The 72,089-nt window shown below is 27.3% G+C and overlaps 1 protein-coding gene across 1 annotated transcript in view; it reads left to right on the forward strand.

Annotated features, from left to right (window-relative positions):
* The window catches only part of LOC129962330 (uncharacterized), a 5,214-nt gene extending 3,368 nt beyond the window's left edge, over window positions 1–1,846 (forward strand). Inside the window, exon 2 of the mRNA XM_056076076.1 lies at window positions 1,721–1,846. Coding sequence (XP_055932051.1) covers window positions 1,721–1,846 — 126 coding nt within the window. The remainder of the gene's footprint in view (window positions 1–1,720) is intronic.
* Window positions 1,847–72,089: the final 70,243 nt, after the last annotated feature.

Genomic DNA, 72,089 nt, shown 5'->3' on the forward strand with positions numbered 1-72,089 from the left:
ATTTTATCTGTCTATGAACAAGATAATTGTGAAACAGAAATTTCTAAGCAAATTAAAGCATGGAATGATCTTGAAGCTAAAAAATGAAGATCTATATCGAATTTTAGGAGAAATTAATCAAAGGCTGTTTACATCGATCTGTTTACATTGTGACAATCATAATTCACAACCACCATAAGCTGGATTAATTAAACATTTCGTAGAGTTTTGTTACAGAAATCGTAGATTTGTATCTTATTTTAAATTTTATCTTTTAGAAAGTAATTGTACGTTATCCATGTGAATGTGAATACGATAATAAAGTAATGTTGTGGAGAGGATTGAGGAATATGCAATTTCTGTGCAACACATGTTTTCATGCACATAATACATGATTTTGGCTATTATTCATATTATCTATCATGACTTTGTAAGTATAACCTCTTCAAACCTAACTGTTTTAAAACTGGTTAAAAAATTTGATTTCAAGATCTTTTTCCTTTGTTACATCTCAATAGTTGTGAAAAAAAATATTTGCTGATCAAACAATTTTAAGTCCCATAATTTTAAGGTACACATATGTGTACCTCAGGTCTTAAGCAAGTTAAAACATCCTCGACAAAAAAAATCATTTAATTTTCCTGGTTATTTAATAGATATACTTTTCCTATTCTACGGCCTTATAAATAAAAAAATAATTATATTAATAAACTATTAAACCTTATTTTGAATGAAATTTCATTTTTTAAAAAAAAATATTAAATAAGTAGATACTGCATTTTGACACTTCTCCTAGAGTTACATCCTGGATACCTGCATTTGATACATACTTATCTTCCATGTAATGTTGTAGATGGCTTGACATATCTAGTCTTATTTCTTTTTAATTGGGAAGGGACAATTTTTCTTACTCTTTTAGATTTATTTTCACCAGATGGTGGTAATGAAATATCCAATGGTCTCTTAGTTGCATTTCCGTCATTTGATGACCCTTCTTCTATTAATTTGTTTTCATTCAAAGATGATTTCTTGCTTGTTCTTGGTTTCCTTTCTTTCTGATGAACTGAATTTCCAGATATTTCAACAGGGACCGAATTATAAACATTCGAAATTGCAATAAGATCATAACATTTTTGGTTTCATTCCTGGCAGCTCTGCTTGTCGCTTTGCCACCATTTTATCTTATATGAAGCAATTGACAACTACTAAATCTACAAAATGCGTGAATGCTTTTGTCGGTCATTTTTTGTTATTACTGCATACCGGTAATATGCAAAACAATGGTTGATGCCTCCCATATTATATGCTTTTACAATAGCAGATTATTTTATATCAGCTTTTTGTTTCAAATATTTTGATTGTCTTCTACCTATTGCAATTGTCTCATTACCTATACATGTCGATAATAGAGTCACGGATTTATTATCTTTCTACTTGACAAGGCACATTTGACTATCGTCTGTGACCCATTCATCCTATTTGCCAGGTTTCATCATTTTCGATGAATGAGAAATTCTATGGCTTCCCCTAAAATCACTTTTTTCTAAAAGTTCAATAACCTCCTTTTGAGTTAAAGCCACTGGACGTGAAAAAAATTATTATTAGCTTATGAAATTCTGTATATTCTATACATGATGTCCGATTGAAATATCAACTGCTAACTACAAGACACTATAAAATTAAATTTCTTACTAAAGTTAAAAAACAAATATTTTTAAATTTATATTTTTCTACATTACAGAACATAAGAACTGTTTATCATGAAAAAGATATTCAATATATTAAAGGACAAGAAATGACAAGCTCTCAAAAAATAAACAGCTCAATGGATAACAAGCAGTCAGGAAATGGGCGCGAAAACGCCTGAGGTACACATATGTGTACCTTAGTTAAATTTGTATTTTCACCGATTCTATTATAGATAACAAGATATAATTTGGTAATGACTTTAACCAAACACTTAGTATTTTATAAATAAAATATACAAGCGTTTATTTTAATGATAAAAATTAAAAATTGTACTTATATTTGCTGTGGTTTCTGTTCAACACCATTTTCGTTATGTCTCTAATTAATAGCGATGGATATGAAAAAATATCGAACTGTAGTGCTATTCAATGTATTGTTTAGATGCAAAATGGAAGCTACATTCATAAATGTTGAAATGCATGCATTATTTCGTCAAAATTTTACTTTACCGGATAAGAAAAATGAAAAAAAAAATAGCAGGGACACATATGTGTACCTCAGGACTGAAGAGGATAAAGATAATCTTCTAAAAAAGATTATAGATTATCTTCAATATACTAAAGAAAGTCGAAGAAAGCGCGCTCCTGACCATTTTAATAAATGCGCATTAGTGTGATTTTAAGCAGAATAATATTACAAAATACAATTTAAAATGACATTTCTTTTATGATATTTGTTCATGATATATTTGATATGTGTATTCTATTTTTATTTATTTTTTCAGCATTTAAATTATTCTTAATATTATTTATTACATTCTGAAATCGTATAAGTGAATTACATTTTCATAAATGCAATGATAATTCTCATAATTAAATTAAAAAAATATTCCATGGATCTGAGGTTAATAAATGCTGCCTTTTTCCAAGTATAGATCAATCTATTTTTAACTAACTATTATAATATTTCATGTAATTTTTATATCGGTAATATTATATCAAAATCCCGTTTCTCAGAAACCACACACAGCAATTTTTTTAATTATAAAATAATATATATAAAATATTATTTTATATATTATTTTTTAATTATAAAATATTATATATAATATAATATAATTTAATTATAAAATAATAATAATAATTAATAAAATAAAATATTTTTTAATTATAAAAAAATTATAAAGCATAATTTTTTTAATTATAAAATTCTTATATACTATAAGAAACTTATGACATTTTCTAACAATATGCAGAAGTCACATATTGCTTCCAACAGCTTGAGAGAAAGTATACCTGACCTACACAATTGTGTTGCATAAACAAAATATTTGGTAAATATATCACTGAAATATCTGGAAAAGTCATTTTTCTCAGTTTTCAGCACTTTCATTAGAACAGCACTAACACCTGAAACTAAATGCTCTTTCGAAATGTGTGCTTAGCCTCAACGAAGATAAATGCTCAAAAATTTATCAGAATCTTTTAATGTACAATTATTTTGTTAAGGAAGATGCATTGATCTTGAATTCAAGAGGTGAAGTTTTAGTTATCTTTTGCAGCGTAAACGATTATTCTTGATCAATGTCACTGTTACAGTTTAGTTATTTATAAAGGGAATAACTTTATGATTGCAAGTCGACAACTGAATAAAAGCAATAACTCCAAAGTGATTTGTAGTGTCTGTGGAATACAAACGGTTTAAAACTTTCAAGGAATGTAACTGTGAATCTGTTTGGTATGTGTACATGTGTGTAAGGTTGAATTGATTTCATTCTGTGTAAAGTGAAAATTGTAGTAATAAAATGCATTTTTCCTTTCTTATTTTAGATAAGAAATGATATGGAGTGGAATTATTTGTCTTTCCAATACCGAAAATACAATCTACTATGAAGTTAAGAATTCTATTTCAAAAGTCAATACAACTTCCTCTGAAATTAATCATATAAATTTTTATTCTTTTCATTTTCAAACGCAATAAGAACATGCTTTTGCAAACTTTATAGAGAAAGTCTAGTCATTTGCAAGATATATATTTTGTAAAACTTTTTTAATTCAAACGGATTATAAACACTATATGCAAAACGCAAATATTCAATCAAAGAAAGTATAATAAATGTATAGCCATCCAAAGAATGCATATTATGCATTGCAAATACAATTTACATTTCCTTTTAAAATTTATTTTTTAGTTGCATATGTCAAGAAGAAGTTTTAATCACAATTTTGGATAAAATGTTTGGGATACACGCCAAAATGATGGAAATTATTTTTTTATATATTTCGAAAAATTCGCAAGTGCCTCTAATGATTGTCTCTTCTATTGATAAATTTGATTAATTTTTACCACCAATGAGTGCATATACATTAGTTTGAAAATTGAATACACGATTATTAAATGATACATTCGGTTGCTATCATATAATAATTGTTAATAATATATATGAAATTGTATTACAATCATATAGTATTTACCTTTATATAAATAGATTTCCCACATGAAAATAATAAATGTTGGTGTTGGTACATATAATCACTGCAAGTATAACCAAATAGTACAATTAAAAATTAATCGCTATAAATGATCTAATTATCCATTGTGAGTGGTATTACCACTACATGGAATTATATTTTTATATTTTACTTTTTTCATATAAATTATTGATAGCAACACAATTTAAAGTCATTTTAAAAATTTGCTTGAAATGCTTTGCTTTTAACTGTATTTTGAACTGTTCATTTACGATGACATATATAAATACTGGAAAAAAAGTATTTACAATTTTTTTCAAAATATTTTGTCTTTAAATTAATATTTCAGGACATCATATAAAAATAGGTAGAAAGAAAAACATTTTGTAGTTTATGAAATCATAAATTTAAATTATATATACTTTCAAATTAAATACTAGAAACAGACACAATTACGACGAAAACTCAATAAATAACATTATAGCATAAAAAATGGATTTCAACATTAACAAGAAAATATATTTTATTAGCTGGCAATTATTCAAGCATTTATTTGCAAAATAATATAAACCTATTTTAATAGATGCTATACACCGAATCTGTATACTTGATATACTTTCATACATATATAAATTGAAAATGGTCTCAATTTTATGAAGTTCATAATATCTGGCTTATTTTAAATCCTGCATTCATATGTTTTGAATTATTCTTTTTACAGTTTCATCAAATATAATAAAACAATTAAACAATGAATAATTTAAAAATTACATTTAAAAATTACATTTTTTATTTAAGGAAAGTATAAAAATTTTAGCCTTATTTTCCTTTTTTATTTAATTTTATATTTATATACATATAAAACTAATTGGCCATCAGTCTCTAATTAATAAACAAAATTTAAAGATTGAATTTATATATTTATTTATACATATAAGTATTATTTAGAATTTTGAAAATTAATAATAAAGGATTTAATAATTATTTTGAACTTTAACTTTAATCGTTACTTTTCTTTTAATATTCTTATTTAGTCGGGCATCTTCCTATAATTGTTCTTCTTCAAAAAGTATCTTAATTTCGTACCATTTCTAAATGAAATCCAAAACAATATCTGTTCATTCTGTATGAAAGAGAAAGACAAAGTAACTTGAGATGTATCAAAACACTTTCAGTGGATTCACTTTATTGCTATCATCCTAACATTTTCAAATGCTTTTTCGCTGGACTTGCTTTGGCGATGATGTTACATTCTTTGAAATGATCGCACTCACTTTTAACATCGCAAATAATTTCCACAACTCTCTCCGTTTATCAGCATTCATTCGTGCATGCGCTAACACATTGAGAGTGAATTTGCGAGTGCAGTATCAATTATCTTGTTTACTATTCGAGTTTTCGCTATGGACTGGATTTCGGTGATAATTGCTGAGCATTTAGTCACTTTATTTAAGGCTTAATTTTTCTGCTCTTTTCTTCTATAATAAGTGTAGTCTCAGCGTCTTGCATTATTTGTTAGAATTCTAATTAAACTGTATTAAAAGTTTATTTCACAATAAAGATGGACTATCATGCTTATTTTATACATTTTCTCAGTTCGCAAATTATTCAGAAATATTGTGATATTTTAAGATTTATGGTTAATTTCTATTTAATCAGTTTGCCAATAAATAATTCTATAAATGTTATTTTTTATTTAATAATGTAGTGAAAAGGAATACAGTTAAAAATATCATTCATGATCATCCATTAATTGCATGTGGTTGAGAGTAAAGAGTAGAAAATTCTAGTTAATTTTATTTTAGATGTATGGCAATACCACTGTAACTTAAAATATTCCAATAGTATTTTCAATTCAATTGGCTTTTAAAATCGTGCTGTTATATAAAATTTAATTATCATGTCTTTGAGATTAAAGTTAATATTAAAAATTGCAAATAATTTTAATATTTATTTTAATACTTATCTTAAGATAGTTTAAAATTAAAGCATTTCTATTATTCATATTGGGTAGATGTAAATATAAATTTGTACAAAATATATGTGATTAAAATATTTATTCTGTATATATTCATTGCATTGTTGCTGTTGCCAAATATTGTTTGAATTATTAGCCATAAAGTCTTTAAAAAAACCTAGAATTCGTTCAAGCAATGGAGAGCCACTATAAAGCCAATGAAAATAAATTTTAAGAAATGTCGGAGTATAAGATGCTGAAAAGACATGGCAGGATTTTAATAAGATTATCTCAAAGTTCATTCAAATGCATCCAAGCGATAAATGATTAATTTCGAAGGTTCTTTGCTTTCTGTTTAAACACTCAATAGGAAAGTAACGAAAGTTATCAGAGCTTAAGGAATCATTGCATTATTGACAATGTAATTTCACCGAAAGAGTTTCAGTGGTATTGAAAATGATTCAAAATTAAATTCTATATTATTTTATTCATTGGTCGACGAATTGTTGTATGATATTATAGAGATCTCATAATTATATGATGTGATACTGTTTGAATATTCGCTGCTATTCCAAATTATATGCATAGTTTTTAATATAAATATCTGGAAGACATTTTTTTTTTTTGTAAAACTGTGTTATTTTGGAAAAAATATTTAGATACGAATCACATACATATTACATATGAATTATATATTTTTCAATCTTTTCTCGATATGAACTGGTTATTTAAATAAAAAATATCATGAATGCACTGTTTAACATGTTATTCGAAACAATATCCTATATTATAGAACACATTTTACAATTTTTCTAACATTACTTATATTTTAGTACTTACAATCAGTTTTGAAATGGTGAAATTGAGTCCGAGATGGCACTATATGATGTTGTCAGCATGAGAGAAGAAAGAAAAAAAAGGATCTAATAGTTAGTTACAAAAAAAAAATGGTATTTTTGTATAAAATCTTATTTTTTCAAGAAAGACACTTAACTGAAGATAAACTGAAAAAAGCAAAACCTTATCTTAAAATAAAATTAGATCTAAATCGTTGGTGCCATTTCAGAGATACATGAAATAAATAAATTTATATATATATATATATATAATAAGAACTGCTCGTTTAAAGTTATGACATTTTCGTTTTTGTTTCCTGACAACTGCTTTTATGTATTACATGAATTTTAATTGGAATCTAACGGCTATGTTTAACTTCTTTTATTAAAACTGAAGCGAAAATATCGATGGCTATTTTTAACCTACACTGAGAATATATTATTTAATCGCCCTATAAATATATTTCATTCACGGTTGGAAAGTTATTGATTCCACTGTCAAGCCTGTTACTTCAACTAGATCTATTGTTCTATTTCCTCAATAATGCACTTCTTACCCGACTTTTAGTGGATTAGCTAAGCTCGAAACTTTTTTTGAAAGGTCGCTTTTACGTGTAGTTTTTTTCCCCCTTATCTATGGACGGGAAGTCCAATACGACGTATTTAAAAATTGTTAGTCTTTCTTTTCATTGAATCGCTTTTCAACAATTCAAATTGTAATTTCTATTAGAGAAAGAAAAAAATATTTTTAATCATGTCATATACCTTCGCTATAAATTATCAAGAGTACTTACTGCTCACAGAAATCCGGAAAACATATTCATGATGTTAACCCTATTATCAGAAGTTACTGTACGTTGTTTATATTGTTTTTGTTTTATATTCTGAATGACAGAGAATATCGTGAAGATATCGTAACGATGTTGTGGGGCAATTTGGGTTAATAGGAATATATCATACCGCTTACTAATGTTTCATTTACCTCAAAGGCATATCGTATATTACTTTTACAAAATTTTAATGTATTTTTTTTTTCTCAAACTATTATTAGAAACTGAAATCGAAATTGGTTTTATGCAAAATTTAATAAAGGAAATGTATATTAGCTTGTACATATTTGAGAAGAAAAATTATTATCTTATATTTTTTAGGTCTCAATAGTTTATCATACACATTTCGACACCAACACACTAGAAAGATTGAAGAGTAAATACGTCCATGCATAATAATCGCAATCCATACGATCATTTCACATTATATCTTAACCATTATCACAGTATATTTCCTGCTTGGAATGAAGTTCGTTCCAACTTTTATTTCCTAAAGTTTATCATTCTCAATGAAGGAAATATATATATTTTTTTTCTTTTCCATGTTCGTATTCATATAAATACTAAGTTCTGTTATTTTCCAAATCATATAATTTCAACTTATTTGCCCCCTTATATCTACTAAACTAAATTCTATTTTTTTTTCTGTTTTAAAGATTAGCCACTAAATAGAGAATTAAGGAATAATGTTATTATATTGTTTAGCCATTTTTTTAAGGTTTAAACTTATACAGCTCTTGGTGCAATTTATCTTGAATGGCCCAATTGTACCAGGATAATGCTACATCTATCATTTTTTCCAGTATCGTTGTCTGAGAGGGTAAGCGCATACAGTCTTTACTGACAATTTCGGAAATATTGAAAGTTAATTATTAGTTATTATTAGAAAGTTAATTATCATCTGATACCAGCTGATTATTTCCTTGATTGCTGTGAAATATCTTTTAGAATTTACAGTAATAAGCAATTCCTTGCAATTGTTTTTAAAATATTTAATATCTAAACAAAAAACATCCTAAAGTGTCCCAAAACATCCTAACGTGTCATTGTGGTTGGAGGTGCCAATTGTTTTGAAAGATCCTTGTATTTTCCAATCTGATTATAAAACATTCTGAAATATATTGTAAATTGGACAACAATTCTTCGATATCGTTTTGGTTCATTTTTTCTACAGTAGAAGACATCCTGTATTCCTTATCATCATACATTAGTAGCATTTTTGTAAGAAGTCTTTACTAACTTGAAATTGATATTAAACTAAAGAAAATCCATCGTCCATCAAAAACGAATTTTAATCATTTGATACTTACGAAGATCAATATCTAATAATGAGCATTGTATACAACTAATTTCCATTCTTCATTTTACAGGATCCAGTAAAGCAAAATGACAAATGACCTTATAGTTAAAGAAAATAAGAAGATATTGGTGAAATGAGTGAGAATGAGTTAGTTAAATTATTAGTTAAAATGAGCAATATTTAATAAACAAATAGCAAAAACTTTTAACAAGCAAATGGTAAAATGTAAAGAAAACAAAATTTTGTTGAATTTATATACAAAGATAAATAATCCATTTTTTTTAAGATCTCCAGATTTTTAAAATCTTTTATTTTATCTCAGGGCACAATAAAATAAAAGTATTTTAGTTTCTCTGCTTTAATCTACAGTTTTTATTCTCTCCAAATATCTTTCTTCCTCTTAATAGTTGGATAGATGCCATTTTTAACAATATTTGAGAAAATGATTAGAAAACAATTTTTCGCTTAACATTTTTGAAATTTTTCCGTTTCTATGAAGGAAAATATCTTCTAAAGGCAACGGTGTTTGAAGAATAGGTTCCATTATCTGAAACAATCCGGATGCATCGAGAAATACTTCCCTATATAAAATGAAAATTCAATAATACAAACTCATAAAATTGTGCTTGTTTTTTTTGGTGAACATCCAGTTGCAAGTATTTGAATTTGTTTTCTCAAGCAATGTATACCCGTAACATAATATGTGAAGGTTTATTTATTGATTTTGCTTTGAAAACTATCAGATTTAGTGTAAGGTTATTCCATACGTTCTGCATTTAGTTTTATAAAGTTTAAAATCCCTTTAATTTTTTTTTTAATTTGATGTTGAGATTAATAAAAGAATTATTTTTTTCTGCAAGTCTCTTCTTTTTTTGTAGTTTTAATTCTTATGGTATAATTCGCTCCTTTTTCAAAAAAGGTGGTATTTGTATACTTTTTAACATATATTAAGTTTGTACCATTTTATATAAAAATATTTGTAGAGGAGATTTAGGACTTTTTAGAGTTTTTATGTTTTCGAATTACGATGATTTGCTCAGATTGTGGAATAATTGGCAGGTTGGTGATAATTTTCCGTTTTCTTTTAAATGGTGGGAAGGAGGAATTAATATTCAATGGGTGGGATTATTGTTTATAAATTGAGGGCAATAATTTGTATAATCAAATGCGTTTATTGTATTTCATTTATATTTTACGAAAAATTCATTTAAAATTTGGTGTTTTATACTAGTCTTTGAAAATCATTTACCTAAAAATTCTAAGATATGTACGTTTATTTATGAGATTACATACTTTAATTTTGTATGAAATAACTTTGCTAGAATATAATATCGTTACTTTAGTACCGTGTATCAGTATTCTTCTCAATGTTCAACACTGCCTGACGTTTGAAGTAGATACTTCAAATTTTCTTTTCAAAATGATGACCTTCAATATCTGATGGTAATAATGATGACCTATTTACTCCTCTTATGCGACCATTATAAAAGATAATTAATGCATTCATATCAGCTTCGCTTTCAGTTAAACATAGGATTTCCCTTTCTTTTCAATATTATCTATTCATGCCAACCGCCATCAACTTAAGTCTAGCTTCAGTTGAATAAGCACAATTTTTCTACGCTCCCTTTGTAATAAGAGTCACTTAATATTTTCGGAACTGACATCATGAAACTTAATAACATTATATCTTCAAAATGATTCTATGATTTTAATCTAGCAAAAAAAAAGCCAGATAGTATCTGGGCCTAATGATACTTTCTTAAATTAATTAATTAATAAAAGATTATTGAGATCTAAAATGCCAAAATAATTGAACATTTGTAAGTCATTCATCATGAAACTAAGGATTTCACCCATTAAGAAAATAAATTTGAGTTTAAATTGTCGAATGGGCCAACAAATTTCATTCATGACAAGATGTTTTTATTCCTTTTCTTTCTTGAAAATGTTCCTTTTCATCCCCATTCACTTACACATTATTTCTTTGAAAATTTTATCTAAAATTCGAGTTACTTTAGAATTCTAAAGCATTGTATTTCCTACGAATTTCGTATAAAAAAACTGTGAAACAGAATATAAAAGCAATTTGACAATGATTACTGGTGCAATATAGCGAAATCTGTTTCTAGTATCATAGAATTAAACAATGCAATTCATTTATTTAATTTCTTCTACAATACTTCTGACTCCTTTGGAGATTGAAATACAATGTAAGTAAATTTGAATTTATAACAATCTAAGTAGAAGATCATCAATTTGAGAGAAATTTGCGAAGAAAAAGATATTTCTAAAACAAATTTGAGAAAAATACTTCTGAAGTAAAAAATTTCTTTGAATCTTATATTATTTATAAATAGCTCTTGATATAATTATTTGAAGACAATAAATATAAAGCCTAAATTATATTGCTTTATAAATTAAGCAAAGAATTCAAGAGAAATGACAAAATCCCCGAGAGAAAATTATTATTATTAGTAGTGGTAATAGATTAAGTAATAAAGTTTAAAGCAATTATAGAATAGTTGGGTTTTACTTCGTATTTATATATTATAAGTATTATATTAAATTATAAAGTATTACATTTCATTCTTTATATTTGTCATAATAAAATTCCCTCTTTTTATTTCACACTTATATTTTTAATTAAGTTAGAACAATGTCTACATTACTATGGAAATACTACATTACTATAATAATGCTATTTTCTAACTAATTTCGAGATTTCAAAACCACAATAAGAGGAAGAGCATACTTCCAGTGGTTATTCTACCTAATCTTCCTTTCATATCTTTCCATTTACGCCAGAACATTTCAATCACATTGACAAACATTATGTGTAATTAATCCTTGAAATTTTAACTGAATCAGATCACAGTTTCGTGAATCTAAATTAAATATCGAGATCCTGAAATAAATTTCAATTAATAAGCCCCCGAATTTGAATATTAACTTAACTACATTTGAATTAATGATTCAAATAGCTTTCTCACCTTTGGAAATACAGATCATTTGAATCATTTACTTACAGTGTGAATTTCAAAGTATGATATGTGTTTTGGAATTTGGAATATTCATTCAACAAATAAAGTCTAATATTTCTAAAATGATTAATCGAATTTCGGTGACAGCCATTTAAATATGTATCAATCATATAATGCAAATTATTAATATAAAACATGTGTTAAAGGAACGGGAATTATGTGAATCTAAATTCGTGAATATTGCTCATGAATATATATAAATATTGTTTGTTATGTTATTCAAAGGATTAAGCGTGGTGTATAAATCAGTTCAAATATTATAAATATTGCTTTTGGGCATTAGTGAACCCTATTTTTTATAAATGTTTAAATAAAATTAATAAAAATACTCCTCGAAATTATAAAAAAAAAATATTGAAAATAATTTTTTAATTTTTTTTAAATTTAATTTTTAAATTTTAAAATTAATTTTAATTTCCTAAAAATATTATAATGAATCAGTTAAAGTGATATCTAATACAGTCAGTCACATGCAGACACAATTCTTTTAGATATCTCATATCTAAAACGTATAGGTTCAGAATTATTTCTCTAAAATAGTTATTGTCACTTGATAATTTTTATTAAAACTTTTACAATACATAATACATTTGAACTGCAGTAAAAAAAAATGTATTTGTATTTCTTTTTAACGATTGTGATATATATCAGCGTACATTGGTGGTTTAATCTGAGGTCAATTTATAATTTTATTCTGGAGCCCATGATAAAAGTATATATATTCAACATTTAGAAAATCAAAAGATAATTTTTTTAATTATATATATATAATATTATTTTTTACAACCTAGCATCACCGGAAAACAAGATTTCATGTTAAGAAGGGGAAAATTTATGTCCCAAAAATTATTAATCTAATCCAAAATAAAGCATGTTTTTGTTTGAAAATACGTTCTTGTTAATTCTACTAAGATTTATTCAATTATTTTCAAAATACTTTATATAGCTTTATACATGCAGCAATAATATCTCAAAAATATTGTGTTGCCGAAAATATCAGTATCATCTGTTTAATCCAAAACAAAACATGTGTTTTTGTTAAAAATTAATGTTTACAGTATTATTAATTTCAGAAAGTCTATCAACGGATTTCGAAATACCGTATTATAAATTGTGCTTATGATTGAATAGTTAATAAAAAAATATATAAATAATTGCATGAAAAGAAAATTAAAGTCACTGAGAAAATATTTTTTTGAATTTTAAAAAGGTGTTAGATCATTATATCTGCGTTTACATGTTCAGCATTTATGAAAAAGGAACTCATTTTTTAAACTTTCTTTTCGGCGTAGCATATTTTAATAACGTAGTTCATTATTCAGGCTGATAAAAAAATTTTGCTCCAAATTTTGCTCAAATCGTTGAAGGGGTGTGAAATAATAGATGGATTAAACAAATGGACATTTTATTTTATGTTTAAAAATAACATTTTCTTGTTTATACGCCATTCATACTTTTATTATTATTATTTGCTAAGTTATAAATAAACCACAGTAATATAAAATAACTTTATTTCTTTAATTTCATGACGTCAACACTAATTCCTAAACTCCAACCTTAATTAAAAACTATATTGATTCTAATTAATTTGGTGAATTTCCTTCAATTTCTGTTTGAATATACCATGAAAATAATCATATGTTAGCAGATTAAAAGTGAACATTAAAAAAATTGGAACTAATGGAATTGAGAAAATAAACTGTCACACTTTTAATGCCCTGTATTGCTTACAACATGCGCTGAAAGTGAATGCATAAATCATTTTCTTTGAATTATTTATTTGCATAAAGCCAACCGAAAATATATTATTATATAACTGGTATTTGCTGAAGACAATATTAACGGCAGCTTTTCCAGAATAAGGTATCATAAGTTTAAATAAAATAGAAGCAGAATGTGTTTCATGGAAAAAGAATGTACGCTTTTGAAAATAAAAATGAGACAATAAAGGTACTGAAGCTAACATAATGGGAGTGCAGATTTAAAATAACATAAGGGTAATAAATGTTCTTTTCCATTGAAATGCGTATTTACAACATTTATTATAATTACATGACAAACTTATCCTTGTTTATGTGCTTGTTTTTATTTTTGGTTTCATTTTTCAACTGCTGTGTTTGGCTTCCTTAATCTGCAAGTTGAAAACGAAATTTTAATTAATAGTCGCAGCTGTTTGCTAGAGTGTCTGCCGACAACCCATCCAAATGAGGATATGAATTTTTAAAAATAATATTCGCAGTGAAATATTTCATACTTCATTTTTTTAAAGTGTTTATTAATTTTGAAAGAATTTTTGAAGAATTTAAAGCTTTATACACAAATAATGGCTGAAAAATAAATAAATATATATATATATATATATATATATATATATATATATATATATATATATATATATATATATATATATATATATATATATATATATTTTAATGCAATTAAATAATATTATGATTTCTGCTGTTGCCTCAATAAATTAAAATGTTTTTTTTACCATTTTTATTTCATTTTTTCGGCGAAACTCATATCACTCACAGCTAATAACTCTTTTTCTACACCTGTAAATGTTGAGAAAATAAAAATCCTTATATAGAATTAATAATAAGAAATATAGAAATAATATAGAAATTTAAAAATAATTAAAAATCTTTATTATAGAAAAATGCAAATAGAGAATCGTTACCTATATTAATATTATACCATGTTCCAATTGTAGGTACTTTATTCCTTCTTTTGAAACGTTTCAGGAACAACCTAACAGTGATAATAATTCTATGCCAATTAGAAATATTGAATACGTTTCTTCTTTGGATATTAGTCTAATCAGAAATTTTCAGTCAATAATCTTTAAACCGAATAATTTATGAATCACACGAGCACAATTGTATGGCATCTTTAATAATTAATAATTTTAATTGCATGGCACATTTAAAATTGTCTCGCATTCAATGTTTTCATCAAGAATATTAGGCAAAAAAATTATTTGAAAAAACCCTCTTCAAGCATTAATGGAGATGGCTGGGTATAAATAAGAAACTCATCTTCTGTTTAGACGAAAACGTAAAATCAGATCACTCTTTTGAACACTTGTGATATTTTTCCATTTTTTTCTCCCAATAGCAATAACATAATCATTATGCATACAATAATGCAATTGGAAAATTTAGTAAGATTTCTGCTTTAAAACATTTGGTTAAAACCCTTTAATTGTGAAAATTCTTTATGGAAATAGTTTATATTTTATCTTTCATTATGAAAATAATTTATATTGCATTTGTATAAACCGTAAATAAAAGGAAAAAAATGCTTGATTTCCAGTATAAAAACAATTATATGTTGTCTCCAAATAAAAGATATTTCAATGAGGAGCTTCTATGGCATAGAATTTATACGGGTGTGCAACTTAAGCAACAGAGGCTTTTTTTGCCATAACTCCAAGAGAAAACATCTGAGACAAATGAAATTCAGAAATGAGAGACAGCATTTTATACTTAAATGATGACGAAAGCATAGTTGAGCAAAACTGAATACAATGCATATAGTAAACAAAAAAAGGCTTTATTGAACATGTAGTATCGCTACACATGATTGTCTATCTAAGAGGACCATGCATTGTTATCCATAAAAACGAAGTCTGGTCCAATAGCACCTCGGAACAGATGCACATGGGGAAGAGTCATAGCCTTAAAATAGCTATCTATATTCGGTTACAGAGCCTCTGTCGAAAACGTGGAGCTCAGTCTGCCCTTTCAGCATAATGCCTCCCCGACGACAACTCTAGGACCACCATTGGGGTCTCTTTACGTTATGTTACTGGGATATAAACCCTGTCACGACCTTGCTCTAAATCAACTGGTGTTGAGAATCACTTGTGGCACTGAAACGACTCTCTTCCCTAAAGACGACACGATTCCATTGATGAGATGTCCAGTTTTTGATCTCATTACACCACTCTAAACGGTGCCATCAAGGACAAACTTTCAAATGGATGGGACATTCAGGACGGTGGGCGATTAGGCCGCCTTTGTAAAGGCGTCTGACAACAGTAAACCGTATCACTTGTCGCCTTATTCCTGAACACAGTTACTGAGCAGTGACGCTTGCTGACTGGTATCGGGCTCTTTTCTCCTGCAGGACCATATATCGGTCATCCACTGCAGTTGTTTTCCTAGGAAGGTCCTAGGAAACCACCAACCACTTAACCTTTCTAACAACTGTACCTATGGTTTTAAAATCTTCCCAAGCGGGAAACGACACTTTTGTTGTTCCAAGCTCTTCAGCTACACTGATTAAACTACGCCCCTCATTCAGCTTTCTGATCATTCTTCCAAGTGTGAAGTCGTCCAGGGGATTTCTTCTAGCCATATTTCACGAAAGAACTCACTTGCACATGCAGATAATGTCTTTAATTGGCCCCCGTTCTTCCTTTCCTTGTAGTCTTGAGATGTGCGAACCGACTGTACGCGTTTTGCGTACACTCATGTCGCCTATGATGTTTTGTTCCTGACATTTTCCTATGCATCACCTTTCTACTGAATTGAGTGTTCATTGTACTGATCGCAATAACCTCTTTTATGCAAATTCCTAACTGCTAAAATATACATTGTTGCTTAAGTTTTGCATACCAGTGCAAGTATATCATCGATAGATAATTATTCAACTCATGGGTCGATATTATTTTGTCACTTTTCTTCTATTTTATTCAACGATACACAACTTTTAGCCTTTTTAAGCCAGATTTCTCTTGGCCTATATAGCTATTTAACAGCGGGAAAATCAGTATAATTTTCTAGTTGGAATAATGCTTCTAGTCATGAAAATCTCTTTTTTTTATTTGACCCTAATTAAAAGTTAAAACATTAGAGGTTAAGGAGAAGAACAATGTTAATCCACTTTCATAATCAACTTTGATTGCATCTCAGAAGATATCATTCTATTTAAAAGAATTATCTATCTTTTATTTTATTTCCCCTATGTGTTAGGAGAACAAAAAAAAATATTGGCAAGCAGTCAAAATCATAGATTCAACTCAACAATGCAGCGTCTTTGATCTTAAGTAAATACATGTATCTAGTTAATCAACATCATGTCATTCAGAAGTCAAATTCTTGTATCTGAGTAAAGCAGTTAACAACATTGTTAGAGTTTAGATTTTCTCCCTATTAACTGCATTACCCAGCTGACAGGTTTGTAAAGTGAATCTTTTATTTATACTTGAATCGAAGATTTAACATCAGATTTTTAATAGTAGAAACGCTCTATTCAAATGAGCAAGAATATGATCTTAAAATAAATCTTACATTGATTGCTGTTAAGGTATAGATGATATAAAACAAAAAACCACCCCACAATTTAAGAAATAAGAGCAATTTTCAAATCAGTACTTGAGAGATGAAATCAGAAATTGTGGTTTAAGATGAAAATGATAGAACGTTTCTGTTAATAATTTATTTTGCAATCCATTTTTTATCCAATATAATTTTCCCATTGTAACTGGGAGAATAAGATTCTACTATCTATTACTGAAAATATATATTGTTCATGAAAAAAAACAGTTGAAGCTTTCAAACAGTTTGAAGTTTGAAGCTTTTCAAACAGTTTGAAGCTTTGACTTTAGATTCTAAAGACTGTTCATTGGAATTTTTATGATTGTATAGGGAATGTTATGTTAAGTTTATAAACTGTATATTAGACAAATTGATATAAACACTTGCAACAGTAAATAATAATAATCTCCATGAACTTATTTTAAATAGAAATAAAAAACACCATCTTAATAACTATCTTTTGACATAAAATAATGATTTACATTTTATTCATATGTTTTCGCTTCCCTTAATTTTATAATAATATATAAAAGCTATTTTAATATATCAAAACACACAATTTTTTACTTCATTAATGCTTTAATGAAACACCTGTAGAATATTCTCTGCTTAATAAAGTAATTCCAAAAGTTATCAGAAGGAATTATTTTTATCAGAACTCTTATCATTTTTTCCCTTTAATATGAAATAAAACTTCATATTTCTAGACATGTTTACCTTTGTATCATAAAACTATTCCAAAAATGTAGAATAATTATCCTTTCCTAAAACGGATTTTAGGCTGCATTATTTGTGTTTTGCCCATTATTACTTGCTTTTTGGCTGCCTAAATATATGATAAATATGTATAAATTCAATTATAAAAACCTATTTACAAGAAACTAACACTGTTATCAATGCAAGTAGAAAAATAGTTAATTCAACTTTTAAAACTAGAACATCCGTATAAGAACGACGAAAGACTAAAATAAAAATGTGTACACTCCTATAATTTTTTTCAACTGAAAAATTCTGGCAATATATTTTAGATCATCGACTTTATCAAAATATCTCTCCATAAAATCTTTTCTATTCTTTTTCATTTTGTACCCTACTAACAAAGTTAAAGAGATTCTTTTGAAGCCTACAGTAACAGCGAGATGGACAGACAACTAAGTAACCGACCGACTTTTCCTAAGAAATGAATGAAATAGCGATACCTTAGAATTTTGTTAGAAAGCATAAAGATTATTCTTCATGAAATACTTAGTGCGGCTGAATGTGAAGGCGCGAATGAAGCTTTACGTGCGAAAAAGCTTTATGAGATACTTATTTTTCTCTGATTTTCTGAACTTGGCCAATGAAAGGAACGTTTTATTCAGAAGCCACACGAGAATATTAAAACTCAGTCAATTCAGCAAAAGAAGTGATAGAAGCTAACAATAAGATAGAAACTTTTATGTCTCTTTCCGATAACTTTTACCATTTACATGACAATTTTTCTGCACGCTTTATTGTAAAAGATAGATGCATTTTTCGTAGAAAAAGTATTCCATATATTTAACTAGGATTAGTGATTTGTGGATCTATGCAGATTTGATAAGTGATAGACCAGACGCCGCTGTCATTCATATTTACCAAAATCATTATTAAATTAAGTATTTTTTTAACAAGAATGTTATCAGTTATTCAGTTATATATTTCAGAGGAATTTGAAACTTAGCGAGTCTTATTATTAAGCCAGGCTTAACACCTCTTATTTAAACTGAAAAATAGTGTATGAAATGAAAGAGCAACTCAAAGAGATTTTACAACAAATCTCACCAGGCATATAACAGGATATTAAGCGTTATATTCGCATGAAAATAATTAGTATATCTAGAGTAATCGAGGTAGCTGTTTAAGCAACAGCAACACTTCTCTCCTAGTTCGTCAATATATTCGCATGAAAATAATTAGAATATCTAGAGTAATCGAGGTAGCTGTTTAAGCAACAGCAACACTTCTCTCGTAGTTCGTCAGTATATTCGCATGAAAATAATTAGTATATCTAGAGTAATCGAGGTAGCTGTTTAAGCAACAGCAACACTTCTCTCCTAGTTCGTCAGCCGGGTAAATCAAGTCAATCCTAGTTCGTCAGTATATTCGCATGAAAATAATTAGTATATCTAGAGTAATCGAGGTAGCTGTTTAAGCAACAGCAACACTTCTCTCCTAGTTCGTCAGCCGGGTAAATCAAGTGGTAGTGGAGATGGATATACATAGTTTTCCGACAGCTGCCTAGTATTCCGAAGATTCCTTTGACTCACACCAGAGAGAGAGAGAGTATTTCAAGCATTCAAGAATTTTTTAGACACTGTTTGTCATCACGTATTATTTATTCTCTTTGGACGGACACCTATTGCTTCAAAAGGGATAATACACATCCTTATTAATTAGGGAAATGAAGCGAAATTAATATGGAGTGCACGTTGAACTGTAATTGCAGATTTACGCTTTGCAATCTGAACTATACAGAGATGGTACAATTTTGGCATCGCTATTTTTACCTAAATATTTCAAGTGACTTATAAAGATATTATTTTCATATATACGCATTACTAAAATCAGCATCTTGAATTTTCCAGTCTAGTCTGAATTATTATTGAACACATTTTCAGAGAGTATTAGTATTTTCAGATTGAAGCATGCGGTAAATGTATATTCTATATTGCCAATATATACATTCTGCATTGAAAATTCAAAAGGATTCAAACGAAAAAATTTATTAATTAATTGAAAACTGAGCAAATCATTGTAAGCATCTTTTGGCTTATTGATAAGTATTTGCTTTTTAAGTATTGTAAGTATTTGGCTTAATCTCTTGGTTAGCTTATCTTCCGATGCAGTTTACTCACAAACCAGATTATTTTTAAAATGTTAAAATTAGTCACCTTCTGTTTCTTTAATTCAATATCAGTTGCAATTTCAAGTTTATTATTCACAAAGCAATTGCTCTTTTATTATATGATATCAACATCGACAACTAAGAACCAGAAGATAAATTGATTGAAAATGTTTTATGTTTCATTTCTCCTTAGCATTAAATCACTAACATTTTTTTCTTATCATTCATTCTGTTCATTCTTAAAGTGGCAATATTGAAAATAATAAAATTTATTATTGGAAATCCTCATTATTTGTGTGAGTGAGTCCAGTTTTACAAAAAATAAATCCTTTTCTCAGAGAATGCAAGATCTATAACTTTCTTTCGTTTCTTTTTGTTTTAGATGTTTTGAAGAAAATTAAAAGAAATGTCATCGACAAAATGTGTCATATGTGATTATCAGGATATGTGGCAAAATATGTTTTGATGTCTACTTCTGCAGAATAGTATTATTATTAATTACATTTCAGCAGTTCATATTTCAGTTCAGAACTATCTCCAGCTGATTTATCATATTTCTATTAAATACTTATTCCTATTATTTGCAGATTTTTTTTTAAATGTCTTGCTTTAAATAATATAACTTCCTAGAATATAATGTTGTGTAAAAAATGTATATATCTAATATGCAATTGATGTCAAAATTTAAACATATAGGCTTACGACTCACTTTATTCTTTACCATAAAATCAAACTTCCATGTCCTCAGAATATACTTATACATGATGCAATTACAGTTCCGTTTCGAAGATAAACGGGTGATATATCTATGACTAGAGAATTAAAGATGTTTATAAAATAAAAAGAAAGCCAGTCAAGATATCAATCGTTACTATTTTTGCTTAATTATTTTTTTAAAAAAATGGTGACTGCATTATTGTTTAAGTTATTATATTTTTTTACTGTACTTCTTAAAGGAATATTTGTAAGTCATTAAATTTTACTTTAATACATTTTGAATTCTGCATATTTGTTTAGTACTATTACTCACTGATTGCTTAGAATAAAATAAATATTAATGAAATATGGCTATTTAAGTTTTTTTAGATTCTCTTTATAGAATAATATTCAGTTTAAAAGCTATGTAAGAGATATTATGGTACAGACCTCATAAGGTTTAAATGAAGCAAGATATTTCCAAATTAGCTGTCGTGTTCTCCCTGAACTTTTACGTCACACCAGAGCTCTGGCATAATGTTCCATTATATATGAATGAATATGGATAATTTTGCAATCGATTTCTACTTAACTTCTTTTGGAAAAATGAAAAATATTATTTGAAAAATGGATAATCATTGCAGTTTGACAGTTGATATATGACTGCAGAAATGTATATGTTCTAAATTTTTATATTCGAATGCGCCATCTTCAGGTAATCTTCAGAAAATCGAAAATTTACATCATTTTATCACATTTTTTTCACTTAGTGACCAGAGCTGACATAACCATAATTAATAAGAGGCTTTCAAAAAATTACACATTTTATTTCATTAATATTCCTTGGTCTTCGTCTTTAAAGCAATCAGTAGTAAGAAGTAGAGTTAAAAATCCATCAATAATTCAAAATTTATTAGACCTGTAACTTTATAATTTTAAAAAGAAATATTCATGCTTTTTAACCTCTTTACTTTGCAACACATCCCGTTTCATTCTCATATTTTGTTTTTTTACCATTAAGCTAGTTATAAAAAAAACTTGCTCTAAAATCTTTTATAAAACAAAGGGATCACTGAAGTTTCCTTTTATTTAAAACATTATAATTTTCAGTCAGATATGAAGAAAAATATTTCTTACTGGAATTCATTTTTTGTAACAAAAAGGAAAGTTATAAAAGACGACGACATTACAATCGTGAAAAATAAATTATCTGGACATACTTAAGTATTCCAATGGAACTGTATTTTCCTCAAAGGAAAATAGATACATTTATATGTAATACTATCTTTTTAAAAACTTACTCTTATTGCTATTGAAAGGTTCTATGATTTTTTTTCTATCTATAGAATATTGGCTTTGAGTTCCAAGAAATGTCATATCATCTCCATTTCCCGAAAACCACACGTATATTTCATATGTAGATAATTATATAAGTGATTTGATCTTCAATTCAAAAGATAGTAGTCAAACAGATTGTTTCTATTGTAATTTTTTAAAAAAAATATTTATAATTACACCACGATTTTCGGAATTTTATGGATGAACAAAGTAATTTTATTGAGTATAGAATGAAAAAATTATTTTGGAGTGTAACTTGTTATAATTAAATTATTCTATTCCTCTTTCCAAAAAAAAATATATTCCATTAATGCATATATTAATTTACAATATTCCATTTCATTTTTGTTAAGAAATTGAAAATATCCCATATGTATTAAAATAAAATATTCCCTTTCATTTCTGTGTTTCCATTCTCCTTATATTTTCTTCTGTTAATTAATAAAGGCCGCGGTTGCATAGTGGTAAGGTGCCAGCCTGGGAACTGGAGGGTTTCAGGCTAGGGACCCGATTCCAAAGAAGAACCATCGTATAAGCGGGTCTATGCACGTTGGGGTCAAACACCCTCCCTCTGATATAGTGTGGAAGTTCTGAGAGGGGCTGCCAGCTCAGGCTTCATTCTCGTCATCTGATAGCAGTTCAAAATTACGCTGTCCATTACTAAATAGCCATAATTTTGCTTTAAAACGGAATGTTAATGTAACTAAAACTAAAATATTCTAATATCTTATTTTATTTAGGAATACACTATGCAACTCACTGAAATTTACTCTTTCCCTCACCAGTTCTTTCTTTGAAAAGAATATTGTAATTTGGCCTCGAGCGGGAATTCAGTTTTTCCATTCGAGGTTTGTATTTTAATTTAAATAATAAGGCTAAATATATATTCTATATTCTGTAATTCCTCTATTTGCTTAATTCGAATACTCCGAACACATTCATCATACTTCTTCTTTATAGAATTATCGTGTACTAACTACACATAAGTACAGTAAAATATAGTATAAAGTTCCATTTGGCGGATGTTTTGAACCAAACATTTCTCTTTTGCTTAAAAAAATACACCGAAATTCTTAAAATTGTTATTTATTAGTTCCCAAAGTCTCATACTCAGTTATAAGCAGGAAGTTATTAAAGCCAGTAGGTGACGAAAAAATGGAGCGGTTGATTTACATTCCAGGCAATTTTTGAATCATATTTATTCATATAATCTCTATCATTTCAGTATAATTTAACACTATGACTATGATAGAAAACGCAAATTTTAAGCAAAAATAATATTTTCTTAATAGTTTAAACATCTATCCATCTATATATCTATCTATCGCAATCACACTTATTTATTGTCAGATGAAAAAAAGTCTAGTGTTAACAAAGTAACAAGCAAACGATTCAGACTGCTTCTTTAAACGTCTTTACAACTGCACTTAATTGAAACTTCGCTTAGTTAATTAATAGAGTTTCAAAATATTATTAGAAATGCTAAAACCTCCATTGAGACAGAAAATAAAATATATAAAAGAAATCAAGGTGCTAGAAACAAGCACAAAATAAAATTTATTCCAAAGCGAAAATAGGCTTAACTGTCGCGAGATGTAAAATCGCTTTGATTTGCATTTGGAAACAGGTGTTCATATTTTCCAAAACTATATCCTCACAAAAATTGTTTTTATGTTACTCTAAAATTCAAACAATTAGTTTTTTAATAATTTCAATTTCATTTCCGCATATTTATTTTCTTTACTTACTTTAATTACAATATTTCTTACATTAGATTCAATTTAAAACAATGCGTTGATGAAATTCAAACTTTTCTATCAAAATACACAATAGCATGCTTTTGCCAGTGTTAAAATTAACATTAAAAAATGGCCTGTCTATAGACATTACCTGCAAAGTAGAATTTTCGCTTCTGCTTTTTTCTCATAATATATAAACTTTTCAGTCTATTACATATTAGTTTGTATTAGACTAATTCAATTAAATTACGAACTTTCAGTCTCATCAAAGGACGAGCCGAATTTTTTTAAAAATATATATTACTAGCCGCCTTTGGCGACCAGCCGGTTCGCCAATCTTAATGTTCGTTTAAATTTTAATAATTAAATATTTTATGCAATTCCTACTTTAATAGCTTCTTCATCAAAATATTTTAAAACTTCAAATTTTGATATATAATTCACTCATAATATTATAAACGCCTTCAGTCATAACGTAATATTTATCTCTCTAATTTTCTGTTAGTTCCCGTAGAATTTATACTTCAAATTAAAGTGGAAAGGATTAATCTGCAATTAATATAATAATATTTTTTACTGAAACAAAGTATTTTTTTGGAATATGATTACTGATAATATAGTCACTGAGCGTTTAAACTTTATGGGAACTAAAGAATATCTTTCCTAATTTATGTAATATTTCAAGAATTTGTCAACAAAATATTCTCAAATTCATCATGACCAGGACGATTAATTAACAATGTTTAATTTTAAATGCATCAAACACCAAGGAAATAAAACGAATCGTTTAAAATAATCGGTTGAAAACAGGTTAAAAAAACTACTTAAAAAACGATGTACTTAAAACTATAAGTGTATACAAAAAATATATAACTAACATAAATACAATTTAATTACAAAAACATGCAACTAACCTAAAAATAATTTAAATCATCCGTTGATAATGGTTGTCATGTTAACAATCAGAACACAATGCGCATGCGTGAATTTTCAACGCCAGTTACGGAACGCAAATGCGTGAGTTTTTCTACGTCAGTTGGGGTAACGCTATGCAGATTAGACATTTTTAATTTCCTTTATTCTGTTTTATTTTAATTCAAAAGTACTTAAGAATGAATCCGAAAGATCGATTAATTAACAATGTTTAATTTTAAATGCATCAAACATTAAGAAAATAAATATAATCGTTCTAAATAATCAGCCGAAAAATCTTAAGCCTAGCCTCATGACTGTTGGGAAAAAAAACTGGGAAGATTTTTTGGCGGGAAAGTTAGTCTTTAATTAATAATTAAAATTCTAATTAAAAATTCAAAAAAAGGACTATCCTATCTTTTAAGTTAGATCAAACTGCACACGGTGTGCAAATTTGATTAAAATCGTTTAAGTAGTTTATGAGTCCATCGCGGACAAACAACGTGACACGTAATTTATATATATTAAGATAATGGGTTTACTGCCAAAACATTCAATAATTTCAAAGGTTAAGCCAGTCGCCAAAGATAACTACTCTTAATGAAAAGCTACTTTATTTCACATGTATCGGTTTTATATGAATTGAACCGATTAGCCAAACGTAGAATGGAAAAAAGAAATAAAAAAAATATAAACAATTAATGAAAAAAGGAAAACAAGGTTTTTCTTTTTTAAGTCTAGAAAGGAAATCGTCTTTGTTCCTGTAAAAAATAATGCTCTAAAAGTTGACTAATTGGTTGCCAAACTCGTCAAATGTTATGTAGTTTTAATTTATTTTTTCTTGATTTGAGTTATCATCGACTGCCAGTACGGTGGAAGAAACAGAAGATGAAAAGGGTGTCTCAAAAACCTTGACCGCGGCTTTTATTCGTTAAATATTGATCATAGACATATAATGTAAATTACAAAGCTGCGTAAAAAAAAGTGCAAAATGTTATGAAATCAATTACAATTTTCAGGGGATCAATATTAAAAAAAATACAAAATTTAAATTTTTATATGGACCCCGTACAAAGAATTTCCAGTGAGTAAAATATGCCCCCTCCTCTAATAAAGTCATGTACAAAATTTCAGAATTCTATCATGAAAACTCTCAAAGATATGAAACGACATAAATGCTGAAATTTTAATCGATTTCAAAACATTTTGCACCTTTTTTTACGCAACTTTGTAATTTACAATATATGTATGTGATCAATATTTAAGGGATAAAAGCCGTGGTCAAGGTTTTTGAGACACCTTGTATATATTATTAAAATTTTGTGTGAAGAAATAACCCACGAATATTTTTAATTTCTTAAATATTATTTATATTTTCGGTATATTTGTATGAACCATATATTAGTTTCTAAATCCATATTGCACCAAATTCTTCAACGATGCAACAATGCAACGAAAGCTATCATGAAAATATTATTTTAAGCTCATAGTGCACTTTCATTAAGATATAAAAAAATTGGTTGCGCTGGGTTTAAGAGAGCATGGCATAAAAATATCTTTTTGAATAGCAGCTTTTCTTGTCCCTTTTGTGGGATGTCCTGAGCTTTAATATTCGCTTACAATCTCTAAATAGAGAGCTCATTTTGGCGGTCTAACTCCGAAAATCAGAGAAAATTAAGTACGCTATAAACCATTTATGCACGTAAACTTTCATTCTCGCCTTCGCATCCAGCTGTAGTTGCCCAGAACTTTATGAAGATTGTGTTTTATGGCTCGTAACAAAGAGCTGACGTATCGTTACTTTCGTTCATTTAATTCGGAATGGTTGGTTACTTCAACTTTCCACTCATAACACACACTTCAAAAGAAGTTCTTTTAATACTATCGGGTCACGGAGGAATTGGGAAATATAAGAAAGGCTTTCATAAAGAGATTGCTCAATAAGGTGGTAATTTAAAACATCCCTTTTGGCGACTCTTTTACAAAATTGAGAAAGAGTAATTTATTTCATCATTACGATTTTCTTATATGGCCTTTTTCTTTTAAAGAATATATATATTCTTTTTGTATTCTGTATTTAATGAATGCGCTTTTTTTTTTTGTTATGTGCATTTTATTAAACAACTTTATATCACTATTATAGAAGCAGAATATATATCAGGTATAAGACATAGATAAAATAATAAGAAGAAAAAACAAAATTCATATATTTTAAATCGTGTAGTAAATATTCAACTTCTTAAAAATTTTCTGGATCTTCTACGCTTTTTAAAATAACTATTAATTAATTGTAATTAATGATTTAAAGTGCGCAATAATCTTATCTCACTGTTTTGCGTAATGTATGTAAAAACAATATGGATTTCACCTTGAGAACTTGGTATGAAATATTTGGCTCTGAGAGAAATATTTTTGAATTAATTTTTTTTGAATTAATTCTTTTAATTAATAATTTTAATTTGATTTTAATTTAATTCTAATTTTAATAATTTTAATAAAGAATTTAATTTAATTCTTTTAATTAATAATTTGAATTTGAATTAATTTGAATTTGAATTTGATTTTTGAATTAATTAAATTTTTTGATTTTAATTGATACTGGGAATTATTTTTCTTGGATACTTAATTGTTCTTTGATGCATTATTTGATGTATTAACTTTTGAGTATTAATTGCTACAAAAAATTTTCCTAATTACACAATTCAGAAACACTCATATAAATAAATTTGATGTGACAGTGGAATGTCAACGTCCATAGACGTAATCATTTTTTAAATATTTATTGAACATATATTACGGAATTTTTTTTGACTTTGTATACATTTTGTAATTTGCATTCACAGCCGTAATGTTTTAAGAAATAAGATATTTGAATTTTCATTAATAATTAATCAAATTATGTGCCTTTGACGACTACTTTCATCACCCATATTATTATTTCTTAATTTACTGTACGTAAAAACTGAAAATTATATGGATTATGGAATAAAAACTGATGCGAAAAACGTACTTTGAACTCATTGTCTAAAAGAGGAAAATTTGTAATTTTAATTTTGATATTGTTAAAAGAACGCAACTGAATATTTTGATGTCTGAATTTCCTCATAGCTTTAAAAAAATCGTTATAGTTTATGTGCCAAATTAAATTTTTATAACTTTAAAAAAAGAAAAAAATGCTCGAAAAAGAAATGGATATCATTAAAATGGTAAAAGGGGATCATAAAGGATAATGGATTTCTCATTTTTAAAATGATGCAAAAATCATTTTTGTGAGACATTAATTTTGGAAAATATAATCATGAGTTTCCATAGACTACTGCCAATAGGGATTAATCAATAGTTAAGCCTGTTTTTCCGCTCGTTAATCTTTTTCTCTGACGTCAATTTCTCGATGTTGTTACATTTTCTTTCCTCTAACTGAATGGAGCTTTTGGGAAAATGGCGAACTTTTTCCATAACAATTGTACTATTATTTTGCAGTCCCATTACTTAAGCACTGTATTAAATACATTTATATATATATATATATATATATATATATATATATATATATATGTATGTATGTATATATATAGTGTGTGTGTGTGTGTGTGTGTGTGTGTGTGTGTGAATTTTCAAAAAATTATCTTTTTAATGATCACAATGTTTTAATCTTTAAATAAAACTCTTCTTTTTAATGATTTTTTTAAAAAAATAATTTAACATAGTTTTCTACAATTTCTTTCGCACGAAATAAAAATAAATTTAACCTGTACCAGCACGTTACACATTTATGGGAAAAAATTTTGCTTTTATCAAGGAGATACCATCACATTGACAAAAGCTCAAATTAAAACATTAGTTAATTATTATTGCAAATCTAGAAAATGTAATTTTCAGCACGTGTCTGTATGAAATGAAGTAAATAAAAAATATATGCTAGAAAATTTTTTTCTATAATCTTTTTGCAATATCTACATTAATAATTCACTAAATCAACTTTTTTAAAGCAAACATGGTTTAATATATATTCTTTCAATTCTGAGCCCAAAGGCTTATTTGGAAACTTTTAATAATATAAACACATTTATTAAAAAGTCCTAAATGAAGTGATTAATTATATTGTATGTAACTTGCTCTAAAAAATTAAGAACATTTAACTTTTGTCTAGATCATCTTCTATGTGAATCATATTTAACAAAATATTCTTGAGACACTAATATTTTAAATAAAAAAGAGTTGAACTTCAATTAACTAAATCATTCACTGATTTATGAAAATTTGAATATCACTATCCTATAAAAACGGGTGATTTTGTACGACTTCATCGACCATCTCAAAGATGATATCCCAATCAGCGTCCATGATTTCTCAAGACTCATTGACCTAAGATTAGGAAAAGGCTAATTGGTCTGAATTATTCTATTCAGAACTTCATAAATCGGTCTGATAAAATAGCAGAAGATAGAGACGCCCATTTATTTATTTAAAAATTGAACAGTCACGAATATTTCACAGAATATGATTCCTTAAGACCAAAGAGCTGTATAAAATTTAAACTTCATAACTATGTGAATTATATTTATGGACCGGAACATAAAATACTGTTATTTTCGTTCATTTAGATCCTTTTGAAAGTAAAACTAAAACCTGAATTTTATGATGAATCTGAGATTTTTTTTGAATAATAAGTAAAACTAAAAACTGAATTTTATGATGAATCTGAGAATTTTTTTAAATAATTTTTGAGATATTACATAAGTTATGGAAATGCTGAATGGCTCTGTTTTCAAAACTCATACTTAAAAAATATGCTTGGTTTCAGTAAAAAAAAAAAAAAAAAAAAAAAAAAAGTTTTTTTTTTTTTTTTTTTTTTTTAATATTATTTGCAGTTTAATCAGTTCCTCTTCAATTTAAAATCGAAACTTTACTGAAGCTGACAAAAAATCAGCGAAATTCATAGTACATTATTGCTTAGGACATTTGTAATAGTATGAGTGAATTATATAATTATCCAAATTTCAAACATAAAAATATTTTGATGAAGAAGCTATTTAAATAAAAGTTTCATAAAATATTTAATTGAAAGTTTTAATGAGCATCATGATTGGCGATCCAGCCGGTCATCAAAGGCGGCTAGTAAGTAATAAGGACAATGTGTGTACCAAGTACTTAATTTGCTACATAATTATGCTACATAAATTATGCTAAATTATGCGAGTATTATGCTACAGAAACAAATGTTCTGGTTGGGTAAATTTTGCTCAAGATTGGGAACTTAATATTTGTGATGCCTATATGACGTTAATCAAGACTTCGAAGTTCGTGTTTATGCTATGCGTTTTTCAAAATAATTGCAGAATTATGTGACGTGTTGTTATCGAATTATTAAATGAATTTCTTTTTTTCCATTTATTGTTTACAAATAACACCGTCTGACATGCTTAAAGTCATTCTTTAAAGCCCCAGAACATTAGAAGTCCAACAGAATAGCCTACCAACTAATATGGGAATGCACGGATTGATGGTGCCACTTTTATAAACTTCACACAACCACTCTTCAGCTAGGATGTCGTGACAAAAAATATTATTCCATCTGTTTCTTATATATCAGTATCTTCTTGCAAAGAATTAAACGGCAAGGATATTTCTACATATTTAAAAAAAGCGTAGCTCTTCAATATCTTTGTGAATAACAGGTTTTTAATTTCGAGAATAAAAATGCTAATGAAATAAATGGAAATAGTTAGAAAATTCTACAACAAACGCATCTTTAGAAGCTATGGTTGTTAAAGTAAGAGACTAAAATTCTACTTTTTTTTTGAATCTACGTAAAGTGCCATCACCTCATAATTGAATCTAAATGTTATTAAGTAATGAATCAAAACTATGAGTCGGTAAACTTCTGCCCAAAATAATTAATGCAACTTACCTTTAGAGATTACAGCAAAGGAGAAAGTTTCCTTCTTCCTCTTTACTCAAATGATATACTCTTTAATTTTCAGCCTGTTTTGTTTTCATAATAACGATTAATAAAGTTGAAGGGTAATCTTTTAAAGTTTCCGTTATCAACTTAGAAACCCCACTCTTATTCCACAGTCATGGCATCCTCTAGAATAGCAGAGGTAGACTCTCTCTAAGCAGTCTTTAGGTATATACGGAAAACTGTGAGATTAAAAATTTCGTTTATCCTAAAACTTTCAAGTGGTAATTAATTAGGATTAAGTGTTCTGAAATCTCTAAGGGTTTGGAAATAAGAACTTGTAAATTTTGTAGTGCAAAATTGTTTCTGTTTTACCTATTCTTTCATACATATAGAAAAAAAATAAATATAGGTGGAGTTTCAAACACATCTCTAATCATAAATAAGATAATTATATGATAATAATCTTAATTCATTCATTTTCGGAGAATGTATTAGAAAGATAATAAGTGAATCTAAAAGCAAAATGAAAAAGGAATACAAAATAAATGAAATGGCAATCAATTGTTTTAATACTAATTTAGTAAATTGTACTGAATTTAAAAAAAAAAATGTGTAACTAAAAAGCATAGTGATAATTTAAATAGAAACCAAAATTCGAATATATTTTATTTAGAGCAGTTTAAATGAAGTATTAACATGTATACTTTCATACTCTTAAATACATATTAATATACAAGGTGAATATACAACCATGTGAAAACCTTTGAGCAAATAGTGCAACTTATTAAAATATATATGCTTCTCTAGAGGAACATATAGTCAAAAGTGAAGCGTTGTGAAAAAAAAAAAAAATAAATAAAATTAAAAAAAAAAAAACAACATTATTTGTTAACATTATTCTTAAAGTACTAATTTGTAACAAATAATGATCTCAATACTCAAAATTGCAATTATAAATTTTAATACATGCATAGTAATAAACAATTTTGGTAAAGTACGATTACCGAATTATTCGAAGGTTCCAGGGAAGGTGTATTTCGGGCATGCTTGCACCCACAAATATTTATTGGGTAAATGAATCAATTGTAATGAATGATAAATTATAGCATTCAGATGGTGCCCCCATAAGAAGTAATTGAGGCTCAATGAAGCTGGCAATAAGGATGGCCATCTTAGCAATGATTCTTGGAGTTTGATGTCTTAATATATCATTAAAGCTTTCGAATAGGGCCGCGATGGCTTGGTGGTAAGGTCTCGGCTTCGGAACCGGAGGGTTTCAGGTTCGTGACCCGATTCCACCGAAGAACCGTCCTGTAAGGAGGGGTCTGTTGCACGTTAAATCCGTCATAACCAAACGTTCTCCCGCTGGTGTGGCGTGGAGAGGGGGGTGCCAGCTCAGGTGTCGTCCTCGTCATCTGACCGCGGTTAAAAATTACGAGATCCGTCCCAAAATAGCCTTAGTGTTGCTTTAAAACGGGACGTTAATATAACTAAACTAAACTAAACCACCTGGCAAAATTCTTCCCTCTACAAAAGTGGTATCCTGATAATTACATTCACCCATTCTCCATACCTTCTACCATAGCCTGTAAAAATCACATTTAATTATGAATGGTATTAGAAGCATCTTGCAGCAATTCTCATAATTTTTTATAGCAGTATAGACGTGTGAGCCATTAAGCCGCGTTGGTAGGATCTAAGGGCCTAAGAGTAGATCATTCTCAATATCAATCCTCCCTAAACACTTACAGAAAAGCGTTTTTAGAATGCTTATGAACATATAGTGTGTAGATATAGTGTGAATAGATGAACATATAGTGTGTATAGTACGTACATATAGAAAATATTCAAAATGCTCAATACCATAGAGTATGGATTTGAATATTATGCAAACTGAAAATATCATGCTGCTTGAAATTCACCTCATCTTTAAATACCACATAACTACTTTCTGCAGTACTGCTACTACTATTTGCAGGGGATAACTACTTTCTTGCAAAGATTCGACTCTCTTAATTTAGAATTAGTATAAATTTTCTTCATTAAAAATTCCCCAAACAGTGATTTGACTCAAATCTACACGATGTTCAAGATTCTTTATGTTCGATATCATATCGTTCTAGTTCCTGATCTTCAATTAGAGCAGAACTACTTTCATAAAGGTGCTGACGCAAATGCTCAAATATTTTGTTTTCGTCTGTTCAGAAAACGTTCCTGAGCCAGAGTAGAAGCTTTACATTAGATGCATAGGTGCCTTATCATTATTTGTAAAATCTGCCATCAAGGTAACATTTTTCGCTGATTCATCAGATCATGGATGTCCAAGTCCACAATTTACTATTCTCTATCCATATCATTGCCAGTCAGTTACAGTAGCCTAGTTGGTATTAAGGTTCCTGGTTGTAATTTTGGGCATGTTTTTTATGCATTACTACAAAGAAGTACTTTGCGATGATGTTGTACAAAATTATCATTTATTTTCTCATACTTCTTTTTGTGTGTGTTTGGGGGGGAGGCATACGTGCTTCAGTGCGCCATGGTCGATCAAAAAATCTATGACAAAACTATGTTTCGGTGTGATGTAACAAATTAATTATTAACTTCTGTACCATGATTGTAAAGACAACCTGTATAGTACAAAATAAGCCTCATTAATGTTCAGAGGATTATAATTCTTAAGAAATTACGAGTTAAAATGAATTCTATGAATTTAACTATACAGTTAAATATATAGTTATTCTACATATTTAACTAGAGTATGAATTTATGCCATCTAATGTCTTGTGAAAATGATTAATAAAGCATTTACTTGTTTCTATTCTTTCGAATTTTATTTTATTTATTTTTTTCATTATGCGAAATATTTGGGAAAAGATGAAAAAGTAATTTAATTTTTACAAATTATCTCAGTTAGAATAAAACTATATAAGAAAATGGAAAATAAATCAATAATTACGTCTTCCATTCATTATTGATTCCGTCCTTATTCATTAATGATTCTAAATATGATAAAATCATGTCATTTTAGCGTAAGATAATATTAATTGTAAATCAAAAGTCATTAAATCACTTTTAAGACCATGAGCGATATGTTTTCAGATTCTCAAGAAAAAAATATAAGCATCATCATCGCTAGTAGCAGGTTCAAGACTCAATCACAAAGTGGAACTTCCATGCAAAAGAACGGGATGGAAGTTAAAGCCTTCGTTGACTGTCAAATATTCTTTTACTAGTAAAATTTAGAAATGTAGAGATAGGCCTATTGTTCAAAATTACCCCGACTGTCCCAAAATGGATGTCTCACATTACTTTTAAATGGGAAAATACAATATGATGAAAATGAAACTTAATGATTATATAAAAAAAATAATCGATCTAAATGCAGAAAAAAAAGAAAAGATCTGATAAACCTTAGATTGCCTTAACAGTTACATACAACAAATGTTTTTTTTTAAGAATGGCTTTAGAATGTTGCCTTAACAGTTACATAAAACAAATGCTTTTTTTTAGAATGTTTTAATTCATAATATAATAATTTTTTTTAAATATATTGCATTAATTTTACGTGAAGTCTGACATGAATGATTAAACCTACCTATTTAGAGATAAAAATACAACTGAAATAGCGTTTTGCAAAAAAAAAAAAAAGTGCAGAAGATATTTACTTTTACTTTTATGTAGAAATACAATGAATAAGTGTTGTTGTTGTTGCTTCAAGAGCTTGTCAAAGACATACCCGCCGGCGAAGACAACGATTTTAAACCGAGTTTTAGCATCTCTTGTTTCAGTAGCGCCATCTAGGCCAAGAGTGTGTCTTATTTACACAGCCCTTTTTACGAACTGGGTTTCTTTCATACAATTTATTTACTCATCCACGAATCGCAATTTAAACCTAAATCAATGAAATATCACCATTGATCCTGTACCTCCTTGGAAGGATTTGGGGCTACGGCAGATTTGTACGTGCACCAACCACCATGTACACGGAAAGTGTTTGGCTGTCAGGGTTTGAGCCCACAACCAAGGGATGCAAATCCCACACCCTATCAAGGTGGCTATCCCGACCCTTTTGAGAAAAAGTAAAACATTTTATTGATTATAATGAAATGATTAAGCAGATTTTTTAATACTCAGTTAGTTAACAAACTTTAAAAAAAATTCTGATTATAAATCAATGGCAAAAACTTTCAAAATACTTGCTATAATGAAAAATAATTGCATGGAGGAAGGATTTAATCTCTTAACTATCATTTCGTTTATATATCTAATTTCTATCAGTTATCGTTTTATATCTAATTTTAAATGAAACCTTCTGTTACGGAAATATATTTTCGTATGAATTCAACTTAAAGTCAACAGAGCATCTGATATGTTTTAGAATTATTTCTCAATTTATCACCTAATTATAGCGTCTACGACAGATTTATTTTGGGACTGTAACTTTAAAAATAAATTTTCCATATTCGAGACGTAGAAATAAGTTATTTTGAACAAAAATGATAAGGGAAAGTGTTCCAAGGTTCCTTAAAAGTAATTTATATGTGCCAGGAAATACATGCTTTGCATGGAATAAAACGTTGAAAGCCAAGTATTTATAATCTTCAAATGCCCATAAGACAAAGTCGCAACCATGAAAAATTTATCTAAGCTTTTTCTCCGAAATTTTATTGCCTTTATTTATAATTTGCTATTGCCTTTATTGTTCTTAAATATTCTAGCCTCTTCGATTCATCATTTTTACTAAATGTTAATACATTTAATTATATCTGTTCGATGGCATCAAAAATTATCATTTTATTGTCCATTCAGAATATCTGTATTTTTTAGAAATATAAATTTTTATTTAAGACTAATTGTATATTGAATAAGAATCTGATTTTCTAGTATAAATTATTATTCAATGACTTTAGTTTCATTCACTAATTTAAATTATTGGACAGTTTAGTTTGAAGTGACTTTTAAGGAATATTCAGTAACGAATCCTGTATATATTACTTGCCGTCTTTCGCAACCAGTTGGTTCCCCCATTTAGCAAATAGTATAAATCTGATTATACATTTTTTTGGTTCTGCGAAAAACTAATTACTGTAAAATACCAAAATAACTATAAAATGAAAAAAAAATCAGATAATGTACAAATACTTGAATGAAATATTCATATAACCGAACGGCAATGAATAATTTAATGTATTTTAAAGTACTTATTAAAGATACGTACGGACACAAACATAAACAAATAAGCATTATAATAAAACATATTATTTATTATCATGCTAATTTGCTTATTTTTATGTTGCTTAAAAATAAGCAAATTTAATATTTTCTTATGAAATGGTAATCTAAATACATCGACAAACTTATAAGTTATTTATACTATTTAAATAAATTATGAGTACAAATGATTTGATTTGCTTTTTACTAAATTTAGAATGATAACAGTAAATTTGAAATAAAAAATATTTATAATTAGAGAGAAAGAGAGTAGGAGGAAGGAATCAATGTATTATACATAAACCTTAAAACACTCACTATCTTTCCATTCATAAGACAACTATCTTATTAAAAAGTAACTGAAGATATTTCTTAAACAGAGTAAAAATCTACAATTTAAATATATGATAAAATGTGTTACGTTAAATTATGTTATCTAAGTAATAACAATAAAATAAGTTGTAATATGACATTCATTATAATTATGGCCATCTTTTACGAATCTATCAAAAAGTATATTTAAAAAATTCTAAAAGAAAAAAGAAAACCATTGGCATTTTTTGGAAATACTGTTTTTATTTGCGAAATTGTATTCAGACAATGAATTTTGAAAATTGTTTTAAAGTATGTGACTATGTTCGATATGAATTTTTTGAAAAACATTTGAAAATAATTATATTTACATAAAAAAAATATAAGAAAACATCAATGAAACCAAAACAGTTAAGCGGCAAAAGTCTTTTTAAATATTGGAAATAAATGACCTTTGGCTAAAAAGAGGTATAAAAAATCTTCTAGTAAATGGTTTATCAAATGATTTTCTTAAAATTTTGCATATAACTTAAGAAATATGTTATCTCGTACCTAAACTAAAAAAAGCCGAATTCTATATCTTCTTTAAACGTGATAAATAACACGGAATTTTCTTTTTTTTTTATCTAAAAAACTTTAAATATTTCTAATCAAACAGAATATTTAATCTCTAATTTTCAAACTGCAAAACATATTGACATATTATTATACGGAATTTGAACAAAAAATATGTATTGGATTTTAATTTATGAGTTTTTTTTTAAAGAAAACTCTATCAAAGATCAGAATTTGAGAAAATAGTATCTAAAAATGTTAAATAACATTAAAACATAGGAAATGCAAATACAAAAATCAATAAAAATAAACTCAGGAACAAAATTCTAACAGTTTTATAAAGAAACAGGTTCAAACATTAAAAATATTAAATAAAAAATATATAATTTTGGAGAAAATCGCCTTTTAACTTAATAGCGGCTAACTAAATTATTTAATCATTTAATTTATTAAATCATTATATGCGAGTAAATATATTTTAGAAAAGATTAAAAAACGGGATAACTGAAATAAAATTCTTTTTTTTAAAAAAAATATTATGTAAACAAATAATTTCCAATCATTTTTTAGCTAATTACCGACAAAAATAATAAATTTGAATTTTTGACTTCTCAAAGTTTTATAAAAACTTTCATTACTTTCTTTCTTCTACGAATATTTTACTTTATTATAAAACAAAGCAACATAATATAAATATAAAGATCTTTACTTTTCTTTTAACCTTGTCACCGAAAAAATACCATATGGAGAAAAAAAATTTCGAAATTTTTATATTCCAAAACAGTTCTAAAATGTAAAAAAAAGAAATTAATTAAATTAAATTATGGAATTTTATTAAGTAATAATTTGTTAAATTTTTCACAAATTTAAGAACATTTTTTTAACTCAAGCTATCATAATAACATTTTTTGGTTCAGATCTTTCGAAGACTTTGGCTATATGATTTGAAATTGAAACTTTAATTTACTTCGTTATTGTTATTGAATTATTGTTATAAAATATTTCTCAAACATTTTCAAAACCTAATGAATGTTATAACTAATTAATGTTACAAAAATCTACAAATCTATAATGTACAAATCAATTTAAATGGGAAATCTCTCTAGCAATTTTATTCACCCTCTACTTATGTTTGAAAATTTATATCGAACTAAACTCTTTCGGCGTTTATTGCTGTTTTCTGAAAAATAGGGGTACTTTTCTATCTCTGAACAAAATTTTACGACGGTTATTTTTGCATAATCCCCTTTACGTCCGGCTGGTTTTCAACACGATGTACTGGCAGGCGGCCGTCGCTATTAATTAGACCCAGTTTCGTTTTCAAATAAGAAAGTAAAATAACATCTGAAAGAGGAAACGGAACAAGTATATAAACAATGATAAGGGTGTCATATTAATGCTACATTATTTCCAGCGGATGTTGGCAATATCGATTCCCTTGCTAAAGAACATTTTGTGAATATAAATTTATTTTATTTCCCGCTCTTTACTCCCATTATCTTGGCTACGAGCTTTATTCTTGCTTTTTTACTCATTTTTAGTTGCAAAGGCATAACTTCTTTTGTTATGCTTGCGTTTCATACAATAAATTCCATATCTTTTCTAGTTAAGGGTACGCAGGATTGTTTCAAAATGACTGCAATTAATATTATGTTCAGCGAAAACCATCGTATTATTTCATATTTTCGGTTTGAATTGCTAAATAAATAATTGAAAGTAAACGACTTTTGTGGTTTTTCACATTTATTTAAAGCATTAATGGGGGTTTAGAGATATTTTATAGTCTTTTAATAATTGCTTTTCATTTTTTTTCTTCAAATACATAGATTTAATGCATTAATAGATTATTAAACTACTAAGCAATTTTTTTAAAAAAAGGTAATTAAAGTAAGGAAACGTGCTTTTTGAATACGAACAAAGATTATGTTTTATCTTTTGTCGTAATACACATTAAAAATTAAACGATCTAAAATAACTATTTTTATTTCGTGGTACCCAATCTGCATTCATTTTAATTTAAGCATAATCAGAAATATTGCTCTCAGAGTAGTCTTTTTCAAAAATGGAAGTTTCGGGAATTGTTTTTAAGGATGATTCAAAATGTCAATTTAGAAATAAATAAAATTGCTTTATGCATCCTCATCATTTAGGATGAAGAAAGTTGAATACAGATTAGTATTCAAGATCTGTCATATAACTGCTGATCATCATATGATTGATCACATCTTTGCAATCATTAAAAGAAAAATGTCTGCATTAGATTGAAAGTAAACTTAAAAAGGCTTTTGAGATACATTCGGAATTGGAATTTTGTCTTAATAATTAGTGAATTAGTAATTCTTGGTAAACTGTTATTTGGTAATTATTCTAGCTACTTGATAAGGAAGTTAAAATTGAAGTATTAAGATGAATCACTACACAATTAGAATATTCGTTGCAAGTTGAGCGTGTTTTCTTTCCCAATAAGCATCCTAATATTTCTTTCCCATTAAGCCCTCTAATCAACTAAAATATGTTTTATATGTTGCCATTTCTCGTATATAACTCAAAACGAATTAAATACGAGAATGGAGAGTTTCCGAAATCTATTTGTTGAGTGTACAGCTGAAAAGTACAACAGCTTCAATACAGAATAACAGTGTTGTATTCTAAACAAAATACAAATAAGTATACATATACAAAGTATTTATAAAACAGAATTTGCAATTAACAAGTTGCAAATCGTTATTAAAAAAAACCGCAACAGCCTACAGCTTTTAGAGAGATGTTGTTGGAGCATTGCAAACGCAAGATTCTCGAATATTCAGGGTCCTTCCTTAATTTGCCAAAGTCTCAAAATTCATAGCTATCATGTGATTGCTAAGTTTATCATGTCATTGTGTGAGTATCTATTCAGCAGCCATAAATAATAATTGTAAAAATTCTATATTAAAAAAGGTACGGCGCAGGGAAGAATTATTACAAATTCGTAACAATATTCATATTTTCTTGAAATTCTATTTAGAATGTTTTGAAATTTTCATTGTATTCAAAATCTCATTTCTAAGAGCTTAAATGCATTAAATGAAAATAATTGTCTTCTTAGAAGAAGGATAATAGTGAACATACTTACAGCTTCATATTCTTTGCTGACTCAAATGAAACTCAAATTTCTCATCATATCAAATGTTACGGTATCAAATGGTATTTGAGAAAAGGAGCAGGGTGATTAGCTTGATGTAATAACATTTTGAAAAGAGCTGAAAATATCTTGCAAAACATCAGAAATTCTGCAATATTCTGGTACCTGTACGATGCCCCTTACATTTTCACTCTTTTTTAAACATTGAATTATAAATGTAACTCTATATTTTCCTCAAAAGGTAATGAAGAGACAGAAAAATGATAGGAACGAAAAAGATATTATATTACTAACATTGCATAGCTTAAAAATTGAATAAATACTATAAATTGGCATTCAAACGTTTTAATAAAGGATTCAAGTTACTGTATTTATGTACAGTGCCGCCGTCCTGAGGTGTACTCTATACCTTAGCAACTAAGCGTTATTTCTCTTAGTCTAGATGTAAAAAATAACATAATTTAGAAAGTTGAAAGTTATAGAAAGTTGGTTCTATTTTTAGAAATTTCATCACTCTATATTATTTATATAGCTATATTATTATATATCATGGGGGAAAAAAGGCAGGGTATGGAAAATTGAAAAAAATGAGGAATTCACAATATGCCAGCCGCAGCTTTTCCTACAGAAACAAATAGGTAGGAAAATATATAACATTATGAATTTTAAACCTGAAATGATTTAGCACTTTCTCGCTTGTATGAAAGCTGTAAATTTGTGAGCTATCCATGAAAAATGTGTTTTTGCTAGATCGGTTAAAATAAAATCTATAATGTTTGCTCTATAAGAAGTGCGAAATAATCTTATCAACCCCAAAATAGTGACGTTTTGAATAGATTTTCTTTGTTTCACTCCTAATGCACAAAATATTTTCCTGTAAGTTTGTGTATTCACAGAATTTTAAAATATGTTTAAAAATTTATTGTATATTCTGAATGGCTCATGGGCAATCGCCTAGTTTGGAATTAATAGTATATAACTAAAAAAAATAACAATATAACATCCGTTACTTCTTGCAATTTCAGGAGCCTACAAGACAACCTCCACAACATCTCTGCAAGTAATAAAAGGTCTTCCACACCCGCACTTTCAATTCCGAAGGCAAGCATACAGCATTGAATTGTACAAACTTCCTATTTTCACCAAGCCAATTCAGATTGAAGAAAGACTTATCAATTAGTTAACCAGCTCAGAACTCCTAAATCCCAGCATGATTGTAATCAATGCGGCTACCCATTAATTACCATTTGCTTAATCTTTTACATATTACCATATTTATATGCAGCCAAAGTGTCAAATAATGTCTGTTAATAAATGTATCATGTATTTGATTCATTTTTGTCTAGTAGGTGAGTTTATTAAACATTTTTTTAGGTATGATTGGTTGCCTAGCCACTCAAAGTCAAAATAAAAGCCTCTTGTGACTACTCAAAGCTTTTGCAAAAAAAGAAGAAAAAATTAAAGAAAGCATATTACTAGCAAGCGTTTAATTTTTTTACACAGTTAGCCTAATCCAGTATTTTCCTGCCTTCTTTAATGTAAAATTTATGATCTTGAAACTGTTTTCCATCAATCAGAATCTGCAAATTGTTCTCACATGATTTATATTTATTTACGTATTTCTTTACATGATACATTTCAATGGAAAATACATTACTTCAACTTGAACGCAAGTTTTATTTTCACTTTTAAATTTGAAAGGAAATGTATATTACATTATATTATTAAAAGGTTGCTAATATCATAAAATTTTCTAAAGTATAATTTAAAGAAATAATATTTTTTTCTATTTAGCATGAAATAAAATTGCCCTTCGGTATTTTTATCTGGTTAAATCGAATAACCATAACCAAAAACTGACGACTCCAACCCGCCTGAAAACACACGGAAAAATTTGAATGACCGTTACGCCGCATTGGCGGGAGCTGTAATTGAGCAATAAGGGCCATCACTTCCTAAATGATATAACACTTCCCTAAAGAAGTAACTCCAGTCATGGATGGGAGGAGTCAGACCCTCACCTTTTTGTGTACCCACAAAAGTAGCGAGAACCAACCACCATAACGGGAGCTTCTCATCCTCAATTATGAGGTGACCCCCGTGATACAATTAATTCGAATAATGAAGCTACGAAAGAGATTGCATAAATAAAAATATATAGTTTTCGTAAACACAAGAGTATTTCAAAATTCACATTTTGTATTCGAACAATTTAATATTTGAGGTCCATTAGCAAGCAAAAAAGCAAATGGAATTCTAGTATTGTCATAATTTTAGATTGAATTTTCTTTCAATACATGGAAATATTTCACTATGCCATCAGTTTGTTTCTCAAAACTATTGCTCGTTAAAATATATTTAATCCCTTAGATCGAATTTTGAAAATGTTAAGAGAAATTCAGTTCCTTTTTGTTATTTTGAAAAATATCGTTGAGAATATTCCCAAACACCCGTTTAGAAAGAGGCAGAAAGGCAGCTTAGAGAGAAATAAAACGTAGATTAAGGGCTTTCATCAGAATAATTCCATTTGCAGTCTTGAATGAGGCTTCATAGGGAAAAAATAGGATAAGGGAACGAATATTTGGAACTCGAGCTGATGAATTGCTTTCCGAATAAATAATAATCCAGCAAAAAACGTCTTCTGTTCAACGTGAGAAAAACTCGTAAATAAATACTGCAGAACGTGGCAAAAAGGAGTACATTTTATTCGATTTCTTTTACCTGTCTTTTGAATTGCGCATTTAAGAAATGTTTAAATATTATCTATAATTCGGTTTTTAATTATTATTATTATTTATTCTTAGTTAAATAAGTTTATAACATGTGTAGTGATAAATAATAGGTTATAGTATTTTAAGGCTGATAATTTAATTGCAAAAATTAATTTAAAGCAAAATATATATAAAATATTAGTATTCTTTAAAAACATTGCACATTAGTTCAGAAATTTCTGGTACATTTTAAAGATTTATTTTAAATATTTCTCATCAAAATATTCCATATTATTTAATTAAGATCATTCTTTTTTCATTTATAGTAATATTTATTTTAGCTAACACTATTACTGCATCATTTTCAAAAATGTCTAACTGTATTTATTTAGTATGACACTGAATATTAAAAACGAATATTTATTGACAAATTTTTAAAGGACTATTGTTATCATTTTGCATACTAAATTCCCAGGCCCAACTTTTTTTAAATAAATTTTATGGTGATCCCGTCAACTGCGAACAAAGTATATTTCTACATAATGAAATAATTTTGACACATTTACAGAAACAATAGCGAATACTTGCTACAGTAAGATTCAATTTATAATTTATTTTATTCGAGTTTTATATTTATAAATTCTTAAAGTAATTTTACCACTTTTCAAGAGTATTAAATATTTCCTTTTACGATTTACTCTTCAATAATTAGACCAAATTTTAAATTAAGAATTTCTTATGGAAGGTTAAAGGTCTGTAACCTAAAATAGGATGAAATAAATCCAAACGCAATGTAAAATAATGGTTTTTTTTATAAGGAAATTTTACGATAAATTACCAGACCAGAAATTTTGTTACTTCGAATTCAAATTGATTTTCCAGATATTTTACTTAAACAGCTAGTGGGAAATCTGTACGTATTAGTAATGTTTTCATTTGGTTGTTTTCTTATTTGAAACTTTAAAATCCACTTTTCAATAAGTGTATTTATTAACTATTTGAGAGTTTAATTTTTTCTTAAATCGAAAAAAACCTTACATATTTTCAACAAACAAATGTAAGGATATAAAATATACAGTGAAATTTCTTTACAAATAAATTAAATATTGATTCTGATTATAAAAATATATCTTCAGAATAAATATGTTATTATTAAATAAAATAAAACTTTTGTTAATTTTAATTTGAATTAGGAGATAATATTTAAATTAAAGATAAAATAATATTTTGATGAAAACATACCCTACTTATCTAAATAACACGAAAAAAGTATTATATATTTAATGTGTTACGTCTCAGAACCAGTTTCAAGTTACTTATCAAACATTGTTCGCATTGAGCTCGTATATCTTTCTATTTTTATCTTTATTTGTAATTTATTAAGAATTACAAACGGGTGGAGGTTGTTTTTATTCTGCTAGGAAATACTTCCTAGCAGAATGAATTTAGCAAATTTATTTCTTCCCAGCAAATTTTTACAGCCAATATTTTATAGCTATATTTGCATTGCAGAGATTTTAATTATTGAACATATTTTGATTTTCATGTATATTTTTGAATGATATATTTGATTTCAGAATATGGATTTGAGTATCATATAATAGATTAATATAAATAGTTAAAATTCACCTTTGAATTTATTGTGTATATAATATGAATGAAACTATAATTTTAGTGCTAAATTTTCTGCTTAAATATATGTCGATAAAAATAAAATTATATTCCCTATACAACAATTTGAGAAGTGAATAATAGAAAATATTTTATTTTTAAACAGTGCATACAAATTCTCCATAATTATCATCAAATTCCAATTCAGAATGAATAAGAACGTAGTAGAGTAACGAATAAATATTTTCTGTAAATAATATTCCTCCTAAAGGTATTATCGCACATGTAAGGCAATGCTATCAAATAATAAAGACGCCACGTACCAATACAAATACTATTGAAAATGAACACAAATATATCAGAGCATTAATCCCCACTATAGAAAGACAGACAAACGAAAAGGCACGTAGAAAGTATCCAAGAATAATATTTATATATATTATATTATATAAATATTATTCTTGGATCCTTATTTATATTATATATATTAGAATAATATTTATTTTTATAAGATTCTGTGTTAAATTTTCAGTCTTGCTCTATTCCTGCTGAATGAATACATTTATATTCAGATTTCTGCTGAAATTGAGAATAATCTAAGTTTATTTATAGAATGCGTTCATAAAAAGAAATGTACAATTAAATAAACTTACTATTATCTTTAAAAATATAAAAATTGAAGTCAAGATGAAAAATTTGACTTCATATGTATGTATATACCTTGTGAAATATAACTATGAAAATGATGTGTAATATAATTTTAATTTACTATGATATACTGAAACTTTGAAACTTTCTACATGTGTGTATTTTTGATAATAAAACATTATTTTAATATTTTCTTAACTTAATAATCAATTAGCTGCTTTATTTAAATAATTTTTACTTCTGTTCGAGCCTGCTATTGAATTTGTGTAAAAATGATTTCGATGTTTTTAGAGTATTTATAAAAATGGGCTGCAGATAAAAGGCTGTAAATTGGATAATAATTAAATTAAAAAATTCTATTGCAATAATAAAAGAATGCCTTAACATTTTTATTAAATTAAATTATTTTATAAATTTGTTTGACTTATAGAACATGGAGATTCATTCAAGTAATAATAATGTTTTGCAGTTAGAATACTTCGTATATTTATGCACGTCAATATTTTGTTCTTTATACTGAAAATAGGGGAAAAAACTGTTTAACTTAAAGGCAATTTTGAAAATCTAAAAGTAAATTTTTTTAAAATATTTTATCATTTGAATATATATTCCTACGTGAGGTGTATAACGTGAAGCTGGAAAATATCCGAGTTTTTTCTCTTTTTTATTAAATAAATTTGAAGACGATATTTTTGTTTACTAATTGAATCATATAGAAGCCAATATCCGTATTAGCTTCTTTATTCCGATTTTTATGAATTTTAATGAAAATAAAAATATTCACTTTAAAACTTATTTTGTCCATAGAAAAATAATTACTTTATATATGTTTCTCCTTTAATACAAAAATAAAAACATAAAAAAATAATGTATTAAAAAAAAGAGTTTTTTTTAAATTTAATTTTTGTTTTCCCCTTTACAAAGAATAAAAATGATATTGTAATCCTCAAAAAATTCGAACACGAGATTTCTATATTTCTATATATTGTCTCTGTATATATCTATGAACACGATAACACAAAAACACTTTTGAAATGAGAAAAATTTGTATATGGAATTTGTAAATTTCCATTAAATTTTAAACGAAACTAATCACATAAATTTTTTTCGATTGTTCAAGTACAAGCAAACTAGATAAGGACAAAAGTCAAGATAAATAAATGTTATTGTACAATTTAATTATCTGAAGTATAGATCCGAGTATGATGTTGAACCAAATCTGTCGTGGGTTAACCGTGTGTCGGTCTATACTATCACATGATAGTAAACTTAATAACTTAATAATAAAATTACTCAAATCAAAATTCGGAATGTAATCTTGTGACTTCAACTGTAGTTCCATGTTAATTTTTTTAATCGCTTTTCAAAATATATATCCAAAATATATATTCGCACTATGAATTCAATAAAAATGCTAAATTTTAATCCAACGATATTCCATGACTTCTGTTTGCCAATGCCATGCAAAGCATTCGCGGTATTACCCAAAATCCAAAACCTGAGTGGGATGAAGGGGAACAAGACTTTTATTAGAGAATATGTGAGAATGATTCAAGAAAAACTCTCGAGTTGGCTGTTTTTTCTAATTAGCTCTATTTGCTTCTAAAATGATGAGTTCTAAATTTCTTAATATGTCTGAAAATTAACTGAAACATTTTAGCATCATTAAAATGAAGACAAATAATTTTCGAGAACTCATAATTATGACAAAATGATTTATTACTTAAATTTCTAGAAATCATGAAAATACCAGGAAAAAGAAAATTCTTGAATGTTTGGTAAAATACAAATTAAAAAAAAATCACTTAATGATTTTAGATATAGCAAATAATTGAAGTCAATATATAAATGAGATATTTCTTATTGCAAATCGTGCGCAAAAAAAAAAAATATTTTTAAAAAGCATTTTTTTGTTAAGTACAACAAATGATACCTAAGGGAATCTTTTATCTTAAGCAAAAAAATAAGTAAAATGATATTTTAATTTTTTTGCCATAAAGGACGAGAAATGACTTACGGAACACCAATAAAATATTAAAGTTCTAACGTTATTTCTCCATCCATGAAATGCAGTTTTTCTCATTACGATTCTCATCACCTTCTACCATTACAAAGTATAAACAGCATTATTTAACTGTCAAAATAAGGTAAAATCGTCCGTTACAGAATATTCGTTACAGAACATACCTGAATTTCTCAATTGTTCCTTAATAAAAAAAGAAGGAATTTCTTCTGTTACATAAAAAAAAAAAAAATCTCCTTTGAAATTACTTATTTGAATTAATATCTTGACGAAACCTTAATCCAATCAAGAATATATATCGAATACCGTTATTGAAAATTTTAAATCTGAATCTTTATCAATGACTTCAAAAAAATTGCGCTACTTTTTATAAATTTGAAGTAAATGCTATTCGCTCTTAATTGAAAGATTTGGTCTTAGTATAAAAAAGTAATCGATAAATAATTATATGAAATAAAATGTTCATGATGTGATAAGGTTGCACAAAAAAATCGTCCAGTTTAAAATGATTCCAGCTTGAACGTCTAGAAAGGAGTGATGAAAAAATCCTTTTTTTTTTCTCCATCTAACTCATTTTGTATTTCTTTCTTAGTGAGAGCTATGATCCTTCCTGAAGCTCATAACTCCATTTACTGAAAAGGAAGAAAAAAGTAAATATACTTTCGTCGAATGGAAACAGCAGTAGGCTACATAAATAGACAGAAGAAATCCTTATGTCTTAAATAAATACCTAGAAAATTTGCCGAGTGCAGATGGCTCGATCTCTAAAGGCCTGAAATAAAGATTTCTTTTAGAGAGGTAGTTTTTTACCCCTCTATGTGAAGAATTCTACTATAGTAAATGGCATGATATACCTATCAGAACGATTATACCAAAGAATGTTTTGTTTCAATTGAAGAAAAAAATGATAATCCCTTTTGCTCTTTTCTTTTATAACGTTCTTATAATGGGACAAATAAGCCTTATATAATGATTTAACCTTATTGATTTATTGCATTAGTACAGAGCATTAATTCTTATACAAATATGATTTAACTAAGATGTTAACTGAAAAACCCAATTTTCTAGAAAAACAAATTCTATGGCATTTTAGATGAAAGAAGTTTTATATGAATATATTTCTCTTATTTTCTTTTAAAAGTGCTGAATTAGCTGAAACAGTTGTGCTAGAAACATTCAGAATATTTATTATTATTAATTATTATTGATTAATATTTTATTTTATTATTGAATTTTGAATAAAACATTTTGAAATAATTTTGAATTGTTTATATAAATAAAAATGATGCCCATTTTCAAAATCCTTGGCGGCATTCCACACATTTTCTCTGTTTTATAGATATCCATTTTTCAAGATTAATTAATTATTTTTAATTATTTGTATCCTAAAGATTACTTTATGAAATATCCTTAATACATTGAATTAACTCATATTGTTGTTCTTAATTTTTACTTTAAAATATATTCTTTTTTTTGTATCATAGTACTAAGACTTTAAAGAACATCGAAAAATTGTTCATATAAATTGGATATATTCTGTGTCACAATATTCTCTAATGTATTCGTTTAAATAACTAGAACTATTAAATTTTTTGTTATGATTCATTTCTTACTCAAAATTACATTTAGCTAATATGTCAATGAACATATTTTAGCTTTAACTTTAAAAATATCCGAGGAGGATATAAAGCAGGTAAAAATACACTACTTAGATTGTTAAGTATAAAGTATTGATTATATTGTAAATTTTTGCTCAAAGAAGGATTTTCATGGCATACATAAAACATTTACTTCAAATCAAATATGATTGATATTAACAGCAACTCTTTTCATTTACAAAGTTGACAAGTACAAATGAACCAAATATTTTGATTTAACAAAAATATTTTGTGAGGAAAATTCTTAATATGGACAGATTTGGACTTATAAATAATATTTTTAAATAAAATTGATTTTTATGGATATATAAACTGACATATAATCTTACCGTGTAAATTATTATAATTAATTCTAATAAGTCTATTTTAAATAAGATTCGCCAGGTTTTAAATCTCGGAGCGTTTTTAATTTCTTAAAGATTTTTTTTATATGTTATGAAAGAGTTACTAGCCCCTATCATCGTAACTACGAAATGTCCATCGTTCATTCATTTTACTCAATTTTTCTTTTCTAAGAATGGCATCAATCCTTGACAGAACATTCAGTTGCAGCTCATCTTTAATGAATTAAATGGGACAACGAATATCTAAAATTTAGGTTGATGAAGCCTACCAAGAAATATAAATTTAATGAAATGAAAAGTACAGTTTAGTATACTATTCTTTCTATTCATAAATGAAACATTCATGTAAAGACTGAATTCATTTTTATATGATATTTGTCATGTTTATGTCATTAAAAAAATAAAGTTTCCTTGTTTCTTTTAAGTAGAGATATTAAGTTGAAATTCTATTTTTAAAGACTCAAATTGTATAATCAAAAAGCTTAATTTCCATTAGATTTGCTCAATTTATGAATTATGTAAAGTTACCCATTATTAGTTGATTTTTAAAAAATGATTAATTTCTGATAGTAATATAATTTCAAATAATATCATGAACTTAATTAATTTTATTGGTCATAATATAGTTTAATTACTCGTCACTTTATAGTTCTTTATATAAGAAAATACAAACTAACTATTGTACTACAAAATAAATGCTTAAAGCAAATGCATAAATTAGTAAAATGTATAGTTTATTTTATACGGTTTGTATTACATCAGAAAATAAATAATTAAATGTAAAGCATAAATTACATGTAATTTGTTAAGAATGAGAAATATTCCAAAAATAATATACATCAATTCGAAAATATAAAGAGATGCAGGCAAAAAAATTAAATATACGATAATTTTTTTAATTAATTTAAATACAAAATTAATTAATAAACACATTTTAATATAAGGCTGTATATAATTATTTATTAATTTCAGTTTGGAATGTTAGATTTATGTTCGTTTGTTTTTAAAATAGATATTCAAAATATACACGCAATTTGTATAGGAAGAGTTCAAGATTTATAGTGGTCTCTTAGAGATTTTAAATAATAACATTTAAATGATAAATATAATCAGCTATTGATTCATTCCTATCTCTTATACGCAATTTATTTTTCAAAATCTGTAATATCAATTATTCATTCAGAATGCTTAATAGAAAACGCGAGTTTTTAATTTTGATGGGCTCTTCCTCAGTCTAGAAAATAAGAGCTGATATTCTTTCTTAATTGAGTCTCCGTAATTGTAATTAATATCATAAAACATAAAAAAATATAGTACAATAAAAGAGAGGTACCATTAAAATTTTTACCAGCATCTTAGTTTGATTTGCTTTCAATTGTGGTAGTTTGATTTTTAAAGTAAATTATTTAAAGTAACCATTCTTATATATAAGATGCAGCAATTGCATACATTAGTTCCATTACTGAACATAAATTATTAAAAACCAAGTAGACTGTAAAATTTGTCTTAATGCCAAATGGCATGGATAGGAAAACTCTGATTTTGAAAAATATTTTAGTTTTCTTATTTTATGAAACACAATAAATCTTTCAACTTTTCAAAGTGCTTACTTTTGTTACAAGTTTTCTCATTTGTTTTTCGTATATTTTTAAGGGGAATTCAATTACTTCAAAATGTACTCCCCATTGAATTTTCTTTTTTGAAGTTCATTTATTATGTTCAAATTTGGAAATATATTTTGATGAAAGTGTGCATATTAAAGGGTATAAATTAAATATTCATAATTTTTTAGATAAAATTTGAATCCATCTGATACGAATATTATTCTATTCTAATTAATAAAAATTATAATGTATATGTTCTTGAATTCTCAATTAAGAACTTAAATATCCGCTTCCTAAAAGTGTATTGATGATTTATCAGTCCTTTTATTTTATTTATTACTACAGATATCTGAAGATTGTTATTTTTATTATATTGATCGAATGATTCTCGCAGAATTTGTAAATCAATAATTTAAATAAGAAGAAGGTAATTAAAGTGTTTGGAATGTAAAAAAATAATAATTTCTTATACAGTGCACCTCAAAATTATATAGACAGACCATTTTTATAAAATAACATGAAATAAAATGAAGCAATAAATAATGGGCATTAGAGAAATAATGAGTATTTAGAATCAGAGCATAAATGTATTACAACAAAGAAATATTGTTTGAGTTTTAAAGAATATTTGTAAATTTTTTAAACAGGCTAGTCTCTAAATTGCATGGCCTTTTCGAGTATTTCATTTTTATATGCAAATATTTTTCATTCCTATGAATGATATTGAAAAGCGTAACAGGCATGCATCGAACTTACGTTTGGAAAATGTGTATCTGCAAGGTGAACCAACCCTGCTCTACTTATTGTTTTGAATTCTGAATGGAAGAAAGTTGACGATAATCAGCAAGCATCCCGAAACTACCCCAAAGGTTTTCAGTTGGTCTTAGGTCTGGGTAATTCTATAATTGTGATTTGATTCTGCTTTAACCAGTCCGTTGTTGAGTAGGATATGTGAATCGACAAACTGTACGGTTAGAATCTCCATTTTTCCTCACTTAAAATGCTTCCAATTGGAAATAGATGAATTTGAGAACAATTTCTTAATCCTCATAGCATTTTTGCATAGCACTTCTCATTTTAGTTTACTGAAGAATTTGCGAAGTTCTCATCACAGATTATACAATAGTATTCCCAAGGCCATTTAAATTGAACTTTATTCTGTTTATTAAGAAAATATTTAACAGTTGATCCGTCTAATGCATGTATTTTTTAGTACAAAGAAGCTGTGGCGAATTCAGATGCGCGAGAATAGAACTTTGGTCAGTAGTGAATAGCTTATAAGCCAGTTAACAACTACGCTACCAGAGCAATTGCTTTTGTATCATGGTCATGTTACTGGGTGCGAAACACAAGGTCCCAGGTTCTATCCTCACTCATATCAATCCTCCACAATGCTTACCATTCAGTGGTACAATTTCAGCAGAAGTGTCTGATGCATTCTGGGTTATTTCTAAAAAAAAGATTTTTGCCTTCATACAACAATGAATAGTGATCTCGAATCAAGAAAAGCTAAAGCCCTTGTAATTTTATAAACACACCTTTTACAGCTGATTGCAAAATCTCTCTATCTTATCACTGAGATAATAGTTTTTGTCTTTCTGAATATGTTTCTGCAACCGGATGTGACTAATCACTGCTAGGCTTCATTTGTTTAACAATAACAGAAACTTTTATCAGATATTTTGAATCTTTACAAGTCAAATTTATATCATCTGCAGAGAATTTAAGATTTCCCAACTTGATTCCCATTATTGAAGGGCATTCTCCAGCTGTTCGTAACTAGAGGAACGAGCAACGATTTTATATTCCGAAACGGTTACATCACATATACAAAATGCAGAATATACAAATTTCTTAGATAGGATGGATATAAAAACGAATTATTTCATAGCCCACATATTTTTTAGACAAAATATTTTGAATTTGATTTTTTACAAGAGATCTTTAAGGTGTACGTACACACTAGAAGATTTTTTTTAAATTTTAACTTTAAAAATCCTGTTTTTTCACAGTAGGTTATAAATACATGTTTAAACTCATTTCAGTGAGAAAAAACCATATTACGCTAATTATTAATTAATTAAATAATATTTAATGAGCTAATTAACATATATTTTGAAACATGATATCTTAAATTCTAATTTGCACAGACACACAATTCTAGTTGGAAATTATACCTAATATTAGTTTTCATCTTGTCTGCCTCAATCAAGGTATAAAAATATATTTTTTTAACAATTTTTTCATCAACGATGAATAGAAAAAGCGAGATTTTTTCTGCAATTTTAACTTTTAAATGGCTATTAAAAATTTATTTTTATAAATATAACTTTGATTGAGGCACAAAACATCCGCTATTTCATACAGATTATTTTGATATTAAAATAATTGTATTTAGTTAATTTCTTGTTGAGCTATGATTATTTGAATGAAACAACATAGTGGGAAAATATCATTCTTCATAAAATGAGTTTTAAAAAAACCGTGACTTGAGTTTTTAATGAAAGCACCTCAAGAAAATGATTATAACTCGAGAAGTATTTCGAATATTAACAACATCTTGGTATGGTTTGAAAGCTAAAGGATCAAGGAACTTTATTAAGCAATGAAAAACTATTCGATATCTTGAACGAGTTTTAAGTGTGTACATACACTTTAATATAAGAGTGGTATTTTTTGTCTTGTAATAAATTTATATTATGATTCTATATTTTAATCATTATTACCTTGATAATTGCGCCATTTTTAGAATTGTTATTTCGAGAAATGCTTTCCCACATAATTTGATGACGCATTCCGTATGTACTGACAAGTCTAGTCTTCATCATTTTATTGTCTAATTTGCCCCCTGTTATTATTGACGAAAAATTAAATATCGACAGACCTCCCTAGTCTATAGGGATTTGTAAAGTGCATAATAAATTTAAATCCAAAGTGATTAATTAATATTTTTTTTTCAATTTCAATTATGTTTCCATCCGATATTATTTCAATCATTGCGTCGATTTCAGTCTCGAATCTGCTGAATGTCTTTCATTCTCTGTTAGTATTTTAAATCATAGCTCAAAGTAAAACTATATTTCGAGTAAATGACATTGGTGATAAGATGTTTAAGATTTACTTTCTTTTATATGAAGAAAAAATATTAATTAAATAATTATTATACCGGGTGTCCCATAAATTTGTAAATACTTCAAAAATTCATAAAAATTGAAGGAATGAGTATATTTTAATGCGGTTTGCGAAACTGTTATTCTCATGAAGAAATTTTTTTTCATACAAAAAAAAAAAGAAATAGTTCAAAAATTTGTCGATAGAGGGCGCTAAACACAAGCAAAACATACAATTCTACGGGAAAAATACTTTTATTTGCATGCAAGCAATTGTTTACATGCGTATCACACCAGTACTACAGTACTTGTTCTATGTGTCCGCCATCACCACAAATAACAGTTTAGAAGCGGGAGACAACACTGGTAACTGCATCATACAGCATATCCGGATGAATGCATGAGATTTCATGGCGAATGGCTTCCTTTAGCTGCACTAACGAAGTTGCCCTATGGCGGTACACCCGAGACTTAAGGTAACCTCATAGCCAAAAATCAAGGGGTGTTAAATCTGGTGAGTGTGGGGGCCATTCATGTGTTAAGTGACGGCTGATTATCCGTTCTTCAGTAAAAGTTCTTCTCAAAAATGCCTTCACTTCGGTGTCGAGGTGAGGAGGTGCCCCGTCTTGCATGAATGTCACTGTGTCAAGGACATCGTGTTCCAATAAGGACGGTATCACTTCCTTCTGTAACATTTCCAAGTAACTTGTTCCATTAACTGAACATGCCTTCCATCCTGCGTTTTTACAGGGCTTTTCAAAGAAAAAAGGGCCTACAATAATGGATGCAGTGAAACCACACCAAACAGTAACGGGTGGTGAATGCAGAGGCTTCTCAGTGTAAGCATGTGGATGTGCCAATATTCTACAGTTATGGGTATTAACTGCTCCATGCAAAGCAAAATGAGCCTCATCTGTCAACAATATTTTCAGCAGACATCGCGGATCATCTTCAATTTTCGCCAAAGCCCAATTTGAGAATTCCAATCTCTTAGCTGTATCATTTGGTAAGAGCTGATGTAGCGATTGCAATTTGTATGGGTACAATTGCAATACACCGTGAAGGATATGGTACACCGAAGTCTTTGGTATACCAGTTATTCGTGCCACTTCTCGTGCGCTACTGACTGCACTTGTAGACTGTTCCCTAAGCGTGTCCATTTGCAAAGAGACATCGGGAATACGAACTGTTTTAAACGAGGTGCACCACTGCGTGGCCGATGACACAAACTTCCAGTTTCTTCGAAACGGCGTACTAGGGAAACAAGTCCAGCAGCAGTGATTGGACCTGAACCTTTCTTCAATCTTTTCTGGGTCCTAAACTTTCGTAAGGCTTCAGCCGCCGATTCGTTGCTGACATAAAACAACTTTACCAATAGTGCTTTATCCACCAGTGTCACCATCTTAATACAAACCTTTAGAAATGATGTGTCAATCGCTCACTCTGCCTTTCATAAGACTTTAATTTGCATATTTCCACTGATTTGCTTGTGTGCAGCGCCCTCTATTGACAAATTTTTGAATTATTTTTTTTCTGTATCAAAAAAATCCCCCTTCATGAGAATAATAGTTTCGCAAACCGCATTCAAATATACCCAGTCCTTTAATTTTTATATATTTTTAAAGTATTTACAAATTTATGAGACACCCGGTATAATGAACAAAGATTTTGTTCAATATATTTCAAATCGAGTATTTTAATAAAAACAAAACGATTCAAAAGAAAATTATATGTACATATTTTTGTTTGAAATTGTGTGAAAGCCAAAGCTATTTATATTTGTGGAAATAATTTAATGCAAAATATTATTTAGGATAAATTTATGGAAAAAAATAAAAGGATAAATTTATATAAAGGATTTTACTTGAGATCATAGCCGATTAGTAAAGTAAAGATTTTTTGTTGTAATTTCATTTATAGCTTCATTGAAGCATTTTCTATTCTTTAATTAATGCAGTTCAAGCGAAAAAAATATATTGAGCATAAGCACATATTTCCTGCTCATTCTTGAACTGCAATCCTTCAATTTGTTATCTCCAAACTGTTATTGCAAATACTAAATATATAAAATGTATCCATAAATTTGAAAAAAAATTGGATTTGAAATACATTTTATATGAAGAAATCCATGATTCAACGCATAATCCAGATTTTAACTGCTTGAATGTGAGGCATATTATTCGAAACTAATTCTATATTGACGAATGGAAGGAATTTTAGATTTATATATTCCAAATGTATATCAAATTGAATTAATAAGTCTTATATATCTGTTCATTTATGGAATTTCTTCTACATATAATTGACATAGTTTATTTGTGGTCATGCATTAAATAAACAGAAGAAAAACACATGAAGAATCATTCTAGTAGAAGCATTTATGTACAAGGACAAAATAATTTCAGTTTCGAAATATAACATTCGAAAATAGTGCGATATCACATATCGAAAACGGAAAGTTACGGTTTTGCATAAAACGAAATCAGTTCAGTCGTAAAACTAGGCGGCATTTATTTGTTCAGACATAAAAAGAAAACATTTTTTTTTATATTTCTTCAAATAAACATTCACCAGATTTCAAAGGAACGTATTGATGGATAAGGATTTTTTTCTATAGATACAATAAAAAGAAAGTAAAAATTGTTGACAAATTTTAATGTATTCTGGTATAAAGAAATGGAAACGTAATTTGAATGGAGTTTCGCCTACCTTCTGTATCTTAAGGCAGCGGAATGATGTCAGGTCATTTTTGTATCGACTTAACTTTTATGCAGTTCTTTCTTCTCCATTTCGAATCTGAAATTCAATTTGTTGAAATAAAATAAGACTATTGGATGAACATCTAAAATGACGGAAGCGTGCCAGAACTATTATGTTAAATTAATAGTTCTTGACTTCGATTTCACTTGAACTTCGATGGTTTTCAAGTCTCCTTTAGTGATTTAAAACATTTTTGGAGAAATTGGAATTTTTGAGGTAACTGAAACATTTTAAACTTTTGGAATTTAATTTTAATTTTTAATAATGCATTTTAATTTTTTTTAAAAAAATATATTTAATTTTTGCTTACAGAGTAATGTATTGATATTGATTTTAAAGTTAAAAAGTGGCTTTTGAATTGGACACGGTATATCTTTGTTAGTTGTTTTGAAAACAATACTGACCCAATTATTCCAAAATGATCATTAAACTCTAAAGGATACACTTGTGGAATTATAAATTACTTCATAAAGCCCCTAAAATTGCATTTTATGATAGTAAAAACTTCCTAAAATCAAAACTAAATGTCTAATATGTTCACATATTATCTCTGAAAGACAATATATACTTTTGTTTTGAGTAGCATTGTTTTTACACAATGCTACTCAAGTGTCAAGTGTTACAGCTTTTAAATTTAAATGTTATTTGTAATCTTTTAACAAAATTTCCTTTAAATAAAAAATGCATTTCATTTTTTTTTTCAATTTCTTCAAAAATAAGCGTAATTTTATAAAATGAAAAATAAGAACGGGTTAGTGAATATACTTCATTTTTTAAATATTTTTTTATTTGTTATTGTTACAAAAAATTGATTATTAAAAGGCAGGTTAGAAGCAAATGCAACCGCTAATAACATACCTTTGTTTTGCAAAAACTCGAAAATTTTACTGTTAATATAGGACAGATTACTTGACATAGATATAATTAATTAGCATTCTAAACTATACATTTTTATACTTGAAAAGAAAAAATAATTACCGTTTTAAATTGAAAATCTATGCTGAATAAAACTAAAAAAGATACAATTCTATTCAGAAAATGCTGCTACTGATAAAGCACAGATGAACTTAACCAAATCAGTAAAAATACCAAGTCAATGTTAGCAAAAATAATAAATATAGAATCAAAAAGGTACAATTAAGAATCCGGCCTGAAACTTTCTCAAGGGTCACCCTCAGGCAGAGATTCAAACAAGGAATTTTTCTCTGACTTTGTCCAACAATATTGACCACTCGTGACCCGAAAATCCCTTGAAATTGAGGCTTTAGAGATAAAACATATATTACAGAAACAAAACAACAAACTACAATTAATCTCCAATTGAAGGGAAAATTATAATAACATAATATAAACTATAAAAGAACAATCATAACCAATTATAGAAACAAAAAAGAAAGGGCATACCAGTAGCAGGTAAAATCTCTACAAAAAAACCCTTTTATCACGTTTCCAGCGTCCTTACTGCATAAAAACGCCTCATCATTCAAAGCAATATACAATTGGAGGGTCTCAACGCCATCTATTCAATTAGTTGACATGTACCCGAAAACCTATTTTTAGCCGTGCCAAAAGATTAGTAAGATGTCAATTTTTCTCTTATTAGAACTTCTATATTGCAATAGTTTCTGGGAAATTCATTAATAATTTAGATTTTAATGAGATTATTTGATGCTTCAATATAAGAAAATTTGTTATTACAAACTCTTTTAATCCTATTAAATTGTCAGAAAATTAAATTTTTGAAAATTTTAGAGTTTAGATTAAAATGGTAATTACTAAGCTTAATTATTTTAAAGTTGAATTCATCCATTTATCGTAGATACCAACAAATGTTTACCCATTAGAAATTTCGATTTTTAAATCCAGATAAGTAGCTTCAAGTTTATTATTTTTTTCCAGTTAGCACTAAATTTTTTGGATAAGAATTAGTTTAATTATTTTTTTCTCATAGAAATGTAGGAAATATTGGCTAATGCATTTGAGAAAGATGTTCCTATTTTAATACCATTTACTGGTTTATGAAAATTAATTCCATTAAAAACGTAATTTTCTGTAATATTAAATTTATATAATTCTAGACGGCTATTTTTTGTAATAATATCTTCATTTAAATATTCGTCATATATAAAATTGCAGCCATTTATTAATTTTTCATAAGACAAATTAGTGTATAAATTTTCCAAATCGTAAGTACTAAGTTTTTATCTTTTATAAAATCCAAAACTTCTTTGTTACTATTAATTATAAAAATATCTTCATCTTTAATTTTATTCAGGATAATTTTCAAGTATTTAAAGAAATGTTTTCCTGTATAGTAATTGTAACTGCCGGTGTTATAAGTCACAAATTTAAATTTTAATGTTTTTTTATGAAATTTTATTGTTGGGAACAAATAAGGAGAATTTAAAGAGCAAGTCTTAATTTTAGTTTTTTTCGTGAAATCTATCATTCTTTAATCTAATTCCTTTTTCCCGTTATTCTTTAAAATGTAAGTTACCTTAGAGTTATATTCATTAATTAATAGTTCTCTATAATAATATTTACACATTAAACAGAAATTATTTGCTGATTTATCTATTACTGTTATAACAAATTTCAAAATTTATTATTATATATATATATATATATATATATATATATATATATATATATATATATATATATATATATATATATATATATATATATATATATATATATATATATATATATATATATATATATATATATATATATATATATATATATATATATATATATATATATATATATATAACTAAAATAATTTTCGTTTTTTGCACATGTTTTAAAACAAAATAAACTTCTTTCTTTTGAAATCCAAAATAAAAAAAAGAATACTGTGTAATCATTAGCATTAGCATCTTTTATTCCGTTTGTATAAATATCAATCATGATGAATCATCATAATGATGAAATGTCATTCACCTTGGGTTCTAACCAAAATGAGTTTTTATATTTTTGGATGCATATATTTATTTCGACATTCAATAAGTAGGAATATATTTTTTGCTTTCTCTAACAATAAAAGAATTTTTTCAAATCTCAAATGCCCTTTTCATATGAATAAATATATTCTTGGAGATCAAGTACATAAAATGCAAAGCCTTCAAGTAGAAATTGAGCTTTGTCGGAATGAATTCGTCTTGAATGCGTTTTGTAAATCAAATTAATTTTTTTTACATTGAAAAACTTTATGTCAAATTGGAATTATTGATTACAATACCTTATCTTAAATTTCAATTCCTTTTATTGCATTAGGCAATATTCGAAACATTGTGTAATCGGGGAATAATGCAAGGACTGGATGCATGCATTATTAAATATTGATCGGAAATTATTTTAACATATATGTTCTTTCTTTAATGTCAGATTTCAAAGATAAATATTAAAATACGATACATAATACATTTTGTTTATTTTCTCTTTCTTGGATGGAATATTTCTGAGTAAAATGCAATTTAATAGTTGTTTTATATCATATTATACAATGTAAGTGAAAATCTATATTATCATTCTTCATTTTTAAATAAAATAAATATAGGAAATGCACTAATAATATATATATATATATATGTGTGTGTGTGTGTGTGTGTGTGTGTGTGTGTGTGTGTGTGTGTGTGTGTGTGTGTGTGTGTGTGTGTGTGTGTGTGTGTGTGTGTGTGTGTGTGTGTGCAAAACTCCAAAAATATATATTTTGCTGAGGTCATTTTTGAAATGAGACACTTTGTTCTACTTTAAAGTCTAATAGGATGTAATTGATAGATTTTAGCAAATTATGGGAGATTATTATACACTTTCCCTGGCCATTTTGAAGAAAACCAGTCGTTTATAACCAAATTAGGAAATACGTGAATAATTATACATTTTCCCTAGGTATTGTAATATCTCCGCATTCCATTGAATGGCAAATTCCATTTAAGCAACTTATGAAAAGAATTAATTAATTTAATAGTTAAAAGGAATGTGCTAAACCTCAATTTCATCAATTTTACCATCATAGAGAAGAAGGTCTCAAATTTTTGATTGCAGTTTGCATTCATGTACTTCATTGCTTTCCTTTAAACACGCATCACAGAAAGCAGAAATAGAAACATCTTTTATTAAGCCCGTCATCTTCAGTTTGGATTAATCCACCACCAAATATCATCTAATTCTGTGTTTTTCTAAGTGTTCTAAGTTTTGTGTTCTATCTGTTTTTCTAAAATTTTTATTTTTTCTTGCATTTGAGATGGATTTCATTTTTTGCAGTTTTGCATTTGACATTTTGTAGAATGCTTAGAATATTTATGAGATTTTTAATTATTTCGCGCATTACCAGATAATTTTCGACTTTCCATAAAATACCCAGGTATTCTAGAGAATTTCAGGTTTTTACATATCGTTACCAACATATACACTCAAAGATAGGGTCACACATACTATATTTGGTGCGAAAGCCTAAATGTTAGACTATACGATAACTGGAATACCATCTTGGCATTTTTCTAGCTACCAAAGGTACTCACATTGCAATTTACTGGCAGAGGCGGATTTATTAAAAACTTTATAAATGTCTTTAAAATGCATCACAATAACTCTATGTCAAATTATAATAGTTTTATTTCAATATTTTTAATCCCCATTGAAAACACTTTGTGAATCAACCTATATAATAAATCTATTAATTCATTTTATTTAATTGTTAAAGAATTTTTCGCAAAAAAAATTGTTTTTCGAGATGTTGCCCATTTTCTTTATTTGTTATTCCGCTTATAAATACTGAATATTTGTTGAAACACTTGATATAATGCAAAATTCTTCATAATATACTGAACTAATTAAAAACACTAAAGTGTAATTGCTAAAAATTCATCGTCCAAAAGTGGGAAAATCTCATACTTAACACTAAATCAATGCAAAATGTGACTAATTGATTTCTACTTCAAAACAATCGTGTAATATTAAAAGGACATTAAGTATATGATTTCAATTTCAATTTAAAATATTTTTATATCATAGTGTTGATCCTAATTAGTATAGATGATATTTTTTTCCTGACGGATTTATGGTATTATTCTTTTAAAATTATTTGTTTCCTGGCATTTTAACTTTCAGTAGAAGCATTGAAACATTTTTCAGCAGTTCCCGGTCGTTAAAGTTTTTTTCCCTTCAATTTCAGTACTTCGTTTCTTTTTACAAAGAAAATAAATAAATAAACTGAAAATAAAGAATAAAATAAGAACACTAGTTGGAAGTACAGGTTTTAGTTCATTTACTAGATTTATATATCAGTATAAAACCCCATGAGCTATGCTTTTAACTGATAAAGCTTAAAGCAATAAACTAAATGTACACACTTGAAAGAAAGAACCTTTTACCATTAAAAGAAATCCTTTAATTCTCACCTTAGTTATATTGTTATTTCTGTAAAATTTATTATTCGAAAAAAACCAAAATTATAATTTTTAAAGGCATCAAAGTTTAATTAGGATATTGCTCCTTACTTGAAGCCATAATTTAACTAGATAAAATATAAAGATAACGAATTAGTAAAGGCTTATGTTACTTTTTTATCTGTAAATTTGATGGTTCTTCAAAAATAGTGATGAGAGTTACCGTTTAATTATTGAAAAAAAAATATGTTTATAACTAGAAAATTATATGTAGCATATTATTTTTATATCTTAAAATTTAAACAGTTCTCTTTAAAAATGTTCATTTACTTATTTTTATTATTCTGATATTAACCTTTATATAGGCATCTTTATTTATGATAAATAAAAAAATTGATGAAGTATGTTATTTTTGTATGTTAAAGTTTAAGCAATTCTCTCGAAAATTATCCATTTACTTTGTTATTCTAATATTGTTTATTAAATCTTTGTTTATTAATAATATGATATTAATTATCATATTTGTTATTCTAATATTAATTTTTATATATATATATCTATTTATGATAGGTATTTCATAATCCCTATTAAGATTCTCAGTCAATTTTTGAGATGCTAGAAATTTTCAAAAAACGCACATATGATTTTGTTTCTTGTTAGCAGTCTCTTGCTATAACTACAATAATATTTATTCAGCGCTTATCACAAAATAAATTCATGAGGAGGCTCTAGCATTTGAACAGGAAGATGCACTAAATAGTGCACTTGAGTTGTCATGAGTTCTCAACATCCGTGTTATTTAAACATTAAAATAGACTTTAATAATAGTAATAAGTGATGTTATGCAAATTATTAGCAAATATTGACGAGGATACAACACGCCGATATTGTATGTCTGTCAGCAGTGACAACTATCAATAGAGGTGTCAAAAATGATAAGTAGTTTACAATAAGATTGGAGCATTATTATGAGATCCTTAGAGATATAAGCGATTATTTTTGATATTTTATTAGATATATTTTATTTAATAGAAATTTTCCAGTTAGAAACAATATTAAAATTAAAAATAACCATAACCCCACAAATATATTATGGATGAAGTAGAGAAAAAAATCTTTTTCTCACAAATCGATGATTACAATATCAAAAATGAGCACATTTTATTTTTTTCATTTTATCTTGATTTTATTTTCTTAATATATCATTTGAACCCTGAAAAAGGTAGTATCCATAACCAGTTAATTATTCAGAATAATTTTATCTAAATAATTCATTGTGAGGCATTAGCATTAGAATTGCTTGTAAATTGTGCTACGCCATGTTATAGTTTAAAATAAAGATGTTAAAAAAATATAAAAAGGCATCGATATCAATTCAAGGAAAAGCTAGTAAATATTTTTCCCTAAAATGCATGTGATGGCCAAATTTGAATAAAAGGATATCTCAGTCTCAGCTGTTGTCATTGTTATGTCACTGAAATTCAAAATTCAAAAGAAAGTTGGAAAATAATTTATTTTTTCCGCAAAATAGAATTAAATATAACTAAATTATAATAGGCCCTGACATTTTCCTACACATGGTAATTTATTTATGGCAATAAAATCATATCAAGTTTATAAAAATAAAAAATAAAAAATGTTTCTGTGATTTATTCTTTTCATCATATCACTCATCGCAATAAATGTTAATAATTACACATAACCATCACCATCCAACTGTTAGGTTGGTAGAAGTCAAAATATTTCACCTCCTTTTTTGTCTGTGTCATTATAGATTTCGAAATTTCACCTTCTTTGGCGTCCAGTAACAGAGTCAAATTTTTCCATGTTTGTCTGATTTATTAGTATTCAAATAAAACTAAGCATTAATAAATATCAAGGTGGTGAAATCTACAATTTTTATTATTTCATGATTCATTATATTCTCCCTTCATGGAAAAAATTGAAGGCTCTTTATATTCGACCTTTATTTTTTAAATTTTACATTGGTATTACATTTAAATTGGACAGTACATTTTTTTTGTTAATGAATCACTATTTATTTCTATCTATTTTTAATAATAAGTTTTGATTTGAGTACTCCTGAATATTATGGGCTTGCTCACATGGCAAGGAAACAATTTTTTTTATATATATTACTAGAAATTTTCATGTGAAGTGTACTGCAGATAACACACACACGCACACACACACACACACACACACACACACACACACACACACACACATATATATATATATATATATATATATGTGTGTGTGTGTGTGTATGTGTGTAAGCATTGTTTTATGTGAAGCAAGATGCAGTTTTGAAGACAGTGGAAAGACTTTTTACACTTTTAAATTATTTTTAATCCACCAGGAATGCATAATTATTTACAAGCAGAGACGCGAACAAAGCAGGTCCGCAACAGAGCAGCACAAAGGCAGAAGTGGTGAAAAGGGACAAAATAAATTTTCCTTCGTCTTATATAACATGATATATGGATAGGGAAAATATTTCTTCATAGTGCTAATATATTAATAAGATTCTGATAGGGATTTCTGTTACATGTTAATTACAAGTAAGGGAAACACAGGGATCCTTTAAAAAAGAATGTGCTTTATGGACAGGTTTTACCCCTTCACGCCGAGCGTGTGAAAGTGTCGGCATCTAGTTGATTCAGCAATTTTATAAAGCGTCTCTTGAATTATTTAAGTAGAGAAAGTGGAATTGGATCAAGAAATAAGAGAATATTTTAGAATGAAGTTACTATGGGCTAAATTAAGATAAAACCTTGGAAATTAATTAAATTGAAATTAAAGTTAAAATATCATTACAATTTTTCCTCCACTGCAAGACTGGAAGTATGTCGGGGCCCTCGATATACAGCCTTACCTTACAGTGGTGGTCAAGTAAGAAACTACCTGCTTTGTTCGCGTCTCTGCTTGTAAATAATTATGCTTTCCCGATGGATAAAAAAGAATTTAAAAATGTAAAAAGTCTTTTCACTGTCTTCAAAACTGCATCTTGCTTCACATAAAATAATGCTTACATATATATAAGTAATCAATCTAAAGTAAGAAATATTTTCAAAACGATACTAAAACAAAAACGAAATGAAATAGTTCCGGAATCGCAACTAAAAATTATTTCTTATTCAAACTAAAACCAAAAAAAGGAACAGGTAAATGAGAAAAAAATAAATATAATTTAATAAACTAGGAAAGGTATATTGATGACCTACTTTTGATAAACTTCGACAATACTAATTGCTATCCAAAAGATTTAATTCTAACAGAAACAGATAAAAATCAACTTAAGGCTACCTTTTTGGATTTAAAAATCGAAATTGCTAATGATAAAGCAATGATTGGTATCTACGATAAAAGGGAGGAATTCAACTTTAAAATAACAAAACTTTGTAACTATCATTCCAATCTAAACTTTAAAATTTTCAAAAATCTATTTTTCTCACAAGTTAACAGGATCAAAAGGGTTTGCAATAATAAAAATTCCTATATTGAAGCATCAATTTACCTCATTAAAAATTTAATTAAAAATGAATTTCCTAGAAATTACTGTAATGTCAACTTTTTAATTAAACAAGGTATGGTTTGGGGTTAATCCTTTACCAAAAATAAAAATAGAACTTTCCTTGCATATTAGATCACTGAATAGATGGCGCTGGGAGCCTACACTTGTTTTTTACCTTAAATATGTTAGCTTTGTGATTTTAAAAAGCGGGAATCACAATCGATATCTTAAAACTTCTTTGCCTGCTGCTTGTATTCTTTCTTTTTTGTTCGCATTAATGGTTTGAGTGTTATTTTATGGTGTTTTTGTTTTTATTGTTATTTTTGTTATTGTATTTTTACTTTAGTGGATGGATATTTTCTTCTAATTCGTTGTTTTGTATTTCCCTCTCTGATAAAATGGTATATCTCTTGGCCCTAATTTCAGGGGATTTTCGGGTCACGAGGAATCATTATTAGACTGTCTTGTCTGCATTCCTTCACAGAAAAAAAACAACATTTTTTTGAATCTCGGCCTGAGGGTGACTCTTGAAAAAGTCTTCAGGTATGATTTTTTTTCATTAGGTTTAATTTTTATTTGGTTTAATTTGATTTTTCTATTAACTTGATTTTAATACTTTATATATATATATATATATATATATATATATATATATATATATATATATATATATATATATATATATATATATATATATATATATATATTAAGAACTATAAAAAGGTGCATAATATTTTCTGGTTCTCATCAGATTAATTATACACATTTTCCCCCCAAACTAAAATAAGTTGGACTTGTCAAAATCTTTTCATTTTAATTAGTAGTTGTATTTATTTTAATTTGCAGATAATATTTTATGCTATTAATAAGTTGATTATAATTTATTTTCGAAATATTAAAGCGCAGAATTAATATTTAAGCATTAATATACATCTGATAATAGGTATTGTTCAAATGCAAACATCTTTACCGGAGAATTTACATAATTTTAAAAATAAATTAGAATTTTGAATATAGTTTTCCCAATACAAAACTGTTACTGTTCATAGTATTATAGCTCTATGAAACATCTATTTTAAAAACATGTACTCATTTTTTTTTACCTAAATAAATCAAAGCATGATTCTCCAATGAAAATTTTCTACAGAATATTAAGATCTGAAAACTTATCATTGCAAATTACATTTACATACGAAAGCAAGATCAAATAAAGCGTTCCGCATATTTCCATTGTGGTTCATTAGCATTTCCATTTGTATGTGATTCTCGGAAATATTCAACGTGGTTTATTCCTATAGAATGAAATTAAAATATTGGTTTGACTTGTGATAACATTTTTAAGATTAAAGCAAATTTTCAAAGCTAATTTAAGATGATATAACCTATTTTTTCCCTCTAAATCTCGTTGGTTGAATTTCTTCGAAATTAAATTTAAATAAATTAATAAGGAAAGTTAGTTCCATCCATTGAACATTATTAACACTTAGATTTCAATTAATTATCATTAATATATGACGATATCTTTATGATTTAATGAATCTTCTTCTATTCGGTATGTTGTTGTTTTCAAAAAAGTTTTCCATATTTGCTTTTCTATCGCATTATTTACCCTATAATTAATTAGTTTAATTCAGTTTAATTAACTTCCCTATAGTTTAATTCAGAATTGATAATTTCAGATTATACTTACTCAGAATCTTAGGAGTAATTAGCGACTGATAAATTTCAAACAGTAACATTTAATCTGATTTAATGCTTCATTATTTTCAAATGTTCAGTATTATCTCTTTTTAACATTTATGTTTCAACGGCATCTTAAAAAAATAGATGCTAAAATTAAATGTTGTATTTACGTTATAAAACGTGGCATTATATAGGATGATAATATTTTCTGCAAACATCCTATTTAATATTCTGTTGATGTTAAATATTCCTTAATTCTCGCTAAAGGTTTTTAGAAGAAAATCACTTTGTTTATAAGTGAATAACTAATTATTACCAAAAAATTAAGACAAATGGATTTTGCTGATGGTTTGAGGCAAGTTTATTTTTAAAAGTTAATATCGTTATCACCTTTAAAATTAGTATGAGCTGGCATCCTGGCATGGGGCAGCGCGTCTTCCCCGTGATCTGGACGTTCTGGGTTCGAGTCTGGGTTCGGGCTTTGTTATTCTTCATCTGTTCTATGTGTGAATGTGCCACCCTGGAAAAAGGGTTTGTGCAAGCGAATGTGATGCGTGAGTAGCTAAGACGTACTCTTGGCCCTAGTTGGCGCTACTAAAACAAGAGACGCTCTCTTAGCTTAAAATCGCTGATTTCGTCAGTCAAAAATGCTTAAAATCGCTGTCCATAGCAAGTACCTTTAGAAACAACAACAACAAAATTATTATGTTGTCAAAATTTCTGTTTGCATTGTGTTGTGTACATTTTTTATTATAGGACTGAGCATGAAAAAAAAAAACCTCTCTTATTTTCAAGATATTAATAATTTAAATTTTTTTGAAGACACGATAAATCAATAAAAGAAATAGGATTTCAGCTGGTGAATTCTTCTTGACATGCTGAATAACATGAAATATCTTAAATTTTAACTTTAGATTTATAGTCAAACAGCTACAAAATACCCAAATTTTAAAATATTTTAAAACAGTATATTAGGAAATAAAGTGCATCTCTTTAAATTATTATTAGAAAATTATTCCTTTGTTACATCAGTAAAATAGGCTTAAATTTAAATATCGCTCAGAAAATAGTTTCAGAATATTTGCCGCTTTATAAAAATTAAGGAATAAAATTATTTTGATTTTACTCAGTTCAGTAATCGTATTCGAAAATATAATTAATGAACAACGAACGAGTAGAATTATAAAAACGAGTTCCAATGAAATATATTTTGTTATATTTAACTACATTAGACTGTCACCAAATTTATTGAGTTTCAGATTGCTTTAAAAATCGTTATAAATAATTCATTAAGAATAATGAAAATTTTTGCTTCATCTTTTGTGTTCCAAGAAATTTTTAAAAATATTATTAAGGTATATGATTCACAGGAAAGCTCTTTGAGCGGAAGTAACAATGGAGAAAACGAAATAAGATTCAAAAGAGAAATATAAAATATTATAGAAATAATTTCCGAAGATTTTGCAGCAATTTTCACTGAAAAGCTCAAAGAGAAATTTTAGGGTTATATTCAACAATAAATAAGGACTACAAATAAACAAGGATTATTATTTTTTTGTTTGTTTGTTTGAAAGAGCCTTCTAAATCATTGATTATACTGAACAAGACTTTTATTACTTCACTTCGTTTTTAAAAGTACAAGAAAGAAAATTAAATGTTTTGCCTATTTTCCTTTTTGCTTGATGTATTGAAAAATTTGTTTAAAATGAGTAGTTAAGTACCAAATAGTACCAGTCTAAGCTTTTAGGTTTAAATTACGGGTGAAAAACTTCATTATATCAAGCTGAAATGCCTCCAAGATAATATGAGTTTAAACAGAACATTTTATTTAAAATATGCAAATATGCAATTGGAGAGCAATATTCCAGACTTAAAGAAACATGAATTAATCTTAAAGAAATTTTAATTTTACAAATATAAGAACAAAAGTTAGAAAAGCATCAAAATATTTCTGACGATACAAGAAATATAAAATAGCGATTTGAATTTGAAAGGAAGCCTGCTTTTTAGAGTGCACTTATTAAATCATCAAGCATCACAAAAACAATATCAATCAGCTTCTCTATATGTGAAAGAAATGGGATAAATGTTTAATTCTGACATTTTAATTGTTCTGGGAATTGACAGCTAGAGAGAATAAATTCTTCCTCAGATGAAGGATTAATTTTATAAATGTGAATACTAGTACCCAGAACACATTTACATTGTAATGAATTCAGTCATTATATTATAATCTTCAACAACTAGCTATTTTTCAAAAATTATTCATAAAAAGAAACAGACATATGCTTAGATTACATTAAAACTTGAAAAACCACTGAATAATGATTGATCTTGAAATGCAGCCGAAGCTCTGATATCCCAAGTAGGCAATATCTTTTTTACAAATTCTACATTATATTATATATTTCATATTACTGAGCTGTAACGATTGCGTGAAATATTCTCAGTCCTAAGATTGGAGTTTCCTATTATAGGTACTGCAATCTACCATGAAATGACCAAGTTAGAGATATAGTCCCTGATGACATTACATTTCTACTTGTACGATGTGAAAGTTTTATGGGAGGATATCGACACTGGTATCGTTTTCGGCATTTAATAATCTTCAAATAGCGCGAGTATAGCTTCTTAATCAAAAGTTAATGTCTTCAAATTAATGTAACCTTCTCTAGATATACCACACTTTACTATAATATTGTTATAATGTAATGGCATTAAACATGATTGTTGCAGCATAGCGTAGAATATGTAGTATAGCCTTCTTCTCATGAATTAATTTTTATCATTGCGCCCAAATGATAGATTTCAGATATCGTAAAATATATTAATATACAACTAAAATACTTATTACTAAAATGCGTTTTTGAAAATGTAAACCAGACATCTCTAAGATAAAAATTAAATTTATATATGTGTGTGAAAAACTTTTAATTCTAGCAAATCAACTTATAGTATTAAATTGCATCGAATCTTTTCAGACTTTATAAAGATAAAATTTTAATTAAAACAAAATATTTTTGCATTTTTAATTAAGAAAATGTTTTCATTATTTCGAAATAAAAATCCAATGTTAAATCATTTCTCTTGTTATATAATTTTACGAATTAAAAGTTTATAAATTTCTTTTCAAAAAAAATTAATAAAATACCATTTATTTCATGATCGTGCTATTTGCATCGTAAAGTATATTTTAAAATGAGTATACATTTCTAAATGATAAATGAAAAAAAAAATTTGAAAGTAAAACGTTGGAAACAAGTGCATTAATGCTTCTTTAAAAAGTGCGTAGAAGTTGCTAATTAACATACTTAGTGCTTATTTTAGTAAACGTCACTCTGAGCTGGCCCACATTGCAACAGAATCACTTCAGGTATAATTTATTAACGAAATCACCTAATTAAACTAATGGATATACTTTCTACACATAAAATGCAAAAAAGTTAGTAATTGTTTAAGTTCTTTCCTTTTATAAACATGTATAGCGAGAAAGGGCTTTTACTAAAATAGATAGTTGCTCTACTCGATTAGGCGAAAGTTTTATTTTCAATAAAAAAATTCCTAGCTTGCTTTTAAATTGATCAACTATTCGTCTCTTCTCAGCCGACACCGTAGCAGCTGCAGAAGCTGCTGATTTATTGCCCTATTTTGCATTTGTAGAATAGGTTAATGAGGATAGGGCACGGTTTTGTCATATTATCAATCATATTTTTTACTATTAATTATTTGATCTCCTTGTGGATCTTTGGCGTTCATGCCATTTATGATTCTTGTGAATCATTTTGATTCACCAAACAATAAAATAAAAGTTTAAATCGAAATTGCATTCAAAAATGCATCCTCGATCATCTTTGATATTTTATCCAATTTTGCAAGGTACCCGCCTGTGGAATTTTTTTAAAAAAAAAGAGTTTTTTTTTTTAATCTTTAATCACACAAATAGGAAGTTCTTCTTTAATGCCCCCTAATGTTTTTCAAGCATTTTGCTGCTTGCAATATATTAAATACTAGCCGCCTTTGGCGACCAGCCGGTTCGCCAATCTTAATGTTCGTTAAAATTTTAATAATTAAATATTTTATGCAATTTCTACTTTAATAGCTTCTTCATCAAAATATTTTAAAACTTCAAATTTTGATTATCATATAATTCATTCATAATATTATAAAGGCCTTCAGTCATAACGTAATATGTACCTCTCTCATTTTCTGTTAGCACCCGTAGAATTTATGCTTTAAATTAAAGTGGAAAGAATTTATCTTCAATTATTATAATAATATTTTTTACTGAAACAAAGCATTTTTTCATAATCTGATTACTAAAAATAGAGTCACTCAGCGTTTAAACTTTATGGGCACTAAATAATATCTTTTTAAATTTATGTAATATCTCAAGAGTTGGTCAACAAAATTTTCTTAGATTCATTATGAGCAGATGGTTTAATTAACAATGTTTAAATTTAAATGCATCAAACACTAAGAAAATAAAACGAATCGTTTGAAATAAACGGTTGAAAACGGTAGAATTTATGCTTTAAATTAAAGTGGAAAGAATTTATCTTCAATTAATATAATAGTATTTTTTACTGAAACAAAGCATTTTTTTATAATCTGACTACTGAAAATAGAGTCACTCAGCGTTTAAACTTTATGGGCACTAAAGAATATCTTTTTTAATTTATGTAATATCTCAAGAGTTGGTCAACAAAATTTTCTTAGATTCATTATGAGCAGATCGATTCGTTAACAATGTTTAAATTTAAATGCATCAAACACTAAGAAAATAAAACGAATCGTTTAAAATAAACGGTTGAAAACAGGTTTTAAAAAAACTACTTAAAAAACGATGTACTTAAAACTATAAGCATATATTTGTTAGTTATATACAAAAAATATATAACTAACATAAATACAATTTACTTACAAAAGCATGCAACTAACC

The sequence above is a fragment of the Argiope bruennichi genome, chromosome 2 (assembly GCF_947563725.1).
Source record: "Argiope bruennichi chromosome 2, qqArgBrue1.1, whole genome shotgun sequence".
Lineage (NCBI taxonomy): Eukaryota > Metazoa > Arthropoda > Arachnida > Araneae > Araneidae > Argiope > Argiope bruennichi.